This window comes from Salvelinus alpinus, chromosome 15 (genome assembly GCF_045679555.1).
Source record: "Salvelinus alpinus chromosome 15, SLU_Salpinus.1, whole genome shotgun sequence".
NCBI classification, from domain to species: domain Eukaryota; kingdom Metazoa; phylum Chordata; class Actinopteri; order Salmoniformes; family Salmonidae; genus Salvelinus; species Salvelinus alpinus.
This window is the reverse complement of record NC_092100.1, coordinates 28542707-28603030: the sequence shown is the minus strand read 5'-3', so window position 1 is coordinate 28603030 and position 60324 is coordinate 28542707. Positions and strand designations below refer to the sequence as shown.

General features: G+C 43.7%; 1 protein-coding gene across 2 annotated transcripts; it reads right to left on the bottom strand.

The window, feature by feature from the left end:
* Window positions 1-33452: 33452 nt before the first annotated feature.
* On the bottom strand, window positions 33453-51256 carry LOC139539853 (E3 ubiquitin-protein ligase Siah1-like). Of its 2 annotated transcripts, none has more exons than XM_071343192.1 (3): window positions 50978-51256; window positions 41337-41393; window positions 33453-35454 (listed from the first exon to the last, which is right to left on the bottom strand). In XM_071343192.1, the coding sequence occupies exons 2-3, from the start codon at window positions 41344-41346 to the stop codon at window positions 34604-34606; spliced, it is 861 nt and encodes a 286-aa protein (XP_071199293.1). In that variant the 5' UTR covers window positions 41347-41393; window positions 50978-51256; the 3' UTR covers window positions 33453-34603. The 2 variants fall into 2 exon arrangements, with proteins under 2 accessions (XP_071199293.1, XP_071199292.1); XM_071343191.1 differs by lacking the exon at window positions 50978-51256 and adding an exon at window positions 43727-44119.
* Window positions 51257-60324: the final 9068 nt, after the last annotated feature.

Here is a 60324-nt window from a genome sequence, read left to right as displayed (position 1 = left end):
GTAGTTAGATAATTGTCAGGATTTCAAAAGTGTTCAGTGAAGGAGTCAGGCGCAGAGAGCAGGGTAGTTCAAAAGACGTGGATTTAATATTCCAAATAACCAGAGAGACGGTCACGCCACACACACAAGGGCGCGTAAAGTCCCAGTCCAAACAAATAGGACTAAACTGAACAGGAACAGACACCACAAGAATAAACGAAACACCACAAACAGAAAAACAAGCCCGCACAAAAGTCGGCGGGCCAACTGGGTTTAAATAGCCCACAATCAAACCTAAACACGAAACAGGTGCAACAAATCAGACACAACTAAATGAAACAGAAAAGGGGATCGGTGGCAGCTAGTAGGCCGGCGATGACGACCGCCGAGCGCCGCCAGAACGGGAAGAGGCACCATCTTCGGCGGGATTCGTGACAATAATGCAGCTTTTCTTTTGATATTGACTTCATAATAGTTTCTTCTTCTTTGTGTTGAGTTTAGTTACATAATTTCTCAATTGGCAAAGTGTGCAAATTTAGGCAAATTATGTCTAAAGGAACAGTGAGACATTGTATTCATGCATACAAAAACAAACAATGAAAGACAAGCATTGTAAGTTAACATTTTATAATGTTAGTGTAGGAGAGGTGAAAAAATTATTGTTATCGATCAATAATGACAAACCTCCTGGCTTTGACAACTTAGATGGATAGCTACTGAGGATGCTAGCTGACTCTATGGCCACTCCTATCTGTCATATATTTAAGGAAGGTGTTTGTCCTCAAGCCTGGAGGGAAGCCAAAGTCATTCTGCTACCCAGGAGTGGTAAAACGGCCTTTATTGGTAATAACAGCATACATATCAGCTTGCTGCCAGCTCTTAGCAAACTGTTGGAAAAAATGGTGTTTGACCAAATACAATGCTATTTCTCTTCAAACAAATTGACAACAGACTTTCAGCATTCTTCTAAAGGCACCCAACATGTACTGCACTGACACAAATGATTGATGATTGGTTGAAATAAATTGATAAGAAGAAGATTGTGGGAGCTGTACTGTTAGATTTCAGTGTAGCCTTTGATATTATTGACCATAACCTATTGTTGAGAAAATATATGTTTTATTGCTTTTCAACCTCTGCCATATTGTGGATTCAGAGCTATCTATCTAATAGAACTCAGAGTTTTTTTTTTAATGGAAGCCTATCTAATGTCAAAAATGTAGGGTGTGGTGTACCACAGGGCAGCTCTCTAGGGCCTCTACTTTTACCAATTTTTTTATTTAACTAGGCAAGTCAGTTAAGAACAAATTGTTATTTTCAATGACAGCCTAGGAACAGTGGGTTAACTGCCTTGTTCAGGGGCAGAACGACAGATTCGATCCGCTCGGGGATTCGATCTTACAACCGTTCAGTTACTAGTCCAACGCTCTTACCACTAGGCTACCCTGCCTCCCCAATGACCTGCCACTGGCATTAAATAAAGCCTGTGTGTCCATGTATGCTGATAACTCAACTATATACACGTCAGCAACCACAGCTTATGAAGTCACTGAAACCCTCAACAAGGAGTTGCAGTCAGTTTTGGAATGGTTGGCCAGTAACAAACTGGCCCTGAACATCTAAAACTAAGAGCATTGTAGTTGGTACAAATCATTCCCTAAGCTCTAGACCTCAGTTGAATCTGGTAATGAATGGTGTGGCTGTTGAACAAGTTGAGGTGACTAAATTACTTGGTGTTACCTTAGACTGTAAACTGTCATGGTCAAAACATATAGATTCAATGGTTGTAAAGATGGGGAGAGGTCTGCCCATAATAAAGAGACACTGTGCTTTTTTGACACCACATTCCAAAATGCAAGTCCTGCAGGCTCTAGTATTGTCTTATCTTGATTACTGTCTAGCCATGTCGTCAAGTGCTGCAAAGAAAGACCTAGTTAAGCTGCAGCTGGCCCAGAACAGAGCAGCACATCTTGCTCTTCATTATAATCACAAGGCTAATATGATGTATATTGAACAAGAATGTAAATGCAACAAGCTAAAGTTTCAATGATTTTACTGAGTTACAGTTCATATAAGGAAATCCGTTAATTTAAATAAATAAATTAGGCCGTAATCTATGGATTTCACATGACTGGGCAGGGGTGCAGGGCATAGGCCCACCCAGTTGGGCACCAGGCCCACCCACTGGGGAGCCAGGCCCAGCCAATTATGAGGAGTTTTTTACATTACAGACGTTACAGACTTTATTACAGACAGAAACACTCCCCAGTTTCATCAACTGTCCAGGTGGCTGGTCTCAGATGATTCCGCAGGTAAATATGCCAGATGTGGAGGTCCTGGGTTGGCGTGGTTACACATAGTCTGCGGTTGTAAGGCCAGTTGGACGTACTGCCAAATTCTCAAAAACGACATTGAAGGCGGCTTATGGTAAAGAAATGAACATTCAATTATCTGGTAACAGCGCTGGTGGACATTCCTGCAGTCAGCATGCCAATTGCATGCTTGCTCAAAACTTGAGACATCTGTGTCATTGTGTTGTGTGACAAAACACAAGGTGCATCTGTGTAATGATCATGCTGTTTAAATCAGCTTCTTGATATGCCACACCTGTCAGGTAGGTGGATTATCAGGGCAAAGTATAAATGCTCACTGACAGGGATGTAAATAAATGTGTGCAAAAAAATTTAGAGTAATAAGCCTTTTGTGCGTATGTAAAATTTCTGGGATCTTTTATTTCACCTTATGAAACATGGGACCAACACTTTACATGTTATGCTTATATTTTTGTTCAGTATAAATACTATGCATGCCAGTCTCTCTTGGCTAGGAGATGAGGAGAGACTGATTACACCACTTCTTATTTTTCTTAGAAACATGAATGTGTTGAAAATTCCAAATTGTTTGCATAGTCAACTTACACACAACTCTGACACACACACTTACTCCATCCAGAACAAATTCAAGAAAGCGTACAGTATTATATAGAGCCATTATTGCATGGAACTCCCTTCCATCTCAAATTGCTCTAATGAACAGCAGACCTGGTTTAAAAAAACAGATAAAGCAACATCTCACGGCACAGCGCCTCTCCCCTATTTGACCTAGATATTTTGTCTGTATATATTGATATGTAGGCTATGTGTGCTGTTTAAATGTATGTAGTTCTGTCCTGGAGCTGTTCTTGTTTATTCATGTTCTGTATTATGTCATGTTTTGTGTGGAACACAGGAAGAGTAGCTGCTTCTTTCGCAACAGCTAATGGGGATTCTAATAAAATACCAAATATTCAGAATAAATTAATTTGATTCTTGAAAATAAGACTCCTACATGGTAGGTAAATCGGGCTTTTTATTATTTTAGGTTGAAATGAAACATTTTCCACTGATCCCTCCTGTAAGTTGTTCTGGAAAGGATGATTAAACTTCAGTTGGACTTTAAACTTGCATTCTGCAGGACACGATGCAACCATGTCCCCAGTCCACTCTAATATGTGTCCCTTTAATCAAATCAAATCCAATTGTATAGATCTTACAGTGAAATGCTTACTTACAAGCCCTTAACCAACAATGCAGTTAAAAAAAAAATACCCCAAAAATATAAGACTAAGAAATAAAAGTAACAAATAAGAGCAGCAGTAAAATAACAGTAGCGAGGCTATATACAGGGGGTACTGGTAAAGAGTCAATGTGCGGGGGCACAGGTTAGTCGAGGTAATTGAGGTAATATATACATGTAGGTGCAGTTAATAAAGTGACTGTGCATAGATAATAACAGAGTAGCAGCAGTGTAAAATATGGGGGGGGGGGGGGGCATTTGATTAGATGTTCAGGAGTCTCATGGCTTGGGGGTAGAAGCTGTTTAGAAGCCTCTTGGACCTAGACTTGGCGCTCTGGTACCTCTTGCCATGAGGGAAGAGAACAGCCTATGACTAGGGTGGCTGGAGTCTTTGACAATTTTTAGGTCCTTCCTCTGACACCACCTGGTATAGAGGTACTGGATGAAAGGAAGCTTGGCCCCAGTCTGGGCCGTACAGACTAACATCTGTAGTGCATTGGGGTCAGAGCCTGAGCAGTTGCCATACCATGCAGTGAGCTAATCGGTCAGGATGCTCTCGATGGTGAGAATCTGAGGACCCATGCCAAATCTTTTCAGTCTCCTGAGGGGGAATAGGTTTTGTCGTTCCCTCTTCACGACTGTCTTGGTGTGCTTGTACCATGTTAGTTTGTTAGTGATGTGGACACCAAGGAACTTGAAGCTCTCAACCTGCTCCACTACAGCCCCATCGATGAGAATGGGAGCGTGCTCGGTCCTCCTTTTCCTGTAGTCCACAATCATCTCCTTTGTCTTGATCACTTTGAAGGAGAGGTTGTTGTCCTGGCACCACACAGCCAGTTCTCTGACCTCCTCCCTATAGGCTGTTTCGTCGTTGTCGGTGATCAGGCCTACCACTGTTTAGTCATCGGCAAACGTAATGATGGTGTTGGAGTTGTGCTTGGACGCGCAGTCAGTGTGAACAGGGAGTAGAGGAGGGGACTGAGCACACACCCCTGAAGCCCCCATGTTGAGGATCAGCATGGCGCATGTGTTGTTACCTACCCTTACCACCTGGGGGCGACCCGTCAGGAAGTCCAGGATCCAGTTGCAGAGGGACGTGTTAGTCCCAGGGTCCTCAGCTTAGTGATGAGCTTTAATGGCACTATGGTGTTGAACGCTGAGCTGTAGTCAATGAATAGCATTTTCACATAGGTGTTATTTTTGTCCAGGTGGGAAAGGGCAGTGTGGAGTGTAATAGAGATGGCATCATCTGTGTATCATTTACGGCGGTATGCAAAATGGAGTGGGTCTTGGTTTTCTGTGATAATGGTGTTGATGTGAGCCATGATCAGCCTTTCAAAGCACTTCATGGCTACAGACGTGAGTGCTACGGGTCAGTAGTCATTTAGGCAGGTTACCTTAGTTTTCTTGGACACAGGGACTATGGTGGTCTGCTTGAAACATGTTGGTATTACAGACTCAGACAGGGAGCGGTTGAAAATGTCAGTGAAGATACTTGCCAGTTGGTTAGCGCATGCTCGGAGTACACGTCCTGGTAATCCGTCTGGCCCTGCGGCCTTGTGAAGCTTGACCTGTTTAAAGGTCTTACTCACATCGGCTGCGGAGAGCGTGATCACCAAGTCGTCCGGAACAGCTGATGCTCTCATGCATGTTTCAGTGTTACTTGCCTTGAAGTGAGCATAGCCCCTTTAATCAAATCAAATTTTATTTGTCACGTGCCAAATACAAAAGGTGTAGACCTTACAGTGAAATGCTTACTTACAAGCCCTTAACCAACAATGCAGTTTAAAAAAAGAAATACCTAAAAGAAATAGGAATAAGAAATAAAAGTCACCAATAATTAAAGAGCAGCAGTAAAATAACAATAGCGAGTCTATATACAGGGGGTACCGGTACAGAGTCAATGTGCAGGGGCACAGGTTAGTTGAGGTAATTGAGGTATGTACACTACCGGTCCAAAATTTTAGAACACCTACTCATTCAAGGGTTTTTCTTAATTTTTACTATTTTCTACATTGAAGACATCAAAACAATTAAATAACACGTATGGAATCATGTAGTAACCAAAAAAGTGTTAAACAAATCAAAATATATTTTATATTTGAGATTCTTCAAATAGCCACCCTTTGCCTTAATGACAGCTTTGCACACTCTTGTCATTCTCTCAACCAGCTTCATGAGGTTGTCACCTGGGATGCATTTCAATTAACAGGTGTGGCTTGTTCAAAGTTAATTTGTGGAATTTCTTTCCTTCTTAATGCGTTTGAGACAATTAGTTGTGTTGTGACAAGGTAGGGGGCTATACAGAAGATAGCCCTATTTGGTAAAATATCAAGTCCATATTATGGCAAGAATAGCTCAAATAAGCAAAGAGAAATGACAGTCCATCATTACTTTAAGACATGAAGGTCAGTTAACTGTGACTAGGGTGGGCATTCTAGTTTCTTTATTTCTATGTTTTCTGTTTCTATGTTTTGGCCGGGTATGGTTCTCAATCAGGGACAGCTGTCTATCGTTGTCTCTGATTGGGAATCATACTTAGGCAGCCTGTTTTTTCACCTTAGTTGTGGATAGTTGTCTGTGTTAGTGGCCTGTACAGCCCTAGTCAGCTTCACGTTAGTTTTTGTTGTTTCTTGTTTTTGTTGGCGACATTTATAACATTAAAATAAAATGTACGCTCACCACACTGCACCTTGGTCCGGTCATTTCCCTGACGATGTTCGTGACATCAATACGGAACATTTCAAGAACTTTAAAAGTTTCTTCAAGTGCAGTCGCAAAAACCACCAAGCGCTATGATGAAACTGGCTCTCATGAGGACCGCCACAGGAATGGAAGACCCAGAGTTAGCTCTGCTGCAGAGGATAAGTTAATTTGAATTACTGGTCTCAGAAATTGCAGCCCAAATAAATGCTTCACAGAGTTCAAGTAACAGACACATCTCAACATCAACTGTTCAGAGGAAACTGCAAAGAAACCACTACCTAAGGACACCAATAAGAAGAAAAGACTTGCTTGGGCCAAGAAACACGAGCAATGGACATCAGACCGGTGAAAGTTTGTTATTTCGTCTGGAGCCCAAATTGGAGATTTTTGGTTCCAACCGCCGTGTCTTTGTGAGATGCGGTGTGGGTGAACGGATGATCTCCGTATGTGCATTTCCCACCATAAAGCATGGAGGAGGAGGTGTTATGTTGTGGGGGTGCTTTGCTGGTGACGCTGTCGGTGATTTATTTAGAATTCAAGGCACAATTAACCAGTATGGCTACCACAGCACTCTGCAGCGATACGCCATCCCATCTGGTTTAGGCTTAGTGGGACTATCATTTGTTTTTCAACAGGACAATGACCCAACACACCTCCAGGCTGTGTAAGGGCTATTTTACCAAGAATGAGAGTGATGGAGTGCTGCATCAGATGACCTGGCCTCCACAATCCCACGACCTCAACAAAATTGAGATGGTTTGGGATGAGTCGGGTGTTAAATTAAAAATGTCTGTCATGGTGTGCCCTAGGGCTCTGTACTTGGTCCCCTTTTATTTACTATTTATATAAATAATTTAGACAAAAATGTGCAAAATGCACAACTTTACTTTTATGTTGATGATACATTATATATTGTTGTGCCTCATCTCTCACAAAAGCTATCCAGAACTTGCAAACTGCTTTTTATACTGTTCAACATACCTTGTGTCAATTAAAGTGTATCCTCAATGCTGACAAAGCTAAACTAATGGTGTTTTCTAAAGCAAGAAATATACCTTTTATCACCTATTATTATGTGTCAGGGCAATGAGATTGAGGCTGTAATCTCATATCTTGACATTTGAATTGATGACAGCCTCTCTTTTAAATTGCAGTTGGGATTTTATTTTAGGAATAAGGCCTGTTTTTCTTTTGAAGCCAAAAGGAGGCTAGTATCAGCTACATTTATTCCTTTACTAGACTGTGGTGATATTTTATATATGAATGTTTCCGCTCAGTGTTTGAGATCAATTGACACCCTTTACTATGGAGCATTGAGATTTATTTTAAACTGCAAAATCTTTACGCACCACTGCACTTTATATTCCAGGGTTGGCTGGCCTTCTCTAGTTAATCGTAGGCTCAGTCACAGGTATACTTTTCTTTACAAAGCCATTATGGGGTTACTACCATTTTATTTTGGCATTTTTATTGTTCAGAAATGTGGTGGGTACTCTCTTCGTTCGCAATACTTTATCCTGCTAACTGTTCCAAATGTCCAAACTGAATTTGGTTAAAGGGCTTTTATGTACTCTGTGCCATCGGCTTGGAACGCATTACAAAATACTTGTCCCAATTGACATTTTTAAATCATTGATGAAAGATTTTGAGGCTGATTCCTTGACCTGTCAATGTTTTTAATTTGCTGTTTAATGATTTTGTTATACTCCTGTGAATTCTATGTTTTTTTACTAGATTACCTGTAGTTTTCATGTCGTTTGTCTGTAATTGTCTTGGCCAGGATGCTCTTGAAAAAGAGATTTCAAATCTCAATGAGCCCTTCCTGGTTAAATAAATGTTAAATACATTAAACATTATCCAGCCTGCATAGCAACCATTTTGTTTAGAATGGATGACCAGTCCTTTTGCTTAGCAACTATGCAAAAATAATTAATGATTGGGTGACATCTGTAGCAACATGACCAAAATAATTAACCAGATTTAAACTACAACTACACTATACCATTCAAAATAGGGAATGTTGTAAAATAATTACTATTCAACTATCTATTTATAGTATTTTATAAATAGATAAGACAACATTAGAAGAAAGGATAATTAGCAAAATAATACATATTCAAAAATAAGGAACTGGAAAACAAAAGTACTCAGAATCAACATGGTAGGGATAAAAACAGCAAATAGAGGACATAGTATGTGCGGGTGTATTGTGATAGAAGGTGGGGTGTGTGTTTTTATGTTTGGAAAAGTGTGGAGTTAAGTGAATGCAAATTCCAGACCCCATGTACTGTATGTCTGCGAGCAGGGGTTGTGAGAGAGAGCTTTCAATTTTGTGCAGATATGGGATATAAACTCAGCAAAAAAATAAACGTCCTTTCACTGTCAACTGCGTTTTTTTTCAGCAAACTTAACATGTGTAAATATTTGTATGAACATAACAAGATTCAACAACTGAGACATAAACTGAACATGTTCCACAGACATGTGACTAACAGAAATGGAATAATGTGCCCCTGAACAAAGGGGGGTCAAAATCAAAAGTAACAGTCAGTATCTGGTGTGGCCACCAGTTGCATTAAGTACTGCAGTGCATCTCCTCCTCATGGACTGCACCAGATGTGCCAGTTCTTGCTGTGAGATGTTACCCCACTCTTCCACCAAGGCACCTGCAAGTTCCCGGACATTTCTGGGGGAAATGGCCCTGGCCCTCACCGTACAAAACAGCAGGTTCCAGACGTCCTCCATGGGATTGAGAGCCGGGCTCTTCGCTGGCCATGGCAGAATACTGACATTCCTGTCTTGCAGGAAATCACGCACAGAACGAGCAGTATGACTGGTGGCATTGTCATGCTGGAGGGTCATGTCAGGATGAGCCTGCAGGAAGGGTACCACATGAGGGAGGAGGATGTCTTCCCTATAACGCACAGCATTGAGATTGCCTGCAATGACAACAAGCTCAGTCCGATGATGCTGTGACACACCGCCCCAGACCATGACAGACCCTCCACCTCCAAATCGATCCCGCTCCAGAGTATAGGCCTCGGTGTAACGCTCATTCCTTCGACGATAAACGCGAATCCGACCATCACCCCTGGAGACAAAACCGCGACTCGTCAGTGAAGAGCACTTTTTGCCAGTCCTGTCTGGTCCAGCGACAGTGGGTTTGTGCCCGTAGGCGACATTGTTGCCGGTGATGTCTGGTGAGGACCTGCCTTACAACAGGCCTACAAGCCCTCAGTCCAGCCTCACTCAGCCTATTGCAGACAGTCTGAGCACTGATGGAGGGATTGTGCGTTCCTGGTGTAACTCGGGCAGTTGTTGTTGCCATCCTGTACCTGCCCCGCAGGTGATGTTCGGATGTACCGATCCTGTGCAAGTGTTGTTACACGTGGTCTGTCACTGCAAGAACGATCAGCTGTCCGTTCTCCCTGTAGCACTGTAGCACTGTCTTAGGCGTCTCACAGTACGGACATTGCAATTTATTGCCCTGGCCACATCTGCAGTCCTCATGCCTCCTTGCATCATGCCTAAGGCACGTTCACGCAGATGAGCAGGGACCCTGGGCATCTTTCTTTTGGTGTTTTTCAGAGTCAGTAGAAAGGCCTCTTTAGTGTCCTAAGTTTTCATAACTGACCTTAATTGCCTACCATCTGTAAGCTGTTAGTGTCTTAACAACTGTTCCACAGGTGCATGTTCATTAATTGTTTATGGTTCAGTGAACAAGCATGGGAAACATTGTTAAAATCCTTTACAATGAAGATCTGTGAAGATATTTGGATTTTTACGAATTATCTTTGAAAGACAGGGTCCTGAAAAAGGGCCGATTCTTTTTTTTGCTGAGTTTACATTTTAAAATAAATTATAAATATAGTTTATTTATTTATTGACCTATCATGATGGAACGGTTCCCAACCCTATACCCTAGACACCCACCTGATTGACCAATACACTAAAGAGAAGTCCTTATCTGTTTTATGGGCATACTGTAAGTAGCCTGTACGCAGCCAAAAGAGAAAGATAAATGTGGTTAGAGACTCACTAAAGCAGCACCGCCCGCTCAAGATTTTGAGCCTGCCTGGCAGGGTTGATCCTACAAAGCCCCCTGATGGGTGAGCATAATATACGAGGAATTTCTCAAAGCTGCTAATGAGAACCTTGAAAACCTTGTAACTAGCCAGTGGAGATTCCAGTGGGGTGCAGTGCTGGCAACACTAGCTGCAGTAACCCATGGGGACGGGGTCACACTCGGACAATCAGAGAGGGGGCAAATTATTGTGAACCTGGTGGCACAAAATAATCAAAGGTCTGACTGCATAGAGATGCTTGGAAAAATGGTCACAACAGTGTGTGTGTGTGTGTGTGTGTGTGTGTGTGTGTGTGTGTGTGTGTGTGTGTGTGTGTGTGTGTGTGTGTGTGTGTGTGTGTGTGTGTGTGTGTGTGTGTGTGTGTGTGTGTGTGTGTGTGTGTGTGTGTGTGTGTGTGTGTGTGTGTGTGTGTGTGTGTGTGTGTGTGTGTGTATCCCACATCTGTTGCTATGGGGTAATGATGTTAGGGACAATAGTTTTTAATAAACAGTACCAGTCAAAAGTTTGGACACACCTACTCATTACAGGGGTTTTCTTTATTTTCTACATTGTAGAAAAATTGTTAAAACATCAAAACTATGAAATAACACATATGGAATCATGTAGTAACCAAACAAGTGTTAAATAAATCAAAATATATTTTATATTTGAGATTCTTTAAAGTAGCCACCCTTTGCCTTGATGACAGCTTTGCACACTCTTGGCATTCTCTCAAACAGCTTCATGAGGAATGCTTTTCCAACAGTCTTGAAGGAGTTCCCACATATGCTGATCACTTATTGGACGCTTTAACTTCACTCTGAGGTCCAACCATCTCTGCAGCACTCCAGCAATTAGGCCTTTATAGTAGAGTGGCTAGACAGAAGCCACTCCTCAGTAAAAGACACATGACAGCCCGCTTGGAGTTTGCCAAAAGGCACCTAAAGACTCTCAGGCCATGAGAAACAAGATTCTTGAATGCCATGTGTCACGTCTGGAGGAAACCTGGCACCATCCATACAGAGAAGCATGGTGGTGGCAGCATTATGCTGTAGTGATGTTTTTCAGCGGCAGGGACTGGGAGACTAGTCAGGATCGAGGGAAAGATGAACAGAGCAAAGTACAGAGAGATCCTTGATGAAAACCTGCTCCAGAGCTCTCAGACCTTAGACTGGGCTGAAGGATCACCTTCCAACAGGACAACGACCCTAAGCATACAGCCAAGACAACACAGGAGTGGCTTTGGGACAAGTCTCTGAATGTCCTTGAGTGGCCCAGCCAGAACCCGGACTTGAACCAGACCGAACATTTCTGGAGAGACCTGAAAATAGCTGTGCAGCAATGCTCCCCATCCAACCTGACAGAGCTCGAGAGGATCTGCAGAGACGAATGGGATAAACTCCCCAAATACAGGTGCCAAACTTGTAATGTCATACTCAAGAAGACTCGAGGCTCCAATCGCTGCCAAAGGTGCTTCAACAAAGTACTGAGTAAAGGGTCTGAATAGTTATGTAAATGTGATATTTCAGTTTGATATTTGTATTAAATTAGCAAAAATGTCTAAAAAACTGTTTTTGCTTTGTCAGTATGGGGTATTGTGTGTAGATTGATGAGGGGGAAAAAACGATTTAATCAATTTTAGAATAAGGCTGTAACGTAACAAAATGTGGAAAAAGTCAAAGGGTCTGAATATTTTCCAAAGGCAATGCATTGACTCAGGTGTGTGAATACTTATGTAAATGAGATAGTTCTGTATTTCATTTTCAATAATTGTGTAAACATTTCTAAAAACATGTTTTCACTTCATCATTATGGGGTATTGTTTGTAGATGGGTGAGAATTATAATTGTATTATCCATTTTGAATTCAGACTGTAACACAACAAAATGTGGAATACATCAAGTTGTATGAATGCTTTCTTTAGACAATGTATGTGCATGTCTTCCTGGTTTCTATTATCACTGTAAGTGTATGTGTATACGTACGTGAATGTTCTGGATGCAGTGAGTCTGGAGGAACTTTTAAAGAAGACTTTACTCCCTGCTGACCTGACAGGTTGAGGGGCTCAAGCTGCTGCAGAAGACCAGAAAACCCAGACCAGATGATGACAAGAAGGTAAGGCAAAAGACAATATATACACTACCCAGACAGTCTACTGTTAGCATTTCCAATATGAAAAGTGGTTATGCTTGTAGGCATGCTAAGAGAAGGGGTGCCTATCTACAATTGACAAGCAGAGATTCTCTCTCTCTCAATTCAATTCAGTTCAAGGGCTTTATTGGCATGGGAAACATATCTTAACATTGCCTTAGCAAGTGAAGTAGATAATAAATAAAAGTGAAATAAACAATAAAAATGAACAGTAAAATTATACTCACAGAAGTTCCAAAATAAAAAAAAGTCATTTAAGATGTCATATCATGTCTATATACAGTGTTGTAACAATGTGCAAATAGTTAAAGTACAACATGGAAAATAAATAAATATAGGTTGTACTTACAATGGTGTTTGTTCTTCACTGGTTGCCCTTTTCATGTGGCAACAGGTCACAAATCCTGCTGCTGTGATGGCACACTGTGGTATTTCACCCAATAGATATGGGAGTTTATCAAAATTGGGTTTGTTTTCGATTTTTTTGTGGATCTATGTAATCTGAGGGAAATATGTGTGTCTAATATGTTCATGCATTTGTCAGGAGGTTAGGAAGTACAGCTCAGTTTCCACCTCATTTTGTGGGCGGTGTACACATTGCTTGTTTTCTCTTGAGAGCCATGTCTGCCTAGAGCGGCCTTTCTCAATAGCAAGGCTATGCTCACTGTACATAGTCAAAGTTTTCCTTAGGTTTGGGTCAGTCACAGGGGTCAGGTATTCTGCCACTGTGTACTCTCTGTTTAGGGCCAAATAGCATTCTAGTTTGCTCAGTTTTTTTGTTAATTCTTTCCAATGTGTCAAGTAATTATCTTTTTGTTTCTCATGATTTGGTTGGGTCTAATTGTGTTGCGCTCGCTCTCTCTCTCTCTCTCTCTCTCTCTCTCTCTCTCTCTCCCTCAAATGCTTTATTGGTATGAATGGTGGTTGTCATTGTTACCATAAGCAATGTATATGAAGTATTACAAAAATGAACAATATATTTGAGTAACAATATTAATACATTACACAATATTAATATTATATCAATATTAATACATACATGAAATAACAATACACTAAAAATAAAACAAACAAGCAACATTGAGACATTAAATCTACAGGGCTCATGTGTGTAAAATGGTGGGAACAGTTGTCTCCCTAATAGTATGACAGGCCAGGACATACTCTGCAGCAACTGTCTCTACATTTTCTCCCAGAAAAGTGGATATTCTTCTCAACAAGTAGTTTAAGAAATCCTGCAATTAGTTCTACAAATTTCATGAGATAAATACCTCTGAATTAAGCATATTTGGATTAGTGGAGTATGGAGGGCTGTTCATCCTCTACTTCAGCTGTGCAACGATGCTTACAAAGTCTCTCTTCTGTCTCTTTTCACAGATTGAAGAAGATGCCCCAGTCCATGCCAGAGTACGCTCTCACCCGAAACTACCTGGAGTTTATAGTGGGATTTCTATACGCAGTACACCACTACAATCTCTGTTAATGTCTTTATTAATATACACTTTTACACTTACACTTTATTCATTAAACTCATAGATGTACACATCCATAAATACAGAGAGCACACCATATTCACGTTTCAGGTTAAACCTTAACAATCTCTGTAATGGGATAGAGTATTTTCTTGCGCGAGGTGTAACCAAAGTGACATTTAATTATGTATTATGTACCACAAGAGGGAGGCCATCACCACAGTTCTCTCTTGAACTCTATTCAAAATGGAACAGAAGGCTTCTACCACTGGCGAGAGCTCCATATCATATTTCACTGGCTGCTTGGTCTTCTCTACTAAGCAGAACCAGCAGAGGGAGCTAGTAATTAGACACTGGAAATGTGCTTATATAATACAGCATTACCGCATGGGGGAGTCCATAACTGTACATCTGCTTAAATATGTACATTCATGACCTAACCCCTCCGTTAGTCAATTATTTTATTTCCATCTTGGCTAAAACTCTTTCTAATTAAATAGTAAAAAAAGTGATTAATTGAAACACTTGATTTACATTAGATAAAGTTACAATGTTTATGGTGTGAGAATTAAGCCATTCTCCTGTCATTGCAGACTGTCTTGATATCCTCACTGCTCAGGTGCTGAAGAATTAAAACTATGCCATGGAGAAGCTGGAGAACCTGGCTGGGAGCCAGCTAGAGAGCACCCTGAAGGGGCCCATTCTGTGCTTTGTGGGTCCACCAGGGGTGGGAAAGACCAGTGTGGGCCCTTGAAATTAAGTGGATACTGTCCGCTTTAATTTGAGATTATTTTCATCCATATCAGGTGAACCGTTTAGAAATTATAGCACTTTTTGTACATAGTCCCCCCATTTTAGGGGACCAAAAGTATTGGGACAAATTTACAAACTTTTGTGCCCAATATAAATTAATGATAAATAATGTATTGTATCATTGTGGAGTCACTTTTATTGTAAATAAGAATATACAATGTTTATAATCACCTCTACATTAATGTGGATGCTACCATGATTACAGATAATCCTGAATGAATCGTGAATAATGATGAGTGAGAAAGTTACAGATGCACAAATATCATACCCCCAAGACATGCTAACCTCTCACCATTACAATAACAGGGGAGGTTAGTATTTTTTTGGGGGGTATGATATTTATACCTCTGTAACTTTCTCACTCATCATTATTCACGATTGATGAAATTACCCTCAACTTAAAGCTGACAGCCTGCACTTTAACCTCATGGTTATTGTATCATTTAAAATTCAAAGTACTGGAGTACATAGCCAAAACAACAACAAATGTGTCACTCTCCCAATACTTTTGGAGCTCACTGTATATCATAATAACGAAGGTACTGACATGATTTGTCCAGAAGGCAGTACTTGTCAAGGTACAAGTAGTTCAACATGTGTGAAGCCTTGACTAACTCACCAGTGGTCATGGTTGATAGGTGGAGACAGACGTGGGTCAACAGCAGCAGATAAAAAGGTTCAGGTAGAATAGTGCTATCTGTCTAGACGTTACATACCGCCCTCTGCAAGGTGAGTAAACCTGAGAGTGAAACCTAGGAGTGGGAGCATGATGTCATCTTTCATGTTCCTTTGATCTCCTGTCACTATGGAGACTCGGTGGGGCGATGACATCATGGCCTACAGGCCCGGGCATGTCCATCCTGTGTCTCTCAGCCAGTCTCTGAGTTCATCCATAACCCCTAGCCTCCAGTCTCATACATTAACCGTGACACCACACAACACCACCCACCACTGCAGTTTAGGAAGCTGCCTGTTGTGTGTTTTGATGTGGTTTCAGGTGTGCTTAGTGTGTGTGTATATCCTAATAAGTGTGTAAGGGAGGAACCGGGTTCATGCTGGTTCAGGCGCATCTAGTAGGGTTTGTGTGCTGTAGTGTAGTGTAGTGTAGTGTCTGAGTGAAGTCTAATGATATCCGTGTTGTGTTGCCCCCTCATGTCTCTAATTAGCTTTAATCTGCTTCCTGCCTTTCTCCATCCTGTCTTTGGAGCCCCAGGGCCAGACATGTGTGGGAGGAGACCTCTATGTTAGTCTTCCTCTTGTGGTTTCTCTTCCAAATATACAGTTGAAGTCAGAAGTTTACATACACTTAGGTTGGAGTCATTAAAACTCGTTTTTCAACCACTCCACAAATGTCTTGTTAACAAACTATAGTTTTGGAAAGTCGGTTAAGATATCAACTTTATGCATGACACAAGTAATTTTTCCAACAATTGTTTACAGATTATTTCATTCCAGTGGGTCATTAATTTACATACAATAAGTTGACGTGCCTTTAAACAGCTTGGAAAATTGCAGAAAATGATGTCATGGCTTAAGAAGCTTATGATAGGCTAATTGACATCATTTGAGGTGTACCTGTGGATGTATATCAAGGCCTACCTTCAAACTCAGTGCCTCTTTGCTTGACATCATGGGAAAATCAAAATAAATCAGCCAAGACCTCAGAAAAAAAATTGTAGACCTCCAGAAGTCTGGTTCATCCTTGGGAGCAATTTCCAAACACCTGAAGGCACCACGTTCATCTGTACAAACAATAGTACGCAAGTATAAACACCATGGGACCATGCAGCCGTCATACCGCTAAGGAAGGAGACGCGTTCTGTCTCCTAGAGATGAATGTACTTTGGTGCGAAAAATGCAAATCAATCCCAGAACAGCAGCAAAGGACCTTGTGTAGATGCTGGAGGAAACAGGTACAAAAGTATCTATATCCACAGTAAAACGAGTCCTATATCGACATAACCTGAAAGGCCGCTCAGCAAGGAAGAAGCCACTGCTCCAAAGCCGCCATAAAAAAGCCAGACTACGGTTTGCAACTGCACTTGGGGACAAAGATTGCACTTTTTGGAGAAATGTCCTCTGGTCTGATCTAACAAAAATAGAACTGTTTGGGCATAATGACCATCGTTATGTTTGGAGGGAAAAGGGGGAGGCTTGCAAGCCGAAGAACACCATCCCAACCGTGAAGCACAGGGGTGGCAGCATCATGTTGTGGGGGTGCTATGGTGCAGGAGGGACTGGTGCACTTCACAAAATAGATGGCATCATGAGGCAGGAAAATTGTGTGGATATATTGAAGCAACATCTCAAGACATCAGTCATGAAGTTAAAGCTTGGTCGCAAATGGGTCTTCCAAATGAACAATGAGTCCAAGCATACTTCCAAAGTTGTGGCAAAATGGCTTAAGGACAACAAAGGCAAGGTATTGGAGTGGCCATCACAAAGCCCTGACCTCATTCCTATAGACAATTTGTGGACAGAACTGAAAAAGCGTGTGCGAGCAAGGAGGCCTACAAACCTGACTCAGTTACACCAGCTCTGTCATGAGGAATGGGCCAAAATTCACCCAATTTACTGTGGGAAGCTTGTGGAAGGCTACCCGAAACTTTTGACCCAAGTGAAACAATTTAAAGGCAATGCTACCAAATACTAATTGAGTGTACGTCAACTTCTGACCCACTGGGAATGTGATGAAAGAAATAAAAGCTGAAATCAATGTTTTGTTTATTTATTTCACCTTTATTTAACCAGGTAGGCCAGTTGAGAACAAGTTCTCATTTACAACTGCAACCTGGCCAAGATAAAGCAAAGCAGTGCGACACAAACAACACAGAGTTACACATGGAATAAACAAAGGTACAGTCAATAACACAATAGAAAGTCTATATACAGTGTGTGCAAATGAAGTAAGATTAGGGAGGTAAGGCAATAAATAGGCCGTAGTGGTGAAATAATTACAATATAGCAATTAAACACTGGAGTGATAGATGTGCAGAATATGAATGTGCAAGTAGAGATACTGGGGTGCAAAGGAGAAAAAAAAGAACACTATGGGGATGAGGTAGTTGGGTGAGCTATTTACAGATGGGCTATGTACAGGTGCGATGATCTGTAAACTGCTCTGACAGCTGATGCTTAAAGTTAGTGAGGGAGATATGTCTCCAGCTTCAGTGATTTTTGCAATTTGTTCCAGTAATTGGCAACAGAGAACTGGAAGGAAAGATGGGAAAAGGAGGAGTTGGCTTTGGGGGTGACCAGTGAAATATACCTGCTGGAGCTCATGCTTTGGGTGGGTGCTGCTATGGTGACCAGTGAGCTGACAAGGCGGGGCTTTACCTAGCAAAGACTTCTAGATGAATCATTCTCTCTACTATTATTCTGACATTTCAAATTCTTAAAATAAAGTGGTGATCCTACCTGACCTAAGACAGATCATTTTTACTAGGATTAAATGTCAGGAATTGTGAAAAACTGAGTTTAAATGTATTTGGCTAAGGTGTATGTAAACTTCCCACTTCAACTGTACCTTACTGTCTTGTCTGTGTCTGTAGGAACTATTCTTGGGTGCTGCTGTTGTGACACCTCAGAACAAGTGCTATTAACTTAACGATGAAGAATGAGCTTTTTCACATCCTGTTTTGGCTTTAACCTTCCTTGTTTTTAATCTTTCCACATTATTTTATTATTCCCCTTCCATTGATTTTCTCCTATCTCAAAGCACACCTTTCTCATTTTGTTTCCTTTCCCTTATCTACCTCTATTTTTCTCCCTCCTTTCACCTCTTTTCCTCTCATTTCCTTTCTGTGCCCTATTTTCTCTCCACGCTGCACTGTTCTCTGTGTCTGACGTGCCCTGACTCCCTCTGGCTGCAGGAGGACTTACGTGGGCAGCATGCCCGGCCACATCATCAACGTGCTGAAGACGGTGGGAGTCAACAACCCTGTCTTCTTGCTGGATGAGGTGGACAAGCTGTGCAATAGTCTGCAGGGAGACCCTGCCTCTGGCCTGCAGGAAGTGAGACCATGGGACTAGTAACCAGACCAGGGGGTAGCCTAGTAGTCTCTCTGATACAAAACATATGGAGAGGACAGGGAGGAGGAGGTTGACTGCTGCTAGGAAAAGAGAGCGGGATTGAGTAATACAGGGAGAGACAGGAGACACAGCCAGACAGGCAGGCAGAGAGAGATAATACCATCATAGAGGAGGATGGAGTAAACAAAAAGTTTGCACTTAAGAAGTCAAAATCTGTCTGATCTCTGGAAAGACCCAGTAGCCCACTGGAGGTAGGTATGTGACCTGGTCTGGTTCAACTGGACCTGCTCCACTTCCTGTTGGAGTTAACAGCTCCCATGGTGCATCACTGTTCCAATTCACTTCAAATCAAATTTTATTGGTCACATACACATGGTTAGCAGATGTTAATGCGAGTGTAGCAAAACACAATGGACAAAACACTTCCTGCAAACACAATAGGGGAGGGGGCATTAAGAATCCCCATCGCAGTGATGGACAGAGAACATGAGCACTGTAGTCTCCACACAGGTGGCAGGTAGCCTAGCGGTTAAAAGAGTTGGGCCAGTAACCGAAAGGTTGCTCGTTTGAATCCCTGAGCCGGCAAGGTGGAAAAATCTGCCCTTGAACAAGGCAGTTAACCCCCAACAACTGGTGCCGTGGACGTCGATTAAGGCATCCCCCAGCACCTCCCTGATTCAGAGGGTTTGGGTTAAATGCAGAAGACGCATTTCGGTAGAATGCATTCAGTTGTGCAACTGACTAGGTATCCCCATTCCCACACACATGCTATAGTGTCCACATATACACACCACTGAGTGTCTTCAGAAAGTATTCATACCCCTTGACTTGTTACAGCCTGAATTCGAAATGGATTCAATTGATTTTTCTCTCTCACTAATTTACATGTTTTTAGAAATGTTTGCACATTTATTGAAGATGAAATACAGAAATATCTAATTCACATAAGTATTCACACTCCTGAGTCAATACATGTTCGAATCACCTTTGGTAGCGATTACAGCTGTGAGTCTTTCTGGGTAAGTCTCTAAGAGATTTGCACACCTGGATTGTACAATATTAGCACATTATTCTTTTTTTAATTCTTCAAGCTCTGTCAAGTTGGTTGTTGATCATTGCTAGATAGCCTTTTTCAAGTTTTGCCATAGATATTCAAGCTAATTTAAGTTAACATTCAATGTCGTCTTGGTAAGCAGCTCCAGTGTATATTTGACCTTGTGTTTTAGCTTATTGTCCTGCTGAAAGGTACATTTGTTTCCCAGTGTCTGTTAGAAAGCAGACTTAACCAGTTTTTCCTCTAGGATTTTGTCTGTGCTTAGCTCTATTCCATTTCTTTTCATAAAAAAAACTCCATAGTCCTTGCTGATGACAAGCATACCCATAACATGATGCAGCTACCACCATGCTTGAAAATTTGAAGAGTGGTAGTCAGTGATATGTTGTGTTTTCCCCAAACACAACATTTTGTATTCAGGACATAAAGTTAATTTCTTTACCACAGTTTTTTCAGTTTTACTTCAGTGCCTTGTTGCAAACAGGATACATGATTTGCAATATTTTTATTCTGTACAGGCTTCCTTCTTTTCACTCTCTCATTTAGGTTAGTATTGTGGAGTAACTAAAATGTTGTTGATCCATCCTCAGTTCTCCTATCACAGCCAACTCTGTAACTGTTTTAAAGTCACCATTGGCCTCATGGCGAAATCCCTGAGCGATTTCCTTGCTCTCTGGCAACCGAGTTAGGAAGGGGGCCTGTATCTTTGTAGTGACTTGGTGTATTGATACACCATACAAAGTGTAATTAATAACCATACTCAAAGGGATATGCAATGTCTGCTTTTTTGTTTTTAGCCATCTACCAATGCAGTAGGTGCCCTTTGTGAGGTATTTGAAACCCTCCCTAGTCTCGGTGATTGAACATTTATTAAAAAAATACTTTGACATTATGGTTTATTCTGTGTAAAAAATCTATTAATTTCAATTTTAAATTCAGGCTGTAACAACAAAATGTGGAGAAAGTCAAGGGATGTGAATACTTTCTGAAGGCACTGAATGTTGAGTCACAGATGGTCTGAAGATGATGTATTTAGACACCTTCCAGCAGTGTGATAGAAGACTAATCTCAGTAAGAATGCTTACAGCTAGTTAAGATAACAGCCCCACTAGCCTCAAGCCTAAGCTTGACCCTCCAGTAGGAATGGTGCTCACTACTCAGACATGTCTCACACACACACTGTCTCTCTCAGTTACACACACACACTTGCACATTCCTAGTTCAAACACACTATGGCATGCTTCTACAGGCTCCCTCTGTAGGTCTGTTTGTTTGGTGTTGTTTGGTTTTGCTTTAATCCTCTTATATATTGACGTGTGTGGTTATGTAGTCATGCTTTCTGAGGAGGCAGTGTGTGCAGACCACGGCACAGCCAAACCGAAATCTCAGGCTCAGTCGCAGAATTACCCACCAGGTGCACCGTGTTCTGCTGCATTCCACTGCCTTATTCCAAAATTTGATTTGATTTTGATTTGATACTCCCACTTTTCCTCTCCCGCTCTGCCTCTTACTCTCTCCTTCTTCTGCTCTGTCTCTCCCTCACCGCTTGGCTGCCCAGAGGGAGAGAGAGAGAGGCATAGCAGGGAGGAACAGAAGGGACATGGCAGAGGAAGCAAGGCAGAATGATTTGTAAATGGCCTCTGGCAGTGTGAAGTCTGACCCAACAACACACATATACACAGACACACACAGTGTCAGTGTTTCTACAACTGCAGCTGGTAGACATGCAGGTCATTAGTAACAGTCGCTAACCAGTTGCATATATTGAAATATGAGTTATTACTGTGCTAAATAACCGAAAGAAGACTAGACTTGCAAGTGTGGCAACGCATCACTAGACAGTCACTAACCAGTTGAGTACATTGAAATATGCATTGTTCCTTGTAGTCAATTTGTTCTTTGTCCTGACTACCACCAGGTCCTGGACCAAGAGCAGAACCACAGCTTCACAGACCACTACCTTAACGTGACCTTTCTCAAGTTCTGTTCATCGTTAGAGCCAACATCACGGCCACCATCCCTCCGGGCCTGCTGGACCGGAAGGAGGTCCTACAGGTGTAAGGTCAAAAGCCAGGGGTCAATGGTCAAGGTTCAGGTTGGTCAGCTAAAGAGGCACGGAACATGTCTTAGCTATTGATTTATGTATAATTAATGTAACTGATTATTAACAGACGAATAGCACACTTCATGGCATTGGTAGATCCCCTCAGATTGATAAGATGTTAACCTGGATAAATATGGTAATGGACTGTCAGGAAGAAGTGTGTATTAGATTACTGTATGGATGTGTATAATGTGTGTGTATAATGTCCTCTCAATGTACATTCAGGAGGAGACGGTGGAGATAGCTGATGGGGAATCAGGTAACGACGAGCTACAACAGCATGGTCTCACCCCCCAACCGCTCCAGATACCTCAGGACATCATTAGCAGGTATGCAGACACAAATATAAACGCACGCACGCACCATAGGGGAGCGGTAGGTCAAAGACAGGATGAGGGGAGTGATTATCTTTCTAGCAGGACAGAAGGGGGAGATTACCAGAGCCAGACAGTTTAAGACGGGTCACAGAGGGCACCTACTGGTACATACTGACAGACACACAGACAGATAATTAGACCAAAACAAATAGATTGGCAGTACAGTAATAAACCTACAGACACCCCAGTAGACCCAGATGGACTTGAGTCATAATGTTAACATAAACAACAGGGGCTGTCAGTATAGAGTCATACATTCCCGGTTCAGTCCAGACATCTTTACATACGTACCTCCAGCGTAGCTTCATTAAATGTGAGTAGTTGGGCATAGAAGAAGAAAGAAGGCCACTGGGGTTGGCTGGCTGAAGAACAAAGAGAGTGGAGGTCAGAGCATGCTGCAGATGGGGCCAGTACCTATCAGACATGGCCTGGGGGGAGACTGTGGTGTTCCATTATTAAATACTGTTGTCTCAAACACATCACACTCAGTCATTTTTCCCATCATGATTGATGCTGATGCTAGCTGAACTGTGTGTGTGTGTGTATGCAGGTACACTTGTGAGGCCGGTGTCCGCACCCTGGAGAATATCGGAGCGATCTGATCTGTCGAGTGGTGGCAGTGAAGGTTGCAGAGGGTCACAAGTTCACCAAATCAGATGCCATGCCCCCCCCCCCCAGGGAGTTGAGGATGACTGTAGGAAGACCAGCAGGGGAACAGCCTTGCCCCTCTGTGGGGCTGGAGATGAGACGTACTGTAGCTAGCTGTGTCAGTCACAGTCCCTACAACACACTGTGTTGTGCCAGTGGTGAGCTGGACTCAGCAGCATCTCAGACTGATGTGGGCTGCATAAAGACAGAGGCAAGCACAACCCACACACTACAAGCTGTGAAATCACCATATCTGCCCCTTGATGTATTTGAGGCCCTGGAGACCGGAGCTAATTGAGTTGTTAGTATGATATAGCCGTGTTCCTATGTACACTAGCAGGTGCCCCCCCACCCCTCGCACTTTCACACTGCTGGCTGGCTGTGCATTCCCTGGTGCCAAAAGACTGCTGACCACTGCACAATGCCCTCACACAAACATAGAGGCATGCTCACACAAAGTCGCACATACAGTACACACACACACACCATCCGCCCTCTGAATATGGGGCCTTCTGGGGTATGAGTGGTGTTAAGGGGAGGGGGCAGGACTTAAGCCTGCTGGCAGACAGCCTCATGACCATATGCCCCCTCTCCCCTGCCCCTCCTCCACCCAGTGTCTCTGTGCAGCTGCTCTTGTGTAACAGGAGAAATCACACCGCCAGTTAACATGGCCAGAGCCAAGGAGGAGGGGGAGAACAGAGGGGTTTTTATGACTGTGTTGCATTTGCCCTATTGAAACTGAATTGGACTCTGCCACCCCCTCTCCCCTCTGCGTAACCACTCCCACTGTACGAGGAAAAACATCAGCAGATGAAAAGAGAGGGAGAGGGGGGCAGTCTTCCTCTGCTCTTTGTGCAAATGTCTGTCTGTTGCCAGGTAACGGTGACATTATTGCAGACAGAACAAAGAGTTCTGAGGAGGTGTGTGTGCACTGTGGGGGGTCTGTGTCTTTCTTTCCTCTACCAGCTGCTCCACGACTGGCGGCTCGTGACATCTGTCACATGACCAGCTAGGAGCACACCTGTTGTTCTTTTGCCCACCTCTCTTGGTTGTATCCTCCGTTTCATCCCTCACTTTGTTTTATCTTTCATTGCACTAGACCGCTCAGAGGGAATGAACTGTCAGACCTGTTTCCTGTTATATTACACACTCAGACGTTATCTCGGTCAGTAAAGACTATCCTCAGTTATATTAACAGATAGAGGGAGGAGGAAGAGGGGATATCTATCCCCTCTTCATTGAGTGTCTGTAGAATGGTGCTGTGCTACAGTGTAGTTTCTGTTTTTATTGGCACGTGCACTAGCACAGTGAAATGCCTTTCTTGCTTGCTCTTCCACAACAATGCAGTAGAATATGGGTAGAGAGTGTGTAGATTGTGCATAGAGTGAGTGTGCATAGAGACAGTACAAAAATAAAATAGAAGGGTCAATGCAGATCGTTCATGTAGCTGTTAACTATTTAGCAGTCTTATAGCTTGGGGATAGAAGCTGTGGTATAAGACTTGATGCTCTGGCACCGCTTGCCGTGCGGAAGCAGAGAGAACCGTCTATGGCTTGGGTGGCTGGAGTCTAACAATTTTCCCGGGCCTTCGTTTCACACCGCCTGTTATACATTTACATTTAAGTCATTTAGCAGACGCTCTTATCCAGAGCGACTTACAAGTTGGTGCATTCACCTTATGATATCCAGTGGAACAACCACTTTACAATAGTGCATCTAACTCTTTTAAGGGGGGGGGGGGGTTAGAAGGATTACTTTATCCTATCCTAGGTATTCCTTAAAGAGGTGGTGTTTCAGGTGTTTCCGGAAGGTGGTGATTGACTCCGCTGACCTGGCGTTATAGAGGTCCTGGATGGCATGGAGCTCGGCTCCAATGATGTACTGGGCTGTCCACACCACCCTCTGTAGAGCCATGCGATCGAGGGCGGTGCAGTTGCCATACCAAGTAGTGATGCAGCCAGTCAAGTTGCTCTCAATGGTGCAGCTGTAGAACTTTTTCATGATTTGAGGGCCCATGCCAAATCTTTTCAACCTCCTGAGGGATAAGAAGTTCTGTTGTGCCTTCTTCACGACTGTTTGTGTGGACCATTTTAAGTCCTTACTGATTTGGACACAGGAACTTCAAGCTCTCGACCCGCTCCACTACAACCCCGTCGATGCGGAAGGGGGCGTGCTCTCCCCTCCCCGTAGTTCACGATCAGCTCCTTGGTCTCATCATCGTCGGTGATCAGGCCTACCACGGTCTTGTCGTCAGCAAACTTGATGATGGTGTAGGAGTCATACGTGGCCACACAGTCGTGGGTAAACAGAGAGTACAGGAGGGGACTAAGCACACACCCCTGTGGGGCCCCGTGTTGAGGATCAGTGTGGCGGAGGTAATATTGTCTACCTTCACCACCTGGGGTCGGCCCATCAGGAAGTCCGGGATCCAGTTGCAGAGGCAGGTTTTCAAACCCAGGATCCCAAGCTTGGTGACGAGCTTGGAGGGGACTTGTGTTGAACACTGAGCTGTAATCAATGAACAGCATTCTCACATAGGTAATGTATTTCTCTTATCTAGGTGGGAGACGGCAGTGTGGAGTGCAATTTAGATTTCATCGTCTATGGATCTGTTGAGGCAGTATGCAAATTGGAGTGGGTCTAGGGTGTCTGGGATGATGGAATTGATGTGCCATAACCAGCCTCTCGAAGCATTTCATGATTACAGATGTGAGTGCAACAGGGTGGTAGTCATTGTGGCAGGTAGACTTAGTGTTCTTGGGAACTAGAATGATGTTGTCAGCTTGAGACGTGGGGATTACAGACTGGGACAAGGAGAGGTTGAAAGTGACTGAATATTCCCGACAGCCGTTCTGCGCATGCTCTGAAAACACGCCCTGGAATTCCGTCCGGACCTGCGGCCTTACAAGTGTTGAACTGATTGAAAACCTTACGACGGCTTCGGAAAGCGAGATCACCCAGTCCCCTCGGTCAGCGAGGGCCCTAGTGTATGGCTTGGTGTTGTTTTTGTTGAAGTGTTCATAAAATGAATTGCGTTCGTAGAGGCATCATTTGGCAGATCACAGCTGGGTCTTCCTTTCTAATCCGTAATGGACTATAGCCCCTGCCACGTGTCGGGCATTGAAGTCTGTGTAATAGGATTCCACCTTGTTCCTATATTGTTATTTTGCTTGTTTGATGGCTCTGCGGAGGTCACAGCAGGACTTCTTGTACTTATTAGTTTTCTGAGCCATAGCCTCTGGGTTGGCTGTGCGACAACCTCAGTGTTAATCCAGGGCTTTTTATTGCGGAAACAGCAAACCTTCACTCTGGGGACAACGTTGGCGATGCATTTTCTAACGAAGCCGGTGACGGAAGTGGTTAGCTCGTCAATGCTATCGGCGGAGTCCCGGAACATATTCCAGTCAGCTCTAGCAAAGCAGTCTTGTAGCATACCCACCGAAAAGAAGGCCCATTTCTCAACAGAGCGCGTCACAGGTACTTCCTGTTTGAGCTTTTGCTTGTAAATAGGAAGCAGGAGTATAGAGTCATGATCTGATTTGTCAAAGGCGGGGATGATGGAGGGCCTTGTATGCTTGCTTGTGGGACTGAATGGCCTAGGTCTGTTGAGGGGAACACTGTGCTCCTTATACACATGATATTGGTAGTCAGGGCACTTCATCAGTGGGCAGTGATCGTCATGTGCATAATAAGAGGTCTAGGGAGGCTGGCTCGTGACCGTGCCGGGTTGTGTACCGCGTAAAAGAACAAACCGGATGTGCAGAAATGCTCACCTAGTCATTTTAAATCCTCCTCCAACCTCCCCAATGAACTCTCAAGTGGTAGTGCTAATATTCGTATTCATTTCTATAATTTTCTCTGCAGCTTTCTATGTTCTCGCCCTCGTTCACCTCTGTATTATGTGTGTGTCTTTCAGAGGGGGGGCCAAACCCGAGCAATCCGTTCTGCCACCTCTGGTCTCTTGGCCCTCCCACTCCTATACTCGTGCTCAGTCAATTTGGTTGGGGATCATTGATGGACAGAGAGAGCTACACAACCTACGCCACTTAAAATGTGGAGTAGGTTGTGTAGATCTGTAGGGAACTAAAATCAAATCCCTTTTTGGGGCAGCAAAATGTGAAAAAGGTTCACATGGGTGTAGACTTTCTATAGGCAATGTACATGTAAAGAAAAGCCTCGTCATACAGAATTAAAGCCTGTACCCATAACATGGTTCCTCTTGCCAGAACAAGAGCCAACTATAAACATGCACTTATAACCCTACTAGTTTGCAGACTTAAAGGGTGCAACTTAAAAAAAGTACTCTGGTTGTTGTGCTGCTCTGCTCACGTTGACTATAGGCTTACAGCAGTGTAGCTGTTCGAAAGTACACACACACACACTTATGTTAGTAACATAAGCATTCCATTCATACCCATGGGATTTGGGGGTGTAGGGGGGAGAGGGGATCGGGGTTAGGGGCTCTTGAGCTCGCACAGGGTACTGGAATGTGTCTGTGTTATGTGTAAAGCAGGGAGAGGAGAAGGAGGGTTATCTGGAGGGGAGGCAGACAGGGGTTGTTGACCACAGTATTCTTCTGTTCTAGTCTTCACTGAGTAGGATACTGAAGCAGGTCGTAACTACATAGGAGTAATATTTTTTTTTAAATACATGCGCGCGCACACACGTTCAAAAAGCAATTTTATCTGTAAATTAAAATAACATCAAATTGATCAGAAACACAGTGTAGACGTTGTTAATGTTGTAAATGACTATTGTAGCTGGAAACGGCTGATTTATAATGGCATATCTACATAGGCGTACAGAGGCCCATTATCAGCAACCATCACTCCTGTGTTCCAAAGGCACGGTGCGTTAGCTAATCCAAGTTTATCATTTTAACAGGCTAATTGATCATTTGAAAACCCTTTTGCAATTATGTTTGCACAGCTGAAAACTGTTGGGCTGATTAAAGAAGCAATAAAACTGGCCTTCTTTAGACTAGTTGAATATCTGGAGCATCAGCATTTGTGGGTTCGATTACAGGCTCAAAATGGCCAGAAACAAAGAACTTTCTTCTGAAACTCGTCAGTCTATTCTTGTTCTGAGAAATGAAGGCTATTCCATGCGACAAATTGCCAAGAAACTGAAGATCTTGTACAACGCTGGTTACTACTCCATTCACAGAACAGCGCAAACTGGCTCTAACCAGAATAGAAAGAGGAGTGGGAGGCCCCGGTGCACAACTGAGCAAGAGGACAAGTACATTAGCGTGTCTAGTTTGAGAAACAGACGCCTCACAAGTCCTCAACTGGCAGCTTCATTAAATAGTACCCGCAAAACACCAGTCTCAACGTCAATAGTGAATCTCCCCGGGATGCCAAATTGAGTTTCATGATTTGTATTTTTTTTATTTTTGGGGGGGGGGGGGGTGGATTATCCCTTTAAGCATTTCTTCTTTACATTTCCCTTCCCTAAGTTCATGAGTTTCAACTTTCTCACACAAACAACTGAGGACAGATATTTAAGAACTTGTTGAGATGTGGTGCCCTAACTTGAAGCACCGGTTGCCTTTCCTTTATGCTGTGGAGGATTTGGATTGGATCTGATATTCAACATTTATGACCTGACTGGTCTGAATTTGGTGAAATTTCAAAGGAGTTCAGACCCAGGGTTGAGGCCATCAATCACTTAGCTCTACTGTCTGTCTGCTGCACAGGTTGTTCTGGGAACTGGCTGAAGAATCCAGGTTGGGGGAATTTTAGCGGTACTAGCCAGTGATAGTTATTCCAGAGGAACCATATGTTACTCTGGCGTGGAAGTTCTGGCCATGTACATTTAAGGGCAACCCTCATTTTTGGTGTAAGATAATAAGACAGTTGACCTTCAACATGCTGTTCATGTACCTCAGATCTAATATGGTGACTGAATTAATGAGGTTTACAAAGGCTTCTTGATGGGCATCAGCATCCAGAGAAATACTGCTGGTACACTATATATACAAAAGGTATGTGGACACCCCTTAAAATGAGTGGATTTGGCTATTTCAGCCACACCCGTTGCTGACAGGTGTATAAAATCGAGCACACGGCCATGCAATCTCCATAGACAAACATTGGCAGTAGAATGGCCTTTTGAAGAGCTCAGTGACTTTCAACATGGCACCATCATAGGATGCCATCTTTCCAACAAGTCTGCTCAATTTTTGCCTTGCTAGAGCTGCCCCGTGGCAGCTACTTGTGATTTATTCATTCTCCAGACAGTAGGACACTGGACATGTGATCCGTCCCTGGCATCCAGAGCAACTGTAATTGCTGTTATTGTGAAGTGGAAACGTCTAGGAGCAACAACGGCTCAGCCGAAGTGGTAGGCCAAACAAACTCACAGAACGGGACCACTGAGTGCTGACGCGCGTAGCGTGTAAAAATAGTCTGTCCTCGGTTGTAACACTCTCTACCGAGTTCCAAACGTCAGCACAAGAACTGTTCGTTAGCAGCTTCATGAACTGGGTTGCCATGGCCGAGCAGCCGCACACAAGCCTAAGATCACCATGCGCAATGCCAACAGTCGGCTGAAGTGGTGTAAAGCTTGCCGCCATTGGACTCTGGAGCAGTGAAAAAGCATTCTCTGGAGTGATGAATCACGCTTCACCATCTGGCAGTCCGACAAACGAATCTGGGTTTGGCGGATGCCAGGAGAACGCTACCTGCCCCAATAAAAGGTAAAAACGCTACCTGCCCTGAGCTGAAAATATGTAATTCTGCCCCTGAACAAGGCAGTTAACCCTCTGTTCCTAGGCCGTCATTGTAAATAATAATTTGTTCTTAACTGACTTGCCTAGTTAAATAAAAAATTAAATGCAGTGCCAACTGTAAAGTTTGGTGGAGGAATAATGGTCTGGGGCTGTCTTTCATGGTTCGGGCTAGGCCCCTTAGTTCCAGTGAAAGGAAATCTTAATGCTACAGCATACAATTACATTCTAGACGATTCTGTGCGTCCAACTTCCTGGAAACAGTTTTGGGGAGGCCCTTCCCTGCTTCAGCATGACAACGGTTTGTCGAGATCGGTGTGGATGAACTTGACTGGCCTGCACAGAGCCCTGACCTCAACCCCATCAAACACCTTTGGCGTGAATTAGAACGCCGACTGCGAGCGAAGCCTAATCGCCCATCATCAGTGCCTGACCTCACTAATGTTCTTGTGGCTGAATGGAAGCAAGTCCCTGCAGCAATGTTCCAACATCTAGTGGAAAGCCTTCCCAGAAGAATGTAGCAAAGGGGGGGACCAACTCTATATTAATGCCCATGATTTTGAAATGAGAAGTTCGATGAGCAGGTGTCCACATACACTTCTTGACCAGAAGTATCAGAATTGACTTGTGATTTAATTTACAGTGCCTTGAGAAAAAGTATTCACAACCCTTTGTGTTACAGCCTGAATTTAAAATTGATGACATTTAGATGGTGTCACTGGCCTGCACACAATGTCAAAGTGGAATTGTTTTTAGAAATGTTAACAAATTAATAAAAAAGTAAAAGCTGAAATGTCTTCAGATGATTTATCAATACACCCAATCACTACAAAGATACAGGCGTCCTTCCTAACTCAATTGCCGGGGAGGAAGGAAAAGGCTCAGGGATTTCACCATGAGGCCAATGGTGACTTTAAAACAGTTAGTTTAAAGGCTGTGATGGGAGAAAACTGAGGATGGATCAACACCATTGTAGTTACTCCACAATACTAACCAAAAAGATGGAAGCCTGTACAGCAAATCCAACATCACTGAGTAGCACTCTTCATACAGTATGTTCAAGCATGGTGGTGGCTGCATCATGTTATGGGTATGCTTGTCATCAGCAAGGACTAGGTTAGTTTTTGGGGGGGATAAACACAAAACAGAATAGAGCTAAGCATAGGCAAAATCCTAGAGGAAAACCTGGTTCAGTCTGCTTTCCAACAGACACTGGGAGACAAATTCACCTTTCAGCAGGACAATAACCTAAAACACAAGGCCAAGTTTAACAAGATGAAATGGAATGTTCCTGAGTGGCCTCGTTACAGTGGACTTAAAAACGTCTTGAAAATCTATGGCTGTCTAGCAATGATCGATAAACAACTTGACAGAGCTTGAATAATTGTTTTAAAAATGTGCAAATATTGTACTATCTAGGTGTGCAAAGCTTAGACTTACCCAGAAAGACTCACAGCTGTGATCGCTGCCAAAGGTGATTCTAACATGTATTGACTCAGGGGTGTGAACACTTATGTAATTGAGATATTTCTGCATTTCATTTTCAATAAAATTGGCTACAAATTCTAAAAATATTTTTCACTGTCACTATGGGGTATTGTGTAGATTGTTGAGAGAAAAAAATAATTATATCTATTTGAAATCAGGCTTAACACAAATGTGGTATAAAATGGATGAGTGTGATTGTACAATAGCTAATATAGTGTATACTGTTAAGATGCAGTACTGTGTCATACCCTAAGACACAAACTCATCTCATTTAGCCATTTTCCTGTCTCAGCCTCCAGTATCTATGCTGCAATAGTTTGTGTTGGGGGGCTAGGGTCAGTCTGTTATATTTGGTGTAATTCTCCTGTCTTATCCGGTGTCCTATGTGAATTTAAGTATGCTTTAATTCTCGCTCCCTCTCCCGGAGGACCTGAGCCCTGGGACCATGCCTCAGGACTACCTGGCCTGATGACTCCTTGCTGTCCCCAATCCACCTGGTCACGCTTCTGCTCCAGTTTCAACTGTTTTGTCTGTGGCTATGGAACCCTGACCTGTTGACCGGACGTGCTACCTTGTCCCGGACCTGATATTTTGGGACCCACTCCCTCTACAGCAACTGCTGTCTCGAACTCTGAACGCTCGGCTATGAAAAGCCAACTGACATTTACTCTGGAGGTGCTGACCGGTTGCATCCTCTGTTGCACCCTCTACAACCATTGTGATTATTTGACCCTGCTGGTCATCTATGAACGTTTGAACATCTTGGCCATGTACTGTTATAATCTCCACCCGACACAGCCAGAAGAGGACTGGCCACCCCTCAGACGCTGGTTCCTCTCCAGGTTTCTTCCTAGATTCCTGCCTTTCTAGGGAGTTTTTCCTAGCCATCGTGCTTCTACATCTGCATTGCTTGCCGTTTGGGGTTTTAGGCTTGGTTTCTGTACAGCATTTTGTGACATCGGCTGATGTAAAAAGGGCTTTATAAATACATTTAATTGATTGATTAATTATGCAACTGTTACACAGCTAGTTAATGACCTGAAACATGATTGGTCACTAACTGCAGAAAATAAGGAGTTTCAATTCAAATAGTACTATGTTGAATGTGGTTGAGAATCAGCAGAAAACTATGCAGCTGCCTCAGCAACAGCAAGAGCGGGGAGGGTGTGGATCATCATTCTGACCACCACCCACTTAGTTCTACGACGATGAGCCAAGACAAGCGCCACCACAGCCTGCCTGCTACCTCCAACATCTACATGCCTTCCACTGGGCCCAACAGGAGATACTACCAATATATGACTAGACACAAAACTACAGACAATAATAGCCTACTGTTAATATTAACACAATTGTAAATTTCAGGGATTGGGGTGAAGGAAATTGTGATTAGTGCATCTGGCACAGGTTGTGTTTAAGCTGTGCTCAGATGTAGGCTAGTCAGCTGGCCCGAGGCTGATTCTACAGACAGATTTGCCATTTAACTCTGAGCAAGGATGAAATAATCCACCCTGAAAGTCTGCCTAACAGACCAAACTTCCTCAGGGCAGGGAAAATAAGGCCTCATCTATGACCTCATCACAAGGAAACTACCCTGTGCTGTAGATCACCACGGGAACCACTACTCTGCACCTCACACAGCAACACACTAGAATAGCAGATACCAGTTAGTGATCAAAATCCCATGACTGCTTTGCTCCACCACTTATGGACACATCTAATTGCAGCTTTGATTGAATGAGGCCTGGGAAGGAAACAGGAGCACTTTCCCCTAAACAGAATGAGCAGTACACATGACTGAACATGGCTGTTACTTTAAGGGCCACTACTGGGGGAGATAATGCATGACGGAAGTGGCGTGAAGACAAAACAGCAGCATGATCAGAGAAAGAGTGGTCTGTGTTCCCCAGTGGAGTGTAGCTGGCTGGGTGCCAAAGTCCCCAGGGCGTCCTGGGGGCCTCTGGTAATTATGGTCCTACAGAGCTAACCCTTCATTCACTAGGCCAGAACACAGACGCTCCAGCCTCCACCCCATACGGGGCTGGATAGGACTGGGAAACAGGCACACACACACACAATGTACTATAATCAACAATGCACCCCACACACAAACCTTTGTGATCAGCAGTGCACTCATGCATGTCTACATGATTAAAGCCATCTGATGAGTATAACGTGCTTAACTAGAATGATAATTGCGTGGTTGGAGTAAATCCCTGCCAATAAATAATGCTGTTATTGCCTATAGCAAATCGCAGGGATGGAGAAATTGCACAAGGTATGAAAAAGAGATTTATTTAATGAGAAAATAAAACAAAAGACTATTAAGAGATGGGGACCAGCAACCGTACTATGTATCCACAGAGATGTTTGGCATTGCTACGCCCACTCACAAACAGAATTTAGACAAAGACAAACAAACGACGAGAGAAAACTAACTTACAAAATAAAATACATTGAAGTTTTCGAAAGAACGACAATTGATCTACAAACACTGAAGATTAGCCACAAGGGTACAGCCTTTTTCATTCATTAAAAGTCATTACAAAAATGATAACAATCTCCATTTAATAATAACGATATTATAACTGTAGAAACTGTCCTCATTCCTGGGGTGTATTCATTAAATCTTTCAACGGAAAAACATTTACCGTTTAAGAACCAAACAGAACGAAACTGAGGGACCTACCTGAATTTGTCCAATAGAAACTCTTGTTTTAGTTGTAAAACGCTTTGCAACAGACAAAACGTTTTGCAACAGAATTGGCGTAATGAATACACCCCTTGTCAGATATTCAGTGGTTTAGGCTGAAACCGTTGGACTCCAGAGAGACCAAACTAGCTTTTCAGCCAATGTCCGTGCACACAGTACTAGGACCTTCTCATCCAAGGAGGGGAAAAAAGGACAACATAACTAAAAATCAAAAACATTAATAGTTAAATTTCACTTCGACTCAACTGAAATGCAATATATAAAAAATAAAAACATTTGCCATTGTTTTTGATGCCTCACCCTCCCTCAAATTGAGTCCACCCACTCAGTCTCTCACCATCTGTAACCCTTCTGCCAGCTTCCCTCTGCAAAGATGGATCACAAACTGAACCCCCACCTGTTGAAGTGTTCACTCCATAGGTGTGCTCTGGGTTGAAGGGCATTGGTGGATTATTCTCAGAAAAACTTACCTTTAATTATTGAACAAATATTGTATTGAAGCCTAAAATGTAATCCCAGGGATAGAGTTCCATTGTTTGCATCAAGCTCTTACCAGTCTGTGAAAGTTCTAAACCACAATTTACAATGGCAATAGGTTCCTTGGGACAACACTTACACCCTGCTCCTCTCCAAACCCAGGTTTCCTGTAGTGTGGAGTGTGTGTATATGTGTCTGTATGTGTGTGTGTGTTAGTAGTGGCTGTCCACCTGACAGTCCTCAGCACATGGATATGGTGACATTGATGCCCAGGTTCCCGTTCTCAGCGAACAGCTGCGCGATGGAGGTATCAAACACCAGGCAGTCGCTGTTCATAATGGCCGTGGCAATGCCCTCGTGGATGGAACGGGGCGTGGCCTCCCAGGTGAGCCGTCGCCGGTGCCCGTTGAGCTCCAGGCGGTAGGCAAAGTTCTCTGCCTGCTTCCGCGTGCCGATTAGCTGCACAATAGCAAAGAACTGCTGGTGGCCGTCGTACTTCTCCTGCTTCTCCAGGACCAGCATGAAGTGGAAACCAAAGCAGGACTGCATCATGACCCAGTCCACTGCCCCAGGCAGGTTAATGTCTGTAGCCAGGAACACGATGTCCTCGCCCTGCAGCGTGGTGATGGATTTGTGCTGGTGCATGAGGTGGGGCATTACCGCGTCCAACGAGCCCTGCCACTTACAGGAGGCCCCTGGGCAGGGGCAGGAGTACGGCCGGAACTCACACAGCTCCTCGTGATCCGCCTTGTCTGTGTGGGGCAGCGTTACCTCGCATCCCGACGACGCATACTTGCAGGGGAACAGCACAGAGTTGGCCACCTTCTCCATGGCCAGGTTCCGGATGGAGCCCAGCGGGCCCCGGCAGGTGGGGCAGCAAGTGAGCTTGGGCCGGCAGTTGCTGCAGACCAGGTGGCCGCTCTGGCACTGCAGGATGGGGGGCAGCACATAGTCGAAGCAGACAGGGCACTCAAACAGGCTGGCCAGGTCGCTGTTAGAGGCTGTAGTGCCGGACAGGGTGGGGATGCGCTGGGAGGGGGCGCACTTGGAGGTTCCTGTTGGCAGCGCTGTGGCGGTCTGGCGACTCATTTCTGTTGAGAAACACAGGGGTTAAAGAGACACACTGGGCGAATAACTGAACTAGACATTTGGTGAGAACACCGTAAAATAGGTGAGTAGTGGGAGAATGTGAAGACAAATGTAACAGTCTCCATGAGAGGCTTGACCAGGTCATGTTGGCAATATGGTATAAAAACAGAGAAGGGCCCATAAAGTACATAAGGCATATAGATCACATGTACTATGATGAATGAATACCAGACTAACAAAGTCATGGAGATCGCTGTAACGTAGGCAGACGGAGACATGCGCTAGATTTCATCTTCTCCATGCCGAGACCCCTGCCATGTAAATTAACAAAGAGCTAGGCCTCAGGGCCTCTAAGGAGATGTGTTCTCACTGATAGTAATGTTCCTCTCCCAGCACAGCTGCAGTACAGTGGCCTGGTTGGGGCCTCAGGGCAGGCAGCCCTCTACACTGATCAGCATCTCCCCTCCCTCTCTCCGAGGGTCAGCCTGGAGGCTTTGTGATACACCCATCTGTCCATTTGCTCTGATAAAGTCTGGCCAGCACAGGGCAAGCAGACAGCTTGGAGGGGCTATTTTGGGTTTGGGAGAGCGACACAGATTTTAATGGTAAAAACAATTACGGTTCCAGACGGCAAAGTGGACTGGGATGGCTGAGAGCAAAGCAGAGGGCTAGCTTGCTTCCTGTCAGCTGTTCCCATGGCAACAGGCTGTGGTTGAGGGCTTTGTGGATGGGACGGCCCACCGAGGGGAACGGGAGGGAGGGATGGATTTTCCCTGGGCCGCCTGGCAGGAGCTGGGTGTGACCCACCCCTGGCCCTGCTGCTACTGCTGTTGCTTTATATAACCCAAAGCCGTAGCACATTGTACAGCTCAGAGACTGGGAGGCAGGCAGGAAGACAGCCATGATGGGGGCACTGTGGTCCAGCCAAAATGGAGGTCGTTTACTGATACTGTAGGAAGCACAGAAAGGGAGAGTGGAGGAGAGCAAGAGAGGGGCAGACTGGGCAGCAGGGCTGTGCGTGTAGGTGTCATTGAGCCTGCCTGTAAACACATCTGCTCTGATAAAGCTCTACCTATTTATAGGCCTCCTAGCGAGCAGCTCCGGACACAAGCAACAACTGTGGACTAAATTAGCACAGAACAACAAGGCGAAGATGAGCGTATCTAAAAAAAAAAATGCAGTAAAAATACAGTAAAAAAAATAAAGAGCTTGACGTATAGGAGCTAAGAACGCATCTTGTTCAGGTGGCAGAGCTGCACTTGGTGGCTGTAGTCTGGTCCTTGCTATCTGGGATTGTTGTCACATCCCTGCCCCATTAAGTTTACCTTTAAAATGGTTACGGTAAGGGTTTGGGCAGGGCTCTACAGTTTCTCTCACATATGTGCCTAAATATTTTTAGTGCGACCTGTAATTTTTATTTAGGAGCACCAGTGCGCCCCCCAAAAAAGATAATGATAATTGTTGCAATGATTACATCACTGTACCGCAGCCCCATGGAGAATACGCTGAGCGCAGATTCAAGACCGTCATGCATGCACCATTACTACAAAGAAAATAGCTTGTTACCAGAAATATTTTTCATTGTGCTCCTAAATTTTTCAACATGTGCTCCTTGTAAAAAAAGGTCAGCGTAAAGCCCTGGGTTAGAGTTAGGGTTAATAAAGGGAATACTGGACACAGAGACATACAAATGCTATCCACAAGTTCATCTGACTCTGGGGAATTAGATAAAAGGCCTCATTGCCAAAATCCTGAAATATTCCTTTAAGGATAGGGACGTCCCAAGGATCCCTGATAACTCTAACCCTGGGCTGTTCATGTCTGTGTGAGGTACAATATATATGTGGGCGTGAGCGAGCCCCTTAGCAGGAAGTCTGCAGTGACGGCAACAGAGTGTTTGTGTGTGTGTTGCTTCTGCAGCCTGCATGTGGGCAGTGGTGTGCTCCAGTGCAGCAGGGAGGGAGATGCAGACAGCTCTTTAGTTTTGTTTGTCAACTGGAGGCATTGGCACCAGCAACCTACTCTACGCCCTCATCCCAGAGTCTGTCTGCCTGCTGCTTGGCCCTCCTGGGTCCCTGCTAGATGCAGGCAGCCATGGGACTGGTGCAATAATGAGCATAAACACTGCTCTGAGAGTATGCTCGTTGGTGTGCCTGCAGCGAGGATCATAGAAGGAACAGGCGACATGAGTGTTTCTCTTACTGAAGAGAAGATGTTTATGATTTAGAACCAGGGTGTACAGGCCAGAGTGAGGGAGCAGGTGAGCGGAGGTTACTGCAGAGATCAAATCAAAGCAGTTTCCTCATAAATAGTGGAAATTAACCTCCCAATGAACACCCAAAACAGCCAGGTCTTGTGCCAGTGCTTGACTTGGGCAGGAGTTCACCGGAGCCAAATACCAGCACCTCAAAATATTCTACAAGCTCAAGCAGTAAAACTTTGCGCAAAAGTATTGTGGAGCTCCTGTACCCAAATATAAAAACAGTACGAGCACGTATTTCAGTCCATGTCAAGTACTGCATCACAAACGTACAGTCAATAACACAATACAAAAATCTATGTACAGTGTGTGCAAATGTAGAAGACTAGGGAGGTAAGGCAATAAATAGGCCATAGAGGCAAAATAATTACAACTTAGAATTAACACTGGCGTGATAGATGTGCAAGTAGAGATACTGGGGTGCAAAAGAGCAAGAGGATAAATAACAATATGGGGATGAGATAGTTGGGTGTGCTATTTACAGATCGGCTGTGTACAGGTACAGTAATCGGTAAGCTGCTGCTTAAATTTAGAGAGGGAGATATGAGTCTCGAGCGATTTTTGCAATTCTTTCCAGTCATTGGCAGCAGAGAACTGGAAGGAAAGGCTGACAAAGTGTTGGCTTTGGGGACGACCAGTGAAATATACCTGCTGGAGCGCGTGCTATGGGTGGGTGTTGCTATAGTGGCCAGTGAGCTGAGATAAGGCGGGGCTTTACCTAGCAAAGACTTAGATGACTTGGAGCAAGTGGGTTTGGCGACGAATATGTAGTGAGGGCCAGCCAACGAGAGCATACAGGTCGCAGTGGTGGGTAGTATATGGGGCTTTGTTTACAAAACGGATGGCACTGTGATAGCAAATTGGATGTAGTCTGAGTAGAGTGTTGGAGGCCATTTTGTAAATGATATCGCCGAAGTCAAGGATCTGTAGGATAGTCAGTTTTACAAGGGTATGTTTGGCAGCATGAGTGAAGGAGGCTTTGTTGCGAAATAGGAAGTCGATTCTAGATTTAATTTTGGATTGGAGATGCTTAATATGAGTCTGGACTCTCAGGGGGAGTGGGAATTGCAAATAACACATTTTCATTTCACACCCCAGACCTGTACAGGTTATCCACTTGTACATACAGTGAAACAGAACTATATATGCACCCCCTAATTATAATTTTCTTATGGTTAAGAGGGCAGAATTACTTTTACTGGAAAAAGGTGGTATGTAATCTCAGTGGAGTAGGCTACCTCAGGCTCTGGTAGGACTGGGTGAGCAGTCAGAACTGTATGTGTCGACTGTGGTCAGTGTCCTAGAATGGGCTGACTTGTGGTGCTGTACTAGTGGAAACTCGAGGCCATGTCTTCACACTGGAACACAGGCAGTTGTACAGAATCACTTCATGAGATCTAGTGTTTCCCCCCAGGATTTTTTTAAAGCACCGGTGACAAAGTCAGCCTGGTAGTGGGCTTGTGGCACGGTTTTAGAGGAGCAGAGGCAATTTAGCTGTTTTAAATCGAATTTCCTGCAATTCTACACATTTTGCCATGGCTTATGCAGTGTTCTTATGCCACTTGAAAAACTCAAAACATAAATATTTTTTTTAAATGGGGGCCCCATGCCATGACAGTTTGGGAATTTACGATTGTTCCTGACCATCTAGTTTTTATTTTGGTGAGTGTTAGTTCTCAAAGATGATCTTACTGAAATAAATAAATAATATATGGTTTTAGTCATTTAAATTTACACAGAAACATTTTTACTCCCCCTTTTTTACATTGGTGGCCACGATTTAGCAGTGGTATGCTGCTGCTAAATGCATATAGGGGAAATAGTTGTCAACCATATTTGTATTGCTTATTTATTTTCATGTGTTTACAGTGGGGGGGAGGGGGGGGGTCAGATGTGAGAAATGGTGTGCCAATCCGATAAGAGGGACGTACAGACAGTATGCAGAGTTTAGGTTATGTTAGGAGTCGACTCAATTCAATTAAAATTTGTGGCTTTATTGGCATGAGAAACGTGTTTACATTAGAGGTCGGCATGGCCGATTAATTAGGGCCGATTTCAAGACTGCGTGGCTGGCTGACCACCTGTTACGCGAGCGCAGCAAGGAGCCAAGGTAAGTTGCTAGCTAGCATTTAACGTATCTTATAAAAAAAAGAAATCTTCACATAATCACATGGTTGATGATATTACTAGTTTAAGTAGCTTGTCCTGCGTTGCAAATAATCAATGCGGTGCCTGTTAATTTATCACCGAATCACAGCCTACGTCGCCAAACGGGTGATGATTTAACAAGCGCATTTGCGAAAAAAGCACTGTCGTTGCACCAATGTACCTAACCATAAACATCAACGCCTTTCTTAAAATCAATACACATGGTATATATTTTTAAACCTGCATATTTAGTTAAAAGAAATTCATGTTAGCAGGCAATATTAACTCGGGAAATTGTGTCACTTCTCTTGCATTCTGTGCAAACAGTCAGGGTATATGCAGCAGTTTGGGCCGCCTGTAACAGCAATATTTAGACTTATGGATGCCACCCGGAACGGTTCCGTATTTCACTGAAATAATAAAAGTTTTGTTTTCGAAATGATAGTTTCCGGATTTTACCATATTAATGACCTAAGGCTCGTATTTCTGTGCGTTTATTATAATTAAGTCTATGATTTGATAGAGCAGTCTGAGCAGTGGTAGACAGCAGCAGGCTAGTAAGCACTAATTCAAACAGCACTTTCCTGCATTTACCAGCAGCTCTTCACAATGCTTGAAGCACAGCACTGTTTATGACTTCAAGGCTATCAACTCCCGAGATTAGGCTGGCAATCCTATAGCGCCTATAAGAACATCCAATAGTCAAAGGTATATGAGATACAAATGGTATAGAGAGAAATAGTTCTATAATAACTACAACCTAAAATTTCTTAACTGGGAATATTGAAGACTCATGTTAAAAGGAACCACCAGCTTTCATATGGTCTCATGTTCTGAGCAAGTCAAATAAACGTTAGCTTTTTTACTTTCTTCTCCAACACTGTGTTTTTGCATTATTTAAACCAAACATGTTTCATTATTTATTTGAGACTAAAATGAATTCATTTATTATATTTAGTTAAAATAAAAGTGTTCATTCAGTATTGTTGTAATTGTCATTATTACACATACACGTGTATATATAGTTTTTTTTATTTTTTATAGTACGATTAAATCGGTACCGGCTTTTTTTGGGTCCTCCAATAAATCGTTATCGGTGTTGAAAAATCATAATCGGTCGACCTCTAGTTTACATTGCCAAAGCAATTCCCTCAATGTGTGTTGAGAAACTGTGGGGGAAATGGCACACGAGAAGGAGTGGCTCAAAATGTCCCTCCACATGGAGAGGAGTTGATTACTAAACCAGCTCAGGGTGGTAGCTCACTGGGCCTTCATTAGATGACCTCTACATTGTGGACCCCAGGAAGAGTAGCTGCTGCTTCACAACACCTAATGGGGATCCCAATAAAATACCAATCCCTCAAACACCTCCCGTTTTCCCAACCAAGCCACTTTCCCTGCGTTAACCCAAAAACACAGCTCTCTCATACAGATCTCACTCACACGGACACACACGAGAAAGAAAATGTTGCTTGCCTTCGTCCATAAGATTCCCAAATAAGGCTTTCTTCTTCTCTTGAAATGTGAGGACCTCTGAAAGGGGAGAGAGAAAATAGAGGTTAACTAGTGGAGTAAAAACAAGACAAGAAATAGAGTCAAACGCAGCTGAGGTCTCCATAGAAACACACCAATCAGCATCACTGAAGACTCAGTTCTGTGAAGGCCCATAAGCCCACCTTCTGTTCTCTGCTGGGCAACCACTCAGTGCTGGTCATGGTCAACAGTTCTAGCTATAGTATACACTGAAGGTGGACATGTGTTGGGGACTGGGACCTGCTCAAACTTCAGCCAATACAAATGCAGCGTTAACCAGTGAGCTGTGGAAAGAAGACGTCATGGCTACGGCAGTTCTCTCTGAGACAAGTGCTAATACTGAGCGCTCTTGGCCCATCACATATTCTGCTGAAACACCACAGCTTCCATCATGCAATGGGTTAACAACACTAATGCAAAGTATATTACTACATGAAGCATCAATTTCCCCCTTCAGTCTTTTCCCTCAGAACTTCCTTTAAATATTTAAGAATGTTCCATCTGAAATTCAGAGGCACTTACGTTTTTACGTTTTACGCTGTCCACTAGCATTTAGGCCGGCTATCACATCACATTACAACAACTAGGGCTAGACCTTGCTAAATATCCTCACTACCTGACACGAACATAGAAATTACTTTACAAAATCGGTCAACTGATTGACAAGGATGCAAACTGGTAAGTGCCCACAAAGTGACAAAACAAATGTTCATGGAAACACGTGAATAACCTGTGTAAAGTATTTTTTTTTACACATTTGATTAAAATCACAATACTCCTAATTTTCTAAACCACAATAACGAGAGAAAAGTGTCCTAGTAGGGGGAGTTGGGGTCTTTGGTCTGGGTTGATCATGAAATGTCTCCCCAGACAGGAATGCATAGCGCACTACGTAGAATTGCCGAATTCCACAAGTCTACAACCATGCTTAAAACACACAGGGCATAGTTGCCCTTTAAAATCAATTGCACACCAGCAAGATACCATTGTATTAAGCTAGAGGTGTTTGTGGCGGTTCTTGTAACAGTGTTTCATGTGATGGGAGAGTTTGCAAATCAAATGCTCAGCCGATTGATACAAATCATGATAAAGCTGACATGTACGCCTACTTTGCAGTAAACATTTCATTGGGAAAGCCTTTAGAAATGACTGTTTAGGCATGCTAACTGGCTACACAACAACAGATAGGCAGGCAGACAGAACTCAGGAGGTACTTCAGAAAGATACAGGAAATACAATTCACTGATACATTCTGTTCATGAATTGAGCAACGAGTGCAGTAACTACTTTTATAATAAGTTCAACACATTTAACTGTGTGCTCAGTCCAGAGCCTCAGCCACTGAGTGATGAGACAACAGCCCCCGATTCACATGGATGCCGAAAAGCGACATGTTCGCATCCCTGGATCGAGGTCCTGATTGTGGTCTTCTGTAGCTCAGTTGGCAGACTTGGTAGAGAATGGTGCTTGCAACGGCAGGATAGTGGGTTCGATTCCCATATGTCAAATGTTTGCACGCATGACTAAGCCGCTTTGGGTAAAAGCATCTGTCAAATGGCATATATTATTATTGACCCAAATCTCTGCACCGAACTCATGTCAGATTTGTAGTTTTAACATCTGGCTACCCTGGTCTAACCCATTTGTTGAATCATGTTTTTGTGTAAAAACCATGTATTCTCATCACTACCCTGTTAAAATATGACTTATTGAAGATGACAGCCGGTAAGGAGCACCAGAAACTAGCAGATGCAGGCTAAACCCAAAACAAAACACTATCATGTGCATCAGCAGCCTCCTCCATGTAGGCATCTGGCTTTGAGTTTGTGTGGACTAGAAGAGTCGGGCGAGTCTCCTCCTGCCCTGCCTCCTTACTGTAAACTCCTGCTGCTGTTTACTACCAAACACACACTGTCTGCCTGTGCCCTCCACACACACAACCACTTTAAAGCAGTCCAATAAAGTGACGTAACAGCCAACGTCTGAACACAGAGAGGGAGACAGAATGAGAGAGTTGGCAACCATGAGTGTCGAAAAAACAAAACCATTTCTTCTCAACACAAACATGCCATTATTTGTTCTCCACTCATGTCGTCTCTCTCACGAGCCTGCACACACACACAATCAATTAGAATCTGCAGTGCCTTGCAGAAAACAAAGCCAAATGTCAGGACAGAAGTGAACACCTGTAGGTATTTATGACGCCACAGTTGCACCCCAGGTATAGGAGGAGCATGGGAAAGGGCAAACATTCCATTCCAACAGACATTTTTCCCACTGAAAATTAGCAGGGGAGCATTTATGAGCCACAGAGCGCAAATAGGACTTCTTACCTTTGGGGTTGTTGGCTGTTCTAGTGGCTATGCATGTGAAGAGCTTGAGCACCCCCTTCCATGAGTTCATAGGCTGCACATTAGCTCTGCCCGACATAGGGAGAGAGTGAGGGAACTCTTCATTGCGGTTTTTCCATAGAAACAAAACAGCCCATAACAGAGGGCCGCTCCTTTCCGGCCCCCCCACCCCCTCCTTTGGGTCTCTGCCTAAACACCCATCTGAAAACACAGATGTACTACTTCTATCAGAGCCTGAGAGTCCAGGGACAGACACCTTGGAGGGATGGAAGCCTCATACAGAGCCAGATAGAGAACACACAGAAAGACACTCTGATCCAGGCTCTTCTTTCACCACCACAGCAGAGAGAGCAGAAGGCTAGAATCCAAAAACCCTCTTTAAAGTACAGCCCAGGAAAAGGCCAAGAAAGGGTGGAGGACCCGGAGGGGGGGGGCGAACAGAGACCAAAAAACACGTTGCTGTAATTCAGGAATGTTACACAAGTATATCCAGCTCCCAGAGCCTAGCAGGCAGCTTGGGCAGCAGTCAGCTTTGGCAGCAGGCAGGCAGCCCAACCAGGGAGAGGGGGAAAGAAAGGGAGAACGTTGAAGAGGAAGCTAAGGAAACACTGGCAGTGTTTTTCTCCTTCTGAAAGCGTAGTCGAGCCCTGGTGTAAGTACACTCCCTGCATCCTCTGGTTGATCCAGTCAGTCAAGAAGGCAGCTGCTCCAGGCAGAGAGAGGGAACTCCCAGGCAGGCAGCAGGGTGAAAGAGATCGACAGTCCTGGCTGAGCACAACAGAGCAGTCCCTCTAGAGGGCTCTACACAGTCTATGCAACGGATCTGACAGAGGGTCGCTGCTGCTCCCTGTAGGCTAAGGAGTCCAATAGACTGGAGAGAGTATGCTCACATTCTCCCTCACTCACTCTCTCTTGAGGTGTGGGGCCCCTTCTCCTGGGCTCAGCCCTTCTCAGATTACAGTCTGCCTGCTCTGGCAGCTCCACCTCCAGCATGGCTGACACCTTCCTTCCTGCCTCTCTGCTCCCTTCCTCTGACCACGTGGACTAGACAAAAGAGACTGGAGAGGGTAAGAGTCTGAAAACACAAGTACTGCTAAATACACTCTGACCTCCGACCCCATAGCAGCCTCACAGTGGAGTGAACACCCCAAAACACAAAAAAGTCAGAGTATACATAAAATGCAAAGCACGTTCAGAGTGGATATCAAAACCATTCCATACATACCCTCTTAACAGACACCCCACCATAACATACATTTCCACTACTTGTGTACTCTAAATGGTAACTGCTGTATCCAATCAAATCCAAAATAGACTTCCCATGAGGCATGGCCTATCTGTAAGAGCAAAGTGAAAGTAAAACATCCAATACAATTATAATTGTTAGCACCATGGCCAAAGTTTTAGCAGCCCACAAAATCCCGGTAAAAAACAAATATCACTAGTCACCATTTGACAGGCTTATGGCTGTATTTGTTTATTATCAGGCCTTTTGTCTCTCAATATTTCAGACCACCCAACTTATACCATGTCACAAAATGTTTCAGCAACAGGTATGATGGCATGACCTTACAGAATGCTAGAACAGCAACGATCTTTCATCCATTCTATACAGACCTCATTACCAACCTAACGATACTAGCTAATAAACTGACAATAGACTAGACAGAAGATCCATTCACTGCCCTTTCCTCTCCTCCCTGATTAACATTTGAAGGCTATTACACAGACAGAAGTATTCCTACTAAAAGCAGCTGGATATTCTTTGGCATCCTGCAACAGACTGGTGAACAAAAGGTTACTCAGGCAGGCACCAGACAGAGCATATAAAACAGTAGCAGCAGCATGCAAAAAGGTAGCTCTTATGGTTGCTCTTAAAGTATAATGCCTTAAAGCCACAGCTACAGTAATTTAGATATAGCCTACATCTTGATTTGGTAAGAACATGACTAAAAAACCTTTGTCAAGCGTATTGTTAGAAGAGGGCAGGGGGGACTGAATTCCCATGAATGACAAGTGTCAACATTTACATCAAATCTAGACAGACACCTGCAAAGGGACAGAATGCATAGAACTCAACCAGCAGGATGCAAAACAGGTTCCCCGGTGGAAATGTACCATCGGTCTACCACAAAGAACACAACTCTGCAACAATAAAGACAGACAGACGTAACACTTTGGCTGATAAAGGAATAAAGTCTGATCAGAAGAGGGGCCTACTTTCACTCTTAAATTAATCCATGGAAACACCTTCCATGAAGGCTAAACAGTTGCAGTGACAACCCATTCCTCCACCTCATAACACAAGCACATACAATCATCCTACCATTCCAAAGAAAGACCAATACTCTCCTCAAAATGGAAATAAAACAAATAAAACAGGGGTATACTACAAAGCAGGATCAATGAGTTAGCCTGCTAACTTTGACAAACCAACCATAACTAACATTTATTTTCTGGTTCATTAAGTTAAACGCAGATGTATTTTTGGTTGTTGAGTCAATTGGACCATGCCCATTTCAAGAATACCTCAATCAAATGCCGACCGTATTATCTCCCAAGAGAATTCTCTTCGGTTAATGTCACAGCCGTGTATATCCCCCTTCAAGCCGATACAACGACTGCCCTCAAGGAACTTCACTGGACAATGCAAACTGGAAACCATATATCCTGAGGCTGCATTTATTGTAGCTGGGGATTTTAACAAAGCAAATTTGAGGAAAAGACTACCTAAATTCTATCAGCATATTGACTGTAGCACTCGTGCTGTAAAAACACAGCCATTGTTACTCCAACTTCCGGGATACATACAAGGCCCTCCCCTGCCCTCCTTTCGGCAAATCTGATCACGACTCCATTTTGCTCCTCCCTTCCTATAGGCAGAAACTCAAACAGGGAGTACCCGTGCTAAGGATTATTCAAATCTGGTCTGGCCAATCAGAATCCTCACTTCAAGATTGATCACGCGGAATGGGGTATGTTCCGGGTAGCTTCAGAGAATAATATTGATGTATATACACACACCGAGACGGTTACGGAGTTTATTAAGAAGTGTATAGGAGATGTTGTACCCACTGTGACTTAAAACCTACCCTAACCAGAAACCGTGGATAGATGGCAGCATTCGCACAAAACTGAAAGCACGAACCACCACATTTAACCATGGCAGGGTGACTGGGAATATGGCAGAATAAAAACAGTAGTCATTCCCTCCACAAGGCAAACAAACAGGCAAAACTTCAGTATAGAGACAAAGTGGAGTCGCAATTCAACGGCTCAGACAAGACATTTGTGGCAAGTTCTAAAGACAATCACGGGCTACAAAAGGAAAACCAGCCGCGTCGCGGACATCGACGTCTTGCTTCCGGACAAGCTAAACACCTTCTTTGCCCGCTTTGAGGATAACACAGTGCCACCGACGCGGGCAGATATCAAGGACTGTGGGTTCTCCTTCTCCGTGGCCGACTTGAGTAAGACATTTAAGGCTGCCAGCCCAGAAGGCATCCCTAGCCGCGTCCTAAGAGCACGCGCAGACCAGCTGGCTGGTGTGTTTACGGACAGATTCAATCTCTCCCTATCCCAGTCTGCTGTCCCCACCTGGACCCAAGACTGCAAAGGTAACTGAACTAAATGACTATCACCCTGTAGCACTCACTTCTGTCATCATGAAATGCTTTGAGAGACTAGTCAAGGATCATATCACCTCCACCCTAGACCCACTTCAATTTACTTACCGCCCCAATAGGTCCACAGACGATGCAATCGCCATCACACTGCCCTATCCCATTTGGACAAGAAGCATACCTATATAAGAATGCTGTTCATTGACTATAGCTCAGCATTCAACACCATAGTACCCTCCAAGCTCAAGGCCCTGGGTCTGAACCCAGCCCTGTGTAATTGGGTTCTGGACTTCCTGGCTGGCCGCCCTCAGGTGGTGACGGTAGGTAACAACACCTCAATTTTACTGATCCTCAACACTGGGGGCCCACAAAGATGAGTGCTCAGCCCCCTCCTGTACTCTCTGTTCACCCATGACTGCGTGGCCATGCACCCCTCCAACTCAATCATTGAGGTTTGCAGACGACACAACAGTAGTAGGCTTGATTACCAACACCGACAAGACAGCGTACAGGGAGGTGGTGAGGGCTCGGAGTGTGGTGCCAGGAAAATAACTTCTCACTCAAAGGAGTGGACTTCAGGAAACAGCAGAGGGAGCATCCCCCTATCCACATCAACAGGAGAAGGTGGAAAGCTTCAAGTTCCTCGGTGTACATATCACTGACAAACTGAAATGGTCCACCCACACAGACAGCGTGGTGACGACAGCACCTCTTCAACCTCAGGAGGCTGAAGAAATTTGTCTTGTTTCCTAAAACCCTCAAAGTTTTACAGATGCACAATTGAGAGCATCCTGTCGGGCTGCATCACCGCTTGGTACGGCAACTGCACCACCCACAACCGCAGGGCTCTCCAAAGGGTGGTGCAGTCTGCCAAACGCATCACCGGGGGCAAACTACCGGCCCTCCAGGACACCTACAGCACCCGATGTCACAGGAAGGCCAAAAAGATCATCAAGGACAACAACCACCGAGTCACTGCACAGAGAGGCTGCTGCCTACATAGACTTGAAATCATTGGCCACTTCTATAAATGGAACACTAGTCACTTTTAATAATGTCACTTTATCGGGTTTCCATATCTTGCATTACTCATCTCATATGCATGTACTATATTCTATACTATTCTACTGTATCCTAGCCTATGCCGCTCTGACATTGCTCGTCCATATATTTATATATTCTTAATTCCCTTCCTTTACTTAGATTTATGTGCATTAGGTATGTGAAATTGTTAGATATTGCTACACTGTCGGAACTAGAAGCACAAGCATTTCGCTACACCCGCAATAACATATGCTAAACACGTGTATGTGACCAATAAAATTTGATTTGGCCAAACAGTTTCAGATTGGAGAAATTCACAACAGATAGTGTAGCCCTTGCCTAGCTCTCACATTTCAACAGCAAAAAAAGCATGCTTTGTGACACCCCCTTCACAAAAATATAACAGTAGTTTTATTATATACACACACACAAGTTTACTCATAGTGAGTTTACTCCCAGAAACAGAGGATTTAGTCACTTAACATCCTGGTAGACAAGAGCAGCCTGGGCAGAGCATCCAAACCGGCCTGAACAGAACAGCATTATCAGCAGTAGCTGATGTGTTGCCATGGAGAAGGTATGTTGAGGGTTAGAATCTGAAGGCAGAAACACCCATCTTCAAACACCCATATACAGCCGTGCTCCTCTGCAAAACACACACACGCCCAGTATCATGTTCAATCTATGCTGCAGGAGAGGGATACTGATTAAGATGGAGAGAACTAAAGAGGCAGAGAGCTAGTCAAGTGACTAGTCATGCTTTGTAAAGGATAAGAATGACCTCACTGCATGAGTGTCACCAAACTGGAATTACCGCAGCTAGAGACACAGGGCTGTCACTATCTGGGGTTTACCATGTTCGATTCACTATGTATGTGCTGTTGCCAGCAAGTCAGGGAGTGACAAAGGACAGGCTACTACAGTCATGAACCAGGCAGTCAGCAATTACATTTGATTAAAACCCAGGCCAGCCCTAACACACCAATATTGGAAGTCTGATTAATTGTTTCTGTGCAACCCCACCAACAGAGCTCTGAAATGGTAGTCCTAAAAATAAGGTTATGCTTAGGGGAAGTAAATCACACAAACATAAAAGACCATGGTCCTCTTAAGTAGCTGTTAATGGACCTGAGATGGATGCAGTGCACAGTTACGTCCAGTCATGGCGAATCAGTAAAACAACTTGCAGAATTGTGCTAACTAATCACAACATAGATACAAGAGCTAGCAGCTCGATTTGTAAATAGCTCATTAGGGAGACCATTTTCCTTTCAAGTAAATTGACATGTATAACTCGATAAAGTAGCCCGTTACATTCTTCATTTTAGATTAAAAGCAGCAGCCATTTAAGGCGCAAACCTGCGAATTGCTTTGTTTTGCGAGTGATAGCTACTAAACTGAGCTTTCCTGCAAGACGTGGGAGTGTTACAGAAAGTATTTAAGCAGCTGCTGTTGCACCTCGTTTGTGATATCTTAAGAGTCTTAATTTGATTATTTTGACATGCATTTCAATTGTAAGATGTTCTCCAATATCGGGTATTAGACTGGGCAAATATTTTTTAAGAAAATAGCTCTATATGAAATCATGCGGAATATAGTCTAAGTATAACTGCATTAAATAATGTTGGAACTACAAAACATTGTCTTACTACTATGAGTTGAAGATTTGTAAATTGAGAAACATGGGATAAGGAATATAACATTTACAGAAATTATACTACACCTACCACATCTGATTGCCATTAGCTCAGCTCGTCTACAATCCGACTGGAACGCGCCCATTCATGTTAGAGTTTTTCTGACAATACCATCGCCAACAGACATTTAAAAACAGTCCATTAGCAAACACGTGGAAGGTTGCAAGGTATATTCAACTAACTAGCTATGGAGGCCCAGATTCTGTAAGCAAAATGCTGGGACGATGTCATCCCCATTGCAAACGCTAGTTAGCGTACAACGTAAACAAATCAATTAAGCATATTTTAATCGTTATAGTAGTTAGCAGAAAAATAGATCGCAATACCTCAATTCTCACTTGCTGCGAAAATTACCTAATTAAGGTTAGCTGACAAATTCAACAAATGACATGAGTTGACAGACAATTTTGGTATGGCATGGTCATGATGGGAGTCAGCTAACGTTAACGTTAGTTGTTTAATAACGTTAGTGGCTCGAGCGCGGCCTATCCGAATGTAGCCAAAGCTTGTTTTTTTATTATTATGTTTTTGCCAAGGCTAGGTAGTAGTCAGCTAGCTAACAATAGCTAAAAAACTGGCTAACGTTAGGTCGGAGAGTTAGTTACTGTAGCGATGTACAACAAGGCCTCCTCTGTGGTGAACGAAATTATCACATAACCAGCCACATACAGTGGCTATCTACACAGTAATGTTAGCTAGTTTACCAGCTATATTATCCGGCCAACGACGTCGAGTAATTTAGCTAACCAAGTTAGCTGAACTTGCTATCTAAATTATTCTAACTACTTCAGCCTAGCAGTGGCGTTAGCAGCGGTGTTGTTTTTCGAGTACAACCCGGTAAAACATCCGCACTCATTTACACCCCTTACCTTGGTGTAAATATCCTTTTAATATTGTAGCTTGCTAGCCACCGCGACGTAATCCACAAGGGATCCCGCTCCAATTGTACCGTCCTTTGCTCGTTAGCTATAGTGTTTTCCACATTCGGCTGTCCTCGAGAGACGAGACGCCTGTAGTCCTAGTACTCACCGGTCTCGGGCCCGCGCACAGTTGTTGAAATAGTTTCTCACGAGAGCGGCGCACAAGGGCATGAATGCGCTACTGGTTGAATGCGCCAATAGTTGTACAAGGCGTCATGACAAAATCTCTACAGTATCCTAACAGTAGCAGCTAATATACCGGGAGTATTCTGCTCTATTTGTGGGCTTAATCTACCACACTCTGCATTTACTTGGGCTACTAAACCACGTAGTATTCTGTAATGGAACCACAGTAATTAAAAATGAAAGGTAGAAATAAAATAAAAATGGCAGTAGGACCTATGATGTATGTGTAGGTCCATGTGATACACTGTAATTAACGCATTGAAGCTTTTCTATACCATTTCCTAAAATGTGTGTTATTTTTCTTGCTGTCTACTTAAAAGTTTGTGAATAATTCATAATCAAGGGACCTGTCCAGTATTAATGAAACAGTGATACCTACCTTTACCTGCCATGTGCTCCTGCTTGGATACTATTACAAAGGATTTGTACCGGCTAAAGTGATTCTCCATTACCCGTTACATGATAGGTACTGTTTGGCGTAGCCCAAGAATGTACTATTAAGGAATGTAGAAGAGCCGACCGTTACTCTTTAAGGTCCAAGGATCTTACAGTGCATTCAGAAAGTATTCATACACCTTGACTTATTCCAGATTTTGTTATGTTACAGCCTGAATTCATAATATATTAAATATATATTTTTATCAACCATCTACACACGATACCCTTAATGACATTTTTTTTGTGCAGTCGGAAGTTTACATACACTTAGGTTGGTGTCATTAAAACTCGTTTTTCAACCACTCACCAAATTTCTTCTTAACAAACTATAGTTGTGGCAAGTAGGTTAGGACATCTACTTTGTGCATGACACAAGTAATTTTTCCAACAATTGTTTACAGACAGATTATTTCACTTATAATTCACTGTATCACAATTCCAGTGGGTCAGAAGTTTACATACACTAAGTTGACTGTACGTTTAAACAGCTTGGAAAATTCCAGAAAATGATGTCATGGCTTAAGAAGCTTATGATAGGCTAATTAACATCATTTGAGTCAATTGGAGGTGTACCTGTGGATGTATTTCAAGGCCTACCTTCAAACTCAGTGCCTCTTTGCTTGACATCATGGGAAAATCAAAAGAAATCAGCCAAGACCTGAGAAAAAATTGTAGACCTACACAAGTCTGATTCATCCTAGGGAGCAATTTGCAAACGTCTGAAGATACCACGTTCATCTGTACAAACAATAGTATGCAAGTATAAACACCATGGGACCACACAGTCGTCATACCGCTCAGGAAGGAGACGTGTTCTGTCTCTTAGAGATGAACAAACTTTGGTGCGAAAAGTTCAAATCAACCTTGTGAAGATGCTGGAGGAAACAGGTACAAAAATATCTATATCCGCAGTAAAACAAGTCCTATATCGACATAACCTGAGAGGCCGCTCAGCAAGGAAGAAGCCACTACTCCAAAACCACCATAAAAAAGCCAGACTACGGTTTGCAACTGCGCATGGGGACAAAGATCGTACTTTTTTGAGAAATGTCCTCTGGTCTGATGAAACAAAAATAGAAATGTTTGGCCATAATGACCATCATTATGTTTGGAGAAAAAAGGGGGAGGCTTGCAAGCAGAAGAACACCATCCCAACCGTGAAGCACGGGGGTGGCAGCATCATGTTGTGGGGGGGCTTTGCTGCAGGAGGGACTGGTGAACTTCACAAAAAAGATTGCATCATGAGGCAGGAAAATGATGTGGATATATTGAAGAAACCTCTCACGACATCAGTCATGAAGTTAAAGCTTGGTCACAAATGGGTCTTTCAAATGTACAATGACCCCAAACATACTTCCAAAGTTGTGGCAAAATGGTTTAAGGGCCACAAAGTCAAGGTATTGGAGTGGCCATCACAAAGCCCTGACCTCAGTCCTATAGAACATATGTGGGCAGAACTGAAAAAGCGTGTGCGAGCAAGGAGGCCTACAAACCTGACTCAGTTACACCAGTTCTGTCAGGAGGAATGGAGAAATTCACCCAACACCCAACTTATTGTGGGAAGCTACCCAAAACATTTGACCCAAGTTAAACAATTTAAAGGCAATGCTAATATATACACTCAAATACTAATTGAGTGTATGTAAACTTCGTACCCACTGGGAATGTGATGAAAGAAATAAAAGCTGAAATAAATCATTCTCTCTACTATTATTCTGACATTTCACATTCTTAAAATAAAGTGGTGATCCTAACTGACATAAGACAGGGAATTTTTACTAGGATTAAATGTCAAGAATTGTGAAAAATATAACACAATAGATCTGGTAAAAGATAAAACACTTTTATACACCGAAACTGATTATACCTTGCCATAACAAAGTTGTTGAATACTTTTTTAATTATACTGAACAAAAATATAAATGCAACCATTTCAAAGATTTTACTGAGTCACAGTTCATATAAGGAAGTCAGTCAATTGAAATAAATAAATTAGGCCCTAATCTATTGTCACGTTCTGACCTTTATTTTCCCTTGTTTTGTCTTTATTTAGTATGTTCAGGGCGTGAGTTGGGGTGGGCAGTCTATGTTATTTGTTTCTATGTTTAGGTTTGTTCATTTAGCCTGATATGGTTCTCAATCAGAGGCAGGTGTTTTGCATTGTCTCTGATTGGGAGCCTTATTTAGGTTGCCTGTTTTCACTGTTGGTTTGTGGGTGTTTGTCTTCCGTGTCAGTGTTTGTCGCCACATGGTACTGTTTCGGTTCGTTCACATTTGTTATTTTGTTATTTGTGTAGTGTTCAGTTTATATTATTAAAACATGGACACTTACCACTCTGCGTATTGGTCCTCCGATCCTTCTCGCCTCTCCTCGTCAGATGAGGAGGAAGAGATAGACAGCCGTTACAGAAACACCCACCAACCAAGGACCAAGCAGAGTGGTAAAGGACAGCAGCAGCAGCGGCAGAAGACACAGGACTCATGGACTTGGGAGGAGATTCTGGACGGCAAGGGACCCTGGGCTCAGCCAGGGGAATATCGCCGTCCCAAAGCAGAGTTGGAGGCAGCGAAGGCAGAGAGGCGCCGGTATGAGGAGGCAGCGCGGCGACGCGGTTGGAAGCCCGAGAGTCAGCCCCAAAAATGTCTTGGGGGGGGAACACGGGGAGTGTGGCTAAGCCAGGTAGGAGACCTGAGCCAACTCCCCGTGCTTACCGTGGAGTGAGAGGGCGTCGTACTGGTCAGGCACCGTGTTATGCAGTGGAGCGCACGGTGTCCCCAGTACGCGTGCTTAGCCCAGTGCGGGCTATTCCACCTCGCCGCACTGGCCGGGCTAGGTTGGGCATCGAGCCGGGTGCCATGAAGCCGGCTCAACGTATCTGGTCTCCAGTGCGTCTCCTCCGGCCGGCGTACATGGCACCAGCCTTACGCATGGTGTCCCCGGTTCGCCAGCATAGCCCAGTGCGGGCTATTCCACCTCGCCGCACTGGCAGGGCTACGGGGAACATTCAACCAGGTAAGGTTGGGCAGGCTCGGTGCTCAAGAGCTCCTGTACTCCTTCACGGTCCGGTATATCCGGTGCCACCTCCACGTACCAGTCCTCCGGTGGCAGCCCCCCGCACCAGGCTGTCTCTCCGGTTTCTCTCTACAGTTGCTCCCGCCTGTCCAGCGCTGCCAGAGCCTTCCTCTTCTCCAGCGCAGCCAGAGTCTCCCGTCTGTCCTGAGCCGCCAGAGTCTCCCGTCTGCCCTGAGCCGCCAGAGTCTCCCGTCTGCCCTGAGCCGCCAGAGTCTCCCGTCTGCCCTGAGCCGCCAGAGTCTCCCGTCTGCCCTGAGCCGCCAGAGTCTCCCGTCTGCCCTGAGCCGCCAGAGTCTCCCGTCTGCCCTGAGCCGCCAGAGTCTCCCGTCTGCCCTGAGCCGCCAGAGTCTCCCGTCTGCCCTGAGCCGCCAGAGTCTCCCGTCTGCCCTGAGCCGCCAGAGTCTCCCGTCTGCCCTGAGCCGCCAGAGTCTCCCGTCTGCCCTGAGCCGTCTGAGCTGCCCGTCTGCGCAGCGCCGTCTGAGCTGCCCGTCTGCGCAGCGCCGTCTGAGCTGCCCGTCAGTCAGGACCCGCCGGAGCCGCTAGCAAGCCAGGAGCCGCCAGAGCCGTCAGTCAGCCAGGAGCCGCCAGAGCCATCAGCCAGGACCCGCCAGAGTCGTCAGTCAGCCAGGACCCGCCAGAGTCGTCAGCCAGGATCCGCCAGAGCCGTCAGCCAGCCAGGATCTGACAGAGTCGTCCTTCATTCCGGAGCTGCCGGAGTCCCCCGCCTGTCCGGAGCTGCCGGAGTTGTCCTTCACTCCGGTGCTGCCGGAATCTCCCGTCCATTCGGGACCCATGGCTAGGGTTCCCAGGCCAAGGTCGGCGGCGAGGATCGCCACTCATAAGAGGCCACGGGGGCGATTAAGGAGGCGGACAAAAACAATGGTGAAGTGGGGTCCACGTCCCGCGGACAGACGCCCACCCAGACCCTCCCCTATAGGTTTAGGTTTTGCGGCCGGAGTCCACACCTTTGGTAATCAGCTTCTTGATATGCCACACCTGTCAGGTGAATGGATTATCTTGGCAAAGGAGAAATGCTCTCTAACAGGGATGTAAACAAATTTGTGCACCAAATTTGACAGAAATAAGCTTTTTGTGCGTGTGGAAACTTTAATTTCAACTCATTCATTTTTTTTTACATTTTTTGATGAAACATGGGACCAACACTTTACATGTTGCCTTTATTTTTTTGTTCAGTATAATTTCTAAAATCTCTACAAACATACTTCCACTTTGACATGATGGTACATTGTAGGTAGGTCAGTCACACAAAATCAGAAATTAATCAATTTTAGATTCAGGCAGTAACACAACAGTCAAGGGGTGTGAATACTTTCTGAAGGCACTATATGTGTTATTTTCAGAGGTAGACTGGCTCTGGCAGCCAAATACTCCATCTAAACACAAATTGACTCTCAATTGCGATACGGTTCTAGAAAAAAAAAATCCCTTTGCTTTCATATCACATCAAAATATTTTCACAAAAGCACACTTACTGTACACTGTTTTTAAATGGCTTTATCACAGTTGCAGCCGACAGTATTTTTAAGCTACAACATGTTTCTAGCAGCCTTCTTCCATTACACACAGGTGTTCAGAGCATGCTAGATAGCTAATTAGCACAGGTGGTCGCCTCTGTCTTCCTTCTGTCTTCCTGAACATGGAGATATGACCGTGTGGGAACACTAGCCCTAACCCTATAAAGATGTGTAATAATTGAACCTTTTGTTTTTTGAAGGTTTCTCGCTTATATGAAAGATACGTTCCTTATTTTTACAAACGCATACCGCAAGCGGTGTGTTCATGTTCAGACCTAGCATCAGGGCAAACAGTCCCCTGGAAAGAAGATACACTACATTACTATAGGTATGTGGACACCTGCTCGTAGAACATCTCATTCTAATATCATGGACATTAATATGGAGTTGGTCCACCTATAACAGCCTCCACTCTTCTGTTAAGGCTTTCCACTAGATGTTGGAACATTGCTGTGGGGACTTGCTTCCATTCAGCCACAAGAGCATTAGTGAGGTCGGGCACTGATGTTGGGCGATTAGGTCTGGCTCGCAGTCAGCGTTCCAATTCATCCCAAAGGCGTTCAATGAGGTTGAGGTCAGGGCTCTGTGCAGGCCAGTCAAGCTCTTCAACACCGAGCTCGACAAACCATTTCTGTATGGACCTCGCTTTGTGCACGGGGGCATGCTAAAACAGGAAAGGACTTCCCCAAACTGTTTCCACAAAGTTGGATACAGAGAATTGTCTAGAATGTCATTGTATGCTGTTAAGATTTCCCTTCACTGGAACTAAGAGGCCTAGCCCGAACCATGAAAAACAGTTCCAGACAATTATTCTCCTCCACAAAACTTTACAGTTGGCACTATGGCACTATGCAACCGAGGACAGATGTTTTTTTACATGCTATGCGCTTCAGCACTCGGCGGTCCCGTTCTGTGAGCTTGTGTGGCCTACCACTTTGTGAGCTGTTGTTGCACCTAAACTTTTCCACTTCACAATAACAGCACTTACATTTGGCTGGGGCAGCTCTAACAGGGAAGAAATTTGACGAACTCATTTGTTGGAAAGGTGGCATCCTATGACAGTGTCAAATTGAATGTCACTGAGCTGTTCAGTAAGGCCATTCTACTGCCAATGTTTGTATATGGAGATTGCATGGCTGTGTGCTTGTATACCTGTCAGCAGCGGGTGTGGCTGAAATCGCCAAATCCAATAATTTGAAGGGGTGTCTACATACTTTTGTATATATAGTGTCCCATCATTAGTAGGTGGTAAAGGTCGTTAGCATCTATGAATTTGGTACTGTATGTTGGCGATACTATCTTCGTTCTCGATTCGGCCAAACATCTATCTTCTAAAATGTCTGTGTCCAGTTGCACGTTGTTCATTTGAATGTACAAAATGCTCCGTTATTAAAATAAATCCATGTGTTGCTCCATGATGTAATCCAACAATGTATATGCCGCCATCTCTACTTCAAATGTTCTCACATTGATTGAGACACCTGTCTCGATTAAAGTGAGAAGATTTGAAATGGACAAGATGGCAGTGTACACATTGTTGGATTAATTCAGAGAGAATTACTGTAATGTGCAGTAAGTGATGACATTACACGGCTGAGACAATTAGTTGCGATCTGCAGTGGTGAGTGAAACCTGATCACACCACTCTAGCTTGCAGAGTGTAGAGTCAATAATGTGTGTCATTGTTCTGAATGGATATCAGCCGGTTAGCCTTCTATTATGACTCAACTCATTCTGACTTCACCTATATGTTTAGAACACCCACATGAAAAAATACTACAATTTACTATAGAATCCTACAATACTTAATTATAGAATTCTATACTAAACTGTAGTATACTCTACAATACTCGGTCATGTGTAGTACTTACTATAAAATGTTGTAGTATACCATAGTAAATACTAGTGTTATCTGCAAAAAAAACACTATAGTAAGTACTACGGTAATGTCATCAAAAACAATACAGTCCACAAAAACACTATACTTTTTAAACTATAGTAAATACCTCAGGATTTAATTTGCGTATACCCTGCCCTTTCCCCTCCTCCATAGCCCAATTTGTGCCACCCATAAGTGAGCAACCTACATACCAAGTATAGATTGTATATTGTGTTCCCTACAGGTTATAGAAAAGAGCAGTAGTGCCAAACTATTCATTCAGACCCCAGCCCTACCTACCTACAGATTATGCAAAATGTGCTCTTTTAGTATTTCTCTACAAAGTTTCCTCAATGAGAAAGGCTCCACTTATATGTCAAAGATAATAAAACAAAAACAGTACAGTAAATACTGTCCTACAGTAATGCCCTCAAAAACACTACTGTAAATACTACAGTACACTATAATCCTTAAAAACACAACATTAATTAGTATAGTAAATACTATAGTTTTCTTTTACTACAAGAATTATACTAAAGTTAACTGGCACGACAAATCCTTTCCCCCTCAGGAGACTGAAAGATTAGGCATGGGTTCCCAGATCCTCAAAACGTTCTTCAGCTGCATCATCGAGAGCATCCTGACCGGTTGCATCACCGCCTGGTTTTACACTGCTGCTACTCGCTGCTTATTATCTATTATCACTTTATCCCTACCTACATGTACAAACTACCTCGACTAACCTGTACTCCGCACATTGACTCGGTACCGGTACCCTCTGTATATAGTCTCGGTATTGTAATTTTGTGTTACATTTTATTTTTTACTTTATTTAGTAAATATTTTCTTAACTCTATTTCTTGAACTGCATTGTTGGTTAAGGGCTTGTCAGTAAGCATTTCACAAGTTCGGCGCATGTGACAAATACAATTTGATTTGATATATTACAGTAAATACTACAGTGAAGTCCACAAAAACACTACAGTGAATACTATAGCATTTATACCATACTATTTTATAGTATTTATTTCATGTGGGAACAAAGGACAGTCATTATTACAATCCAATGTAAACACAGACAGTTGGACTGAACCTCTCCTCACCCCTCTCTCTCTCACGATCGTTGTAATGATGAGACCAAGGCGCAGCGTGCATAGATTTCCACATAATTTTAATAAAGAGAAACTCACTAAACAAAACAACAAAAGCACAAACGAAACATGAAACTCCTGGAGTGCACAAAGGCAACTTACTGTAGACAAGATCCCACAACTAACATTGGGGAAAATGGCTACCGAAATATGATCCCCAATCAGAGACAACGATAAACAGCTGTCTCTGATTGGGAACCATATCAGGCCAACATAGACATACAAACACCTAGATGACCCACCCTAGTCACTATCACGCCCCAACCAACACAGAGAAAAAACGCTTACTATGGTCAGGGCGTGACACTCTCTCTCTCTCTCTCTCTTTCTCTCTCTCTCTCTTTCTCTCTCTCTCTTATTTACTTGGTTATAAGGAAATGCAAATCACTTTCAAGTTTATCTAAAACCAAACAGAATCCTCTGCAACTGCAATACAGGTACTGTTTGTAAATGGAAGTTGGAATTCTTGGATCTGGAATTCATTGCACGTTCTAATTTTATACATTATATCTGTGCTCTTTCCAGCTGAAGAATTTGCCTGCTCAGCCACTGACAGGATATTACATCAGTGTTGGCAGTTTTGCAGCAGATGGAGGGACTATAGTCGGATGCTTTGTAACCCCTCCCTTAGCCTTGGCTAGGAAACCAGGGTGTGAAGTGAGGAGAACACACTGAGGTCAGATCTGTGTGTACAGTTCATAGCCCTTTTACTCTGAATGAAGTGATACACAACAAAGCTAAGGAATAGCCTACTGTAGATACAAATCTGGTGACCTGCAGAAGACGGCGCTGGTAACAAGGCTAGTGAATCTAAACACTCTTATTAGATCCTAGATGCACCACTGGTTGTGGTTGTCTACAACAACACAACAAGCTGAACTGTGTTCCCCTCTGGATCCAATTTCATCTACTGCCACTAAATCTCTGGCCAAACAATGATCTCTGTAGTTTACCATAAGGATCACCATATCTTGTCAAGGATGGACACCACTATTCTCAAGTGTTTTCCCCCTCTGGAGGTCATCTTCTGCAGG

What these genes read in the sequence shown, in the direction of transcription:
- LOC139539853 (XM_071343191.1), bottom strand. Translation starts at nt 43,823, where the DNA reads ATGTCGGGCAGAGCTAATGTGCAGCCTATGAACTCATGGAAGGGGGTG. An exon ending in AACAGCCAACAACCCCAAAG is followed by an intron (nt 41,394 to 43,726) that starts GTAAGAAGTCCT and finishes CTCCCCTTTCAG; the next exon opens with AGGTCCTCACATTTCAAGAG. An exon ending in TGGGAATCTTATGGACGAAG is followed by an intron (nt 35,455 to 41,336) that starts GCAAGCAACATT and finishes GTTTCTCAACAG; the next exon opens with AAATGAGTCGCCAGACCGCC.